The sequence below is a fragment of the Mus musculus genome, chromosome 2 (genome assembly GCF_000001635.26).
Source record: "Mus musculus strain C57BL/6J chromosome 2, GRCm38.p6 C57BL/6J".
In the NCBI taxonomy this organism is placed as follows: Eukaryota; Metazoa; Chordata; class Mammalia; order Rodentia; family Muridae; genus Mus; species Mus musculus.
The window spans coordinates 86308108-86380196 of record NC_000068.7 but is presented as its reverse complement, the minus strand read 5'-3'; the positions used below and the strand labels follow the sequence as shown (position 1 = coordinate 86380196).

Sequence of the window (72089 nt, the reverse complement as noted above, 5' to 3'; positions counted from 1 at the left end):
CAACATTAACAAAAACATAAATAAACAGAAGATGGCCTATTTGGCCATCAATTGGAGGAGATGCCCTTGGTCTTGTGAAGATAATACGCCCCAGTACAGTGGAGTGCCAGGGCCAGGAAGCAGGAGTGGGTAGGTTGGGGAACAGGGTGGGGGGAGGGTATAGGGGACATTTGGAATAGTATTTGAAATGTAACTGAAGAAATTAATATCAAACAAAACCATAAACTGAGTAGAGTACAGGCTATAGTAGTAATTTAATAGGTTTTCATTCCTGGACATTATAATATTTGGAGTGAATGACAGGTAAGATGTCTTAGAGTTTAAATGAACTTCGTAAAATTGACAACATGAGTTTAAAAACCAGGACTCAACAAAAGTGGAAGGAAAGAAATGACTCCTGGAAGTTGTGCTCTGACATTTGTATACACACAGAGACACATAAACACAAACAATAATGCTAGAGAAACAAAATATTTGTAAAAGTAATTGTGTGTGGGAGATCATTGGAGAGATACTTTAGTGATTAAAGTGCATAATGTTCTTGTCTAGGACCTAAGTTCAGTTTCGAGTACCCATGACCGATTGCTTACAACTGCTTAAAATTCCAGCTTATTAGGATCAAATGCCATTCTCTGAGCTCTGCAGAAACCTGTACTTAGATCCATATATCGGTACACAAATACATACATATATATATATACTTTTTTATTACTTTTATTTATATGTATAACAAAAAAGTAAAGATTATATTTTTGGTTGTGTGAGAAGTTGACCAACATATAATGTACTTCACAATTTTGTTAAGTGCTTTTATTTAATAACAGTTTGGTAGATTTTGTTGTTGTTGTTTCATTCAAGGTGTGATCTTTTTTCTTGGTTTTGCTGTTATATATTTTGGAATTTTTGTTTGCTTGTTCTTGATAAATAAGTTAAAGTTTGGTGAATAATGAGGGGAAAAGAGACTGGAAGTATTGGAGGAGCAGAGGAAGATGCTATTTAAATTTAAAATTGTTCACAATATATAAAAGTGTAATATACTAAAAAGTAAAAAGCCAGAAAAAAAACCCAAAGGAAATCTTAAAATATAATTAGAATTAGAAAACAAGATATAAAAACATAATAAAAATAAGTCTACCCAAAAGCAAATTAATTGAGAATGAATTGATGGGAGAGGTTTGTTAAATAGTATTTAAAAATAAATAATTCAGTATTATAATTTTTCTGCCAAACTAAAAATTGTTTATTTCCAAAATTTTAGAAGAATTAAACAAATTTGTGCTGCATGACACACCTATACATACTATAGAGCAAATAGTTTTTATATCTCATATACTTTTGTTTGCTGTTTGAGCAGAATAGTAGGTTTATAGTCATTCTATCCCTGTATTTAAAATTAAATAGCTAGGCCATATAGTATGGTTTTAACAATTGTCCCTTCTTCCCAGTAAGTCTCAGTACTTCCAACTTTTTCAAATTAGAATGTTGTACAGAGATACACCATAAAATAAACAAATAATGAATAAGTTGATGTAACCATTACATCTACTTGCTAGCATAAACATCCAGGTGAATCCATGAGCAGCATTCATGTTTCACCTTTGTGAAAAGATGAGTGGGGACCTGCTAATGAGCTTACCATTTGTCTATCTGTCCCCCAGGAATCAAGCTTTTTCTTTAAAAATTAATTTCTTATGTGTAGGGACTGCAGCAAATAAGTAAATGCATCTCAATGAGCTAGTCTCTAGGGACAGAAATATTTAAAACTGTTCAGTTACCTTCATAGGGACATCATATTGGTTGTAGGTCCTAGTAGATTGTTCTCACTGGTAGTTTATAATGTATTTCATTTATTTATTGGACTAAATTCAGAGTCCAAATGTCTATCAAAACCTTCAATCTTTTGATTACCATTTAAATTCTTTTCCTAGGAACTCAGGCTTCTGATCTAAGAATGCTGGATCTGGGACAGAGATATTAATTACTTATATCCAGTCTATCTACTTTAAAAAAAATTGGCCTGGGCTGCTAATTCAGAGGAAGAGATTGCGAGTAAAGTGAGATTTTCCATAGAGTACACAGAGGTTTTTAATCTGTCATAGAAGTGGTAGAACAGAAGAGATATCTGAAGAGTCTCTGACATGCATAATTCTGTGTTTCCAAAACTCGCTTACAAGATTACTAACAGTAAAAGGTGAGTTGTTCTCTCTCTCTCTCTCTCTCTCTCTCTCTCTCTCTCTCTCTCTCTCTCTCTCTCTCTCTCTCTCTCTCTCTCTTTCTGTTTTTAAATTGTTATCTATTGGGTGGCTGAAATATTTCCTGCTACTTAAGAGTTAATGGTTTTGTTCACAATTCAAAATTAAGAGACACACAAAAAATTCCTGAAGGCAGATCTCTAATGTTCAGGAATGAGCGCTCTGGTAAAGTAGCAGCATTTCATCCAAAAGACCCTGAGTTGGATTCCTGGAATACATACAGTGGAAAGGACGATTTAGTTTTTGAGAACTAGTAAAATTACATATTGAAATCTCAGAAGATAATTAAGAAATGTTTTATAATGTCATTTCTAAATCAAATTCTGAGAGTTTGAGAAGTAAAATGAAGATAGTAAAATTATGGAGATTAAAATTGTTCAAGTGTTGATAGTTTCTTATGGCTCACCAATTACATATTTCTACCTGAAAACTAATTTAAGAAAATTTGCAAAGTTAAAACACTGCATCCAGTGAGAGTTAAGCAAGATTCTGATGAGGACAAAGAAAACACTTGAGTAGTTCTAAAAATGGCTATTTTTAACATTGATTACCAAAATCATAATGTCATTGGCTTTGTTAATTATGTTTTAGTACATCATTGATTTAATAATTAAATATATTAAATATATACAGAAACTCTAGCTCTCAAAAATAATTGCTCAAATTTTAGCCAAAACAATAGTTGTTAATGATGTAATTGATTCTTGTTGTTAATGTAAGATTACATTGATAGAAAGCTCTGTATGTCAAAGCAAATGCTACTTGATATTTTTTCATGTAACAACTGGAGAAGAAATAGTACCATTAATGTAACTCATATCATGTTAAACACCTGAAGCTGACTTTCCAAGAAAACAATCATGTCTATAGAAGCATAGTGCTGTGACACAAAATATGAGGGAAAGAAACTATAACTCATGTATTCCAATTGTAAAATTTTAGACCATCAATTTTCAAGCAATCACACAGATCTACATTAATGTTTGTAGATATTTGATATCACATGACCTACTTTTAAAAATACTCAATCTTAATGACATGTCATATAGTTTATAGGGTGCACTACGAAATTCAGTCCATATAGAATAATTTGTATTACATTGAAGAACACTTACATACTGTATATATTTATTACTTTTATGTATTACATTATTTTCTACTATTTTTCAGTTATTTAGCAATATATTGTTGTTTTTTTTAAGTTTCGATGTACAAAATTATAATGTACTTGCTATATGTATTTAAAGCTTTAAAATCATTATTAAGATAGGATTTATTGAGAAAATTCAACAAACTTTTAAAAGCAGAAAAGCAGCACTATTACTGGGATCAGTTATGTATATACTTTATATATCTATTTTATCATTTCATTTGCAAATTATAAAACCAAGTTAGTTTTTTTTTAAATCACCAAAACTGAGTAAACAAATAATCAAACATCTCAGTCAGAGTAAATAAAATCACATCGCGTTGATGTTTTGCAATGACAATACTGCTTTACCTAGATTTTAGATAATTTAAATATTGAAAAATACTTATAACCATATTCCAAAATTAGCCTATAGAACATCGTGGAACTTATAACAAATTACATATAAAATACATTGTAAATATATTATGAATAAATACATAGACTCTATATAACCTATTATTAGAGAAATTTTGTGTTATATAAAGGTAAAAATACTTTCCATTCAGTATTCTACCATTCTAAACCAAACCAATCAACATTTATCAGCAACTGTAAATAATAGTACCAAGCAGGATGCCACATCCAACTGACAAAGCACCCAGAAGTTCTTTAGAGTGATGGTTGGTAATTATCATATAAAATGGGACATAAAGAGAGACACAGTCTTGAAAATATTGTTAGTGCTAAATTGAAATTATTAAAAACAATTTAAATAGACGTAATTAAATTCTAATGGAAATGCCAGATGAGAATGCAAGAAGAAAGTAATAGAACTGAAATTAACTAGAAGCCAGAACAATATGGCAGGACTAGATGAATTGGCAGAAGAAATGAATTATGATTAAAAAGGATTAAGATTTGTAGCAAGATACTAAGATGGATGAATATCAAATAATAGATTTGTTTTCAAGAAAATGAGTCAGAAATGTAAGAAGAATCAATGAGAAGAGCCTAAAAGATGCAAAGCTAATAACCAGATAATCTAGTCACTTTGGTTCAACTCCTCAGAGGTGTGTGTGTGTTTGTGTGTGTGTGTGTGTGTGTGTGTGTGTGTGTGTGTGTGTATGCACAAATATAATTCAGGTATTTCATAATGTTGTGATTCGTATAATCATATCAATGCTAATTAACAGTTGTCTAAGACACTTGAAGCCACAGTACTCTCTGATGTTTCTCATATTTATGCACAGATAAGGAAAAAGAGTAAGCATGATTGAACATGTTTTAGATTTGTCATTCTAAATAAAATGACTTAGAATGAGACATTTAGCACTCTATTATGTAAGACAGAAATGGTGACCTGATAATATTTTTATTTTCCACATTAAAAGATGAACATATAATGGCAACAGGGAATCTCACTCATGTCACGGAGTTCATACTCATGGGGGTATCTGACCGTCCAGAACTGCAGGTTCCACTTTTCTTTCTCTTCTTGGTCATCTACCTTCTGACAGCAGCAGGGAACCTGGGCATCATCACCCTGACCTCCGTGGACTCACGCCTGCAAACTCCCATGTACTTCTTCCTCAGACACCTGGCGATCATCAACTTTGGCAACTCCACTGTCATTGCTCCTAAAATGCTGGTCAACTTCTTAGTCAGTAAGAAAACCACCTTATACTACGAATGTGCCACGCAGCTTGGAGGATTCCTGGTTTTCATTGTAGCAGAGATCTTTATGCTGGCTGTGATGGCCTATGACCGCTATGTCGCCATCTGCAACCCACTGCTCTACATGGTGGTGGTGTCTCGACGGGTCTGCCTTCTGCTGGTGTTTCTCACTTACCTCTTTAGCTTTGTCACAGCCATTGTTGTGACACCTTGTGTGTTCTCTGTTTCTTATTGCTCTTCCAATGTAATCAACCACTTTTACTGTGATAATGTCCCTCTGTTAGCTCTGTCCTGCTCTGACACTCACCTTCCAGAAACTGTTGTATTTTTTTTCTCAGCGACAAACTTGTTTTTCTCTATGATTATTGTACTTATATCCTATTTCAACATAATACTTGCAATTTTGAGGATCCGTTCATCTGAAGGAAGGAAGAAAGCCTTCTCTACTTGTGCTTCTCACATGATGGCTGTCACTGTGTTCTATGGCACACTTCTCTTCATGTATCTACAACCACGGACTAATCACTCCTTAGACACTGACAAGATGGCTTCTGTGTTCTACACCCTAATAATTCCAATGTTGAACCCTGTCATCTATAGCTTGAGAAACAAGGATGTAAAGTGTGCATTGAAAGAATTCCTAAAAAATCCATGCAAACGATTCAATCTTATATGAATTTTAACCATAATTTTTTTATTTAAAGATTTCCTTTCCTTCTTTTTTTAAAAAAGGCACTGTTCTTCAAAGATATTGTTGGTAAATGTCAGGACCTAAAACTTCAGAAGCAATTGGATTTACTGTTTTGTCGTTGTTGTTGTTGTTGTTTTATCCCATATTTTTTACCCAAAGGAGAAAAATAATAAGTTAATTTACAAGTTAACAATTTTATTTAAAAGACAGAATACAATTTACTGCAAGGGCAGCCAGGGGGCTTAAGTTATGGATTATGGTACAGTTATTGCATCACGAGCACAAAATGCTGAGTCCAAGTCTTACTATGAAAATGTCATAATTGATAAACAAGGGAATGCTTCAACACAGACTGGAGGTTTTCAAGAATCATTTCTTAGGAATATCAATAATCAGACATTCTAGCAACAGACGGGTTCTGAACAATTATTATAGATAGTTAAATCCTTCAGGTTTTTTGCAAAATATCATTCATTCATCTAACTCTTAATATTTGAGTATGCATTTATTTTATTCTTAATGATATACTATGTAACAAAAATTATTATTTTTCAGAAAAAGATAAATATTGAAATAAGTGTTCAGTACACCCAGGTATTGGATATGTGAAAAGCCAAATGAAATCAATCTCATGAAAAAAATTATGTGTATTGCTTTTGGGTTTTTTGTTTGTTTATTTTTATATTGGTTATTTTATTTATTTATGTTTCAAATTTCCCCCTTCCTGGTTTCCCCTTTGCAAAACCCCATATTATTACCCATCCCTCCTTCTTATTTGATGATGCTCCACTACCCACACTTCCATTCCTGCCGCACCAAGCTAGCATCCCTCTAATCTGGGGCACCAAGCCTCCACAGGAACAAGGGCCTCCCATCCCATTAATGCCAGATAAAGCAATCCTACATATGCAGCAGGAGCCATGGGTCCCTCCATGTTTACTCCTTGGTTAGTGGTTTACTCACTGGAAGCTTTGAGAAATTCAGTTATTTGATATTGCTGTTCTTCCTGTGGGCTATCAATCACTTTCTGGTCCTTCAGTCCTCCTAACTCTTCCATTGGGGGCACCATGTTCAGCCTGATGATTGGCTGCAAGCACCTGCATCTGTATTTGTCAGGCACTGGCAGAGACTCTCAGAAGACAGCCATTCCAGGTTCCTGTCAGCAAGCTCGTCTTGCCACCAACAGTATTGTCTATACTTTTTTGTGTGCAGATGAGTGGGATCCTTATATGGGGCAGTCTCTGAATGGCCTTTCCTTCAGTCTCTGCTCTACTCTTTGTCTCTGCACTTCCTTTAGAGGGGGATAATTCTGGTTTAAAATTTTTAAGATGGGTGGGTGGCCCCATCCCTGAACCAGTAGTAATGCCTATCCACTGGATATGGTCTCTACAGGTTTTCTGTCCCCTTTGTTGGGTATTTAGGTTAGTGTCATCTCTCTTGGGTCCTGGGAATATTTTGCTCCCCTGATATCTGGGATTTTCTAATGGCAAACCCTCTCCCTTTACACATACATCCAAAACAGTTTAGATTTTTATCCAAAAACCAATGCAACATTTTTTTTTTTTGCTTAAAACTAATAATGTTGTGTAGATTTATTTTTGAACTATGTCTTAAGATAAATCATAGTTGTATATATTTTGAAATAGTGAATTGGAGTAAAATTTCCCTTAACAAAAAAGCTGTCTGACTATATTCAGAATATCTCATGTATTCACAAAGGTATTGGTGACAAAACTTGTCAGAAAATTGATCGCTAACCCCACACATGTACATGTACATTGTACAGGCATAGAGGGAAGTTAGATTGAAAGTGAAGTGAGGATGTGAGTTCAGGGATGGCTCAGAAGCAAATAAAATGACTTCAGAGGAGGATCGTAATTGAAAAACCAGACCTTATAGATCAGTGTGTTATCACATTCGTTGATCTGAATTTAAGAAAAGTTAAACAGTGCCCATAAAAATGAGGGTTTGTAGATCAGAGAGTTGTTAGCTGTAGTAGGTTAAGCCATTCTAGATATTGTTTTTCTTTATATCCTTTGGTATGTGAACTGTGTATTTCTTTTGGAAACTCAACAGTATTATCTATTTCCTTGAATTTCTTAACTCCCAGGACAGTCTTTTAGCATTAGGTACTATTCACTTATAGATTTCAAATAATGATTGTCAGCTTTACATTTACTGTAATATATCTTGGTACATACACATTTTCACTCCTTTTCTTTTGTGATCATTATTGGTCAAAACAAAATCAACCATAAGAACTTCTTTATCTCAGAATATGTATAATCACACAGGCAGGCTTTATTTTTCATTCAAAGTAACATTGTGATGAACACTTCTTTTAATTGCCAACTCGAGTAAATTAAGAATTTCTGGGGTCATTATTAAAATAATGTTATGGGTGTGCTTGTGAAAACTTTACCATATATGACTAACATGTAGGAAAACAATTGAGGGAACAACCTCTGCCTTTAACATGAGCAGCACTTCCCAATAGGCAGGAATCTTGAGCATAATAAGATTAGAAAAAGAAGAAAAAGCCAGTGGCATGTGCCATTCAATTTCCTGGGTCAAATCAACTGCTGCTATGTGTAGTCATAAGAGCCCAACTTCTTCAGCCTTTCAAAACAGGTTTTTATCCATTGCTTTGCAGTTAATTTTCCAGATTTTATTATATTGTTTCCTTCTAGTATTTTGCTCTGTTTACTCAATATTCTCATATTTAATACCTACTATACTATGTCACATGGAAGCATGGAGGTAAAAATTTTTCAAATACACAGCTTCCATTCATCAGAGACGAGTTCATCTATTGCATTCTACTCTATAAATATGTGTATTGAGTTCTGTACCATACCACCTATATTCTCATCCTCTCTCTCTCTCTCTCTCTCTCTCTCTCTCTCTCTCTCTCTCTCTCTCTTGCTCTCTGTGTGTGTGTGTGTGTGTGTGCGTGCGTTTGTGTGTGTGTGTGTGTGTGTGTGTGTGTGTGTGTGTGTGTGTGTGTGGTGTGTGTATGTGTGTGTGTTCTGAACATCATAGATGTACGTAACAATATAGACATTATTTCTTCAATAATTTTTCTTTACTTTATATTCACATAGATGTCCCCATCCTGTCCTCTCTGTACTACCCTTACAAATCCCTGCCCCATTACCTCCTCAACTTCTCAGAGAAGGAGGAGCCTCCCTTGATAACTCTACACCCTTGGATACCTTCTCCCAGCAGGGCTAACACACACACACAAACATACCACTGAAGCACAACCAGATTAACTAGGTAGGGTAATGAGAGATTTATTGTTGTAAAAACCTTCATCCTACAAATTCTTATCTACAAATTTTTGTCAATCTTAATCAAAAGCTAGGACTATTATTCACAGACAGGTTAAAAAATGTTAAAATTTACATATAAATACTAAAACAATGATAGTGAGTGAACCAAAAATTTACTATTCACCATTCTTGATTTTCCTGATACTACTACATATCTATAGTATTTCAGGCAGAGAATTATACTGATGAAACTGAATGGAACTTTTGCTATTGAGCCACAATCTCCATTCCTTACAATACCTTAACATTGACCCTTTTGCTGTTCATACATGTTTGTTTGTAGATGTTAGAAGAGGGTCCCAGATCTGTGAACATCTTACAGAGTTTTGCTTTCTTTATCCTCACAATCTCTTGAAGGAAATAATAATAGAGGGACAACTTATCTGGCTCATAGTTCTCAGGGTTTATCCCATGGTCAGTTACTTGCTCACTGTTATCTTTTGGATGGAACACAGGACCCCAATTGAGGAGCTAGAGAAAGTATCCAAGGAGCTGAAGGGGTCTGCAACCCTATAGGTGGAACAACAATATGAACTAACCAGTACCCCCAGAGCTTGTGTCTCTAGCTGCATATGTAGCAGAAGATGGCCTATTCGGCCATCATTGGGAAGAGAGGCCCCTTGGTCTTGCAAACTTTATATGCCCCAGTATAGGGGAACACCAGGGCCAAGAAGTGGGAGTGGGTGGATAGTGGAGCAGGGCAGGGGAAAGGTATAGGGGACTTTTGGAATAGCATTTGAAATGTAAATGAATAAAATATCTAATAAAAAACAAACAAACAAACTCAGTGCATATGGGAATCAGCAAAGATCTCAGATGAGGCTCAGTTCACTCTTCTAGCAAATCACTACCTAGTAGACTGTACTGCTAACTTTTGGTCTCCTGGAACTCAAAGTTGACTTGAGATTTACTGTAATAACATAGCATTGCCTTTAATCATGAGGAATTTTGAGATAGGTAGACAGATACACCTTGAGTGGTTAACATGAAAGTGTGTAGAGGTAGGCAAATGACTGAAAGTGAAAGAGACAGACAGAAAATAAAATCAGAGGTGACATGTTTTTAACATGAATTTTATTACCAGGTAGGTCCAAGTAATGAATCAATATAAAAGACATAAAATAAGCTTATAAAAGTTGTCTTCATTTTCCACTGCTGGTAGTATAAATTTCAATCATGTTATAGGAAACTTTTGCAAATCTTTGTTGAATTGAAATATATTTATTGCTTGAATTAGCAATTCTACATATGAACATACTGTGAAAGGAGAATTATTTGGGTAAAGGAAGAAAACCAGGAAAAGGCAAGTAGAGAGTAGTAGAAAAGTGAGTATATACATGTAAAGAATTATCACGATAAAACTGATTATTATGTTTGCTTATCAAAAATAAGTTTGAAAAAACAAGAAAGCAAATTAAACTGTTTTCACCATCTTATTTTATATCGTTTGTAAAATGTAAAGTAACTTTTATTTGCCATATGTAATTGCTCTCTCAAAGGGTTGTTGTTGAATAAGCTCATCATTTTTGATCTTTCTGAACTCTGGCTGGCTGGTTCAACTGACTCAAAACTGCTCTACAGGATGACTGATTCAAACTGGCATCTCTTCACATCTGACTGAATTTCTCTGCTTCTCCTCAAACCAACTCTTTCAGCCTATTCTAATCTTCCAGCTCCTTCTTATTCCCTGATTCCAACTGCCTCTGCTTACCTGCACTGAAATGTATGGACTCATGAGTGACCTCAACTCTACTGCATTACACCTATTGCATTGACTCTTGACTGCCTCACCTCCAAACTCACTGATACTGAATCAATGGCCTTTACTCCTCATGTGCTGTTGTTTAAAAGCATTTTTCCTAGAGACTTGGACATATCTTACCTCTGATTCATTCTGTCAAATATTTTTCTAATTTAACATCTGTCCAGGCTCTTCTGGCTTTCATAGTCTCTGGTGAAAAATCTGGTGTAATTCTGATAGGCTTGCCTTTATATGTTACTTGAGCTTTTTCCCTTACTGCTTTTAGTATTCTGTCTTTATTTAGTGCATTTGTTGTTCTGATTATTATGTGTCGGGAGGAATTTCTTTTCTGGTCCAGTCTATTTGGAGTTCTGTAGGCTTCTTGTATGTTCATGGGCATCTCTTTCTCTAGATTTGGGAAGTTTTCGTCAATAATTTAGTTGAAGATGTTTGCTGGTCCTTTGAGTTGAAAATCTTCATTCTCATCCACTCCTATTATCCGTAGGTTTGGTCTTCTCATTGTGTCCTGGATTTCCTGCATATTTTGAGTTAGGATCTTTTTGCATTTTCCATTTTCTTTGATTGTTGTGCCGATGTTCTCTATGGAATCTTCTGCACCTGAGATTCTCTCTTCCATCTCTTGTATTCTGTTGCTGATGCTCGAATCTATGGTTCCAGATTTCTTTCCTAGGGTTTCTATCTCCAGTGTTGCCTCACTTTGAGTTTTCTTTATTGTGTCTGCTTCCCTTTTTAGGTCTAGTGTAATTTTGTTCATTTCCATCACCTGTTTGGATGTTTTTTCCTCTTTTTCTGTAAGGACTTCTACTTGTTTGATTGTGTTTTCCTGTTTTTCTTTAAGGACTTGTAACTCTTTAGCAGTGTTCTCTTGTATTTCTTTAAGTGAGTTATTAAAGTCCTTCTTGATGTCCTCTACCATCATCATGAGATATGCTTTTAAATCTGGGTCTAGATTTTCGGGTGTGTTGGGGTGCCCCGGACTGGGCGAAGTGGGAGTGCTGTGTTATGATGATGGTGAGTGGTCTTGGCTCCTGTTAGTAAGATTCCTACGTTTACCTTTCGCCATCTGGTAATCTCTGGAGTTAGTTGTTAAAGTTGACTCTGTTTAGAGATTTAAGACAAAAGAGGGTCAGCTATATCCCCCAAGGTCACCAAAGGCCCACCTTGCCTTCACTTTATTTGTCCTAAATTTCTTGCACACCGATATCAAGGGCCAGTCTGCAGCGGATCGCCACTGGCATCCAGTTACTTCTAATTCTTATGCATTGGTAAATGGAAGGACCCCCTGACTAATGAATGGAAGGGTCCAGATCCAGTTCTAATTTGGGGTAGGGGCTCAGTTTGTGTTTTTTCATGAGATGAAGATGGAGCGCGGTGGCTGCCAGAGAGATTAATTCGTCAGATGAACACAGATTCTGACTCTTCTGGTAAGTATCATTCTAAAGACTAAAATTCCTTTTGTGCTTAAAATTCAGCTGAGAGCAACAGCTCTCAAAGCTGTTCTCCAGCTACTCTCTGAACCAGCTCCCGACAGGAGGCTGGAGACTAGCCTCAGCTTTACAATTTGCATTTGAATAAAGTACCTAGACTTCCCCGAAAAAAGTTCTGCTTTCCTACTTTCTCACTGTCTTTCAAGATTTTGTCTTTCAAGCAGGTAAATCAACATTCCCGAGGCGGACCAGTGGATGTGCATCCCTGCCCCCCTAGAGCACACAGGTGGCAGCTGTTACCCCCAGTCTCAGGACATTTCCAGCATGTGGCTTTCAGTCTGAGTTAAAAATTTAGGTTTACCTAGAGGGCTAGAAGAGTAGATTTTTCTATATTAATAAAGATTGGTTTTTATTTTGATAGACAGGCTTAGCCCCTTAGCTGACCTCTGGCTTTTCACCCTTGCTGTTACTGCAAGGTGTCCTTAGCTCAATAGGCTGTGAAAAAAACAGGGATGAGGAGGAACGACTTCCAGCTCCTATTTTAGCCACAAATCGTGGTGTTACTAACGACATAATTCTTGCTTAGGCTTTGCTAATTCTGAGGTTGATAATTCTCCTTTAGGAGCTGCACAGCACTCAGAACTGTGCATACTGGTTTGTGATTGTACAAATTCAGTATGGGCACCGCTTGGTGCAGAGATACTTACTGCAAGGGAAGGTCCGGCTTGACCATTTCTGAGTTTCCTGTGAGATAAACCCGGTTTAAAAGAGGTTGGTATCATATTTTGATTAAAAATAAAAAATATTCTCCGGCTCTACCTCGCCTCCCCAAAAGGTACCAAGAGCCACATGTGTGGGTTTTACCCACGGGAGGAATCGGGTCCATGTCCACCCAAGCCAAGGTTAAAAGCCCACTCATCTACGGATGAGAAAATCATTTGATCACCTCAGTTAAGCGTTGCCTTATTTAACTTAATTAATAGGGGGGAGAGAGATTGGAGACGTACTATTGAAAGGGCAAGCCCTTCACTGCCTCCCACCCAAATAAAAAAGCCAATTGGCCTTGTACTACAAGAGCCGGTCACTCCTTCTCCCTGTTTCCCACCTATCTTCCAAAAATGCGGAGGAATATCAACTTAGTGCTATTTTCACATCGTTCAGTCAAACTTAGCCAGAGTTCCAACGCCCTACTTAAAATTCAACTAGAAAGTTACCTACCAAGTACTAATTAGCATTATAAAGTCAGAGTCTGCAGCTCCAGGCCTTTCAGTTAGTTGTTTACTAGAAAGGACAGTCTTGAGCCAGATACAGTTTACCATAAGAAAAGTTAAAGAATCCCAGTGAAGCAAGTTTTTTCTTTAGCCCTAGATTCCAGGAGGAACTATTGAGCATAGATAATTTTCCCCCCTCAGGCCAGCTTTTTCTTTTTTTTGTTAATAATAGGGAGGAGATGTAGTCTCCCCTCCCCTAGCCTGAAACCTGCTTGCTCGGGGTGGAGCTTCCTGCTCATTCGTTCTGCCACGCCCACTGCTGGAACCTGAGGAGCCACACACGTGCACCTTTCTACTGGACCCGAGATTATTCGGCGGGAATCGGGTCCCCTCCCCCTTCCTTCATAACTAGTGTCGCAACAATAAAATTTGAGCCTTGATCAGAGTAACTGTCTTGGCTACATTCTTTCTTCCGCCCCGTCTAGATTCCTCTCTTACAGCTCGAGCGGCCTTCTCAGTCGAACCGTTCACGTTGCGAGCTGCTGGCGGCCGCAACAGTCTATCAGCAGACCTGGGAGACAGACTCTATCCTCTGAGTTTCAGTGCTCAGAGCACTCTTTGCTGGCAAGCTCTCTTACAGGGAAGGTGCGCAGATATCTTGTGTTTGGACCTCCTCCTGGCCGAAGAAGGCCCAAAACAGGACCTTTCCCAGAAGCTGTGTTGCTTTGGCAGGTCCCAGAAGCTGTCAGCTTCTGTGGTGCACACTCTCACCTGTGCAAACTAAGTTCCTAAGTTAGGAGGAGTCCCGGAACCAAGGTGGTGCCCGCTGCTCCTGAGGCTGAGGCCTTCCAAGCCAAGCGGACACCAGTCCTCCCAGCTATTATTTATATGCATAGACTTTTAAGTATAAGTGATGTACTTATGTATAGGTAGAAGGATAAACAAATATTTAAAAGACCATTTGATATTTGGTCCATTGTGCTGCATGCCCTAAAATCTAATCAGAAACCTTTCTGCTAATTCTATAATAGTAACAACACTATTGCACAAATGTTGATATCTTGCGAGAGTGGTATTGTTTATAACTCATTGTGGTCACAAATTGGTAAACCTGTCGATAAGTTTTCAATCTTAGTAGCCTAGAGAGTCCCTTGAGGTCTGATAAAAGTCAATAGAGAAGACATTTTAGATCAGTATCAGCTTGATTTCTTCTCATTGTGTGATCAAAGTATGTCTTCAGTAATAGAGTTTAACATCAAGTTATGTTGGACAACCAAAAGTCATGAAAATCATCTATATTGTATGATTTGTTCACTATAATTTCCTCTTACTGATGAATAAAGTAGTATTAAATGCTGACGTGCTTCATTTTTTTTTTTTTTTTTTTGTAATATGAACCATGAGTTTTGGGAGAAGTATTAGTTCCAATCAATGAAGGATATCACTAGGTAAATGGAGCTTAAGAAAAAAATTAAAACCAGAACTTTTTCATTTGCCCTTACTTAAGTTCTCAAGACATAAAATAGAATGCAGGTTGGTTGTTTCCTGAATGTCATAGGAATGGCCTATACTCTGGCTCCTGATAAAGTCCTTTACTCATCTAAAACATTATGAATTAATCTTCATCTGTCTGCATTTCTCTAGCAATTCTGCAGACAGCAAACCCAGGAATTCTAGTCTTTTAAACACTCACAAAGATGATTCAAGTTATAATTAAATATTTATAAATACTTTACAGATTAAAATTTCAAAATCTTTCATATCTGTCCTATAAACCTACTTCAAAGGCTTAAGAACCATATAATTAAGTATGGCACAATGGTCTCAATTTTTACTATCAGGGTATGCATGCCCTCAAAAGGACATTTACCCAAACTCTTTGGTACACATATCACATTAAGTTTGGATTGTGGTTATGTTCCCCATTATCCTTCAAATTCATGGTCTCTTTTCTCTCTAATAACTATTGTATGCATATAATAACTACACACACACAAACATTTTATATATATATATACCTTAATATAGTGTTGTTTCTGGTCCATATAAGATTACTTGTATATTTTCAGGGCTGAGAGTTTGGCCCTGGACCACAACTTAATGTGTTCACCCCAGGGAAGACTACCTCTCCTGCTCCAAGCTATATATATACTCAGTAATTTACTTTTTAAACTTTAGATAATCTTAAAGCATACATGGCTATGAGTTTCAGAAGAGATTATAAGCTTGAAGTTTTTAAAAACTTGTACTAGGGATGGAGATTCTTATAAATGGCAAAATCACATTTGCTGTACAAAATTCAAATCTTTTGGGGTTTGTTGGAATTTGAAACTTGGCTAAGTAGGTCATGCTACTCACTCTGAACCTGGAAGTGCTATTGAGCAATGATAGAAACCTGAATGTGTGGGCCCTTGATGAGGTAGATAGGGCCTATCTGTTGGAAGTAAGTCACTGATTTGAGAGTCAATTTGACTTCTCATGTTTTGTTTTGTTTTGTTTTGTTTTGTTTTGTTTTGTTTTGTTTTGTTTTCTATTTCCAATGTAGGCGGGAGCAAGCTGCTTTGTTCCACAACACACCATTGCTGCTATTGTCCTCCTTTTTCCTGGCTCATGACCAAAGTAATAGAACAAAATCACTCTGTACAGAAACCCTAGAGAATAAAAGCCAAAATAGGTGTCCCCCCTATTCCTGACTCTTTCTGGCATTTATGATGGTGTTAAAACAACAAAGAAACAAACACTTGACCACGGTATCTAGACTCACATCCTCAGAACTGGCTCACTCACACTCTCCCAACCAAAGCATGGTCTTCTGCGCTATTTACATGAGGTACAGGACCCACTCTTCTGAGAGCTGCAGACAGTGAGGGGTAGGGCCAGCTCTGCACAGCCTTGGGACATCAACATGGTCCTAGGCAGCATTCAATGTCATGCGAATAGTCTTTAGTAGTGATATATTTGATCCAGGGATATCAACATAGACCTGTGTTGCTGCATGGCTACAACCCACACGAGGCCCTCAGTGGCAGCATGGACTGGTACTTTACCATGTTCTCAGTTGGCCGGGCAAGCTACTTCTCTCCACCTCTACCAGATTAGAGTTCCATCTCTCTTCATAGTAATCAAGCCATTCTGCTTCTCTTTCTCTTCCATCTCTCGACCACATACTTGCATATCATGGTGGCTCCTGCTTCAGGCAAGGCAAATGGCAGGTGGGTCTCTGGGTGCTTTGACTGCATTACTTTTCCAATTGTTTCTTTCTTTTTTTTAACTAATCATTCCATTCATTTACCTCTCATATGATATCCCCCTTGCTGGTTACTCCTCCACAATCCCCCTATCTGATTCACCACCTCCCCCCTTCCTTTTGCCTCTATGATACGAATGTGTCCACTCACATTCCACCTAATAGGAAAACAATAGAAAATGCAATAAATGGGTGTCCATATAGAATCAAGTCTTCCAATCATATGCCTACAGATTCCAGAATATATTTAATATTGAAGTAAAATGAACAAAGATTTTTTTTAATCTCAGAGGGAGATATAAGTAACTTATGACTAACTGAATGCACATTGCCATAAAACAAATGTACATAAAATGGTTTCTATCACAATTTTATTTAATGAAATTAAGCAACATAATAAAACATACATAGGTCATAAGCTAGACTTCAGCAAAAGCTTTAGCTATCAAAAAGGTATAAAAGTGACCTGTATGTTAAAAATTTTAGCACATTTACTTTATATGGATGCTTATATGTCAGGCACTTATATCAATTATAAAGTAGAAGTGTCTATGAGGAGAAATGGATGAACAGTGAGGACTGCTGGTTTCCTGTTGATTACAGATCTATCATCAACCTATCATTTATTGTCCTTTCATAAATGATATTTATAAAAAGTCTGTAATAGTAAACTTTTTAATTTTTAGAAGTAATCATTGTGAATATTGAAATTTGTCTTCTATACAGAAGCATAAGACTTGGTGGGAATTGAGGAATGTTATGTGGTTACACTGAGGAGTGAATGAATAAAACATCAAAATCTAAGATGCAAAAAGTAAGATGCATTAAAATATTTTAATACATTTAGTTAAATTTAATAACATGAAATAAATTAAATTCTGTATAATTTCTCAGTAGGGAAATCAAATGGTCCCTGGGTAATTAACAAATTACTCAGTGACATTGTTGTCAGTTATAAGATGTTTGGGGAATAACCAAAAATTATATTCAAGCTCTCAGATGCAGACATCAAAAGGAAGAGACACTTGGAAGGGTGCTTAGTTCCAGTTTTGTTGTTAATCCTAAAGAAGAGCAAGAACACATTTCTGATTATAGGTGAGTAGACTGAACCAGTCTTTGTGGTATCAAATTATTTCTAATGAAAATTCCTAACCACTTCAGTTTCAACTACAGACACAATAATGATCATCATATTTAACTTATACCTATCATTTTGACTTTCCTTAAAAGCCCTGTCTCTCTTTTCTATTATTTCCACACTAATGGGAAATCTGAGGAAAATTAACATTTAAAAAAATTTCCAGGTAAAGTGTTATTACAGCAAATATGATGTTATTCGGCTGTGTATGTGTGATTCAGGGAGATAATACAACATGAGTCTAAATGTTTTCTGCCCCCGACAAAAGCTTTCTTAAGGGGTTTCCAGTTATTCAATAAAGTTAAGGTAACTTTGTCTTTCCCTAGATTTTATGCAGCCATATTTTCATGTTTTTGTAATAACTATGTTTTACTAGTATTTGTATAAATTTGGCTCCCCACAATAGCTGACACTGAGGCAATATCTTTCTTGACTATGCTTACTTTATAGGTAGTTCCAAAAGGCACAAAAAAGAGAGACAGACAGAGACAGAGACAGAGACAGAGACAGAGATCTTACAATTCTGAACCAAAAATAGTATGCTGCTATTAAGAAGTGAGTTGCAGGTGCAAAAATGTGTCAAGACATCTTTAATGGCAATTAGGAATAGTTGCAGAGAACAGAGAACATTGAGTCTTGACACATTAATTAATATTCCTTATTGCTCACATATTATTCTTTAATACTTCAAACTACACCTTCTCAAATGTTTTGTAAACTCTTCATTGTATCGGGAGAAGTGAAATAATTATATATAGACAGTTACTCATAATCATACCTAGAATAGGAAAAGACTTCAGAGCTCAAATGTAAACATAAGCCTGTATTTAGGCTAATGCACATTTCCTCTGTCAACTTCAAATTAGATTTGCCTTACTCTAATCAGTGATAGCCACATATTAAACAATTGCTTATAAGAAGTATGTAGACATTCCTTTTCATTCAATTTGTTATAAACTCTATGTCATTCTAGATTTGATATTGCCTTGTGTCCTACGTTCTACACAAACAGGCTAAGAATTTTTATCCCAATTTAGATTTCACTAAGAAATTTAGGAGTACCATGCCTGTACTTATGTCAAAAATGTAGTAAATTTTAACATAGATGCCCTGGCAGCCACATCAAGGCAGGAGATCAGAGGTTTTATTACAGGAAACAGCAGCTGATATCAAATATTTAATGCAGTTATGAAATACCACAGTACATGCTTGGACTGCACTTTACCTTTGCTGTTATATCCCAAATATAAGAGATGCCATACTTTATGTCATAGCTGCTATTTTTGCACCCATTACAAATTAAAATGAAAAGGTATTTTTGAGTATTGTGGCGGAAGGCCTGCTTACATTATTGACAGATGCTAGTTATGTGACAGAAGTGGTAAAGTCAGACATGTAAATACACAGAAGTTTGACCAAGCATTTGAGAATCTTAGATAATGAGATGCAATGAATAAATACAACCTTAAAATAACTAAAATTATTACTAAAATGCAGTTTTTAAGAGAATTAATAAGTATATTTGGGAAACTTGTCATTTCTACCCAATAGGAGTATATTTAATAGTATTAAATGATACTTAGGTTATATTTGGTAAAATTCATGTTATGCAGTTTTATCCTAAAATTATGAATAACAGTTGTACAGATAATATATATATATAATATATACACACACACACATATATATGCACACACACACACACACACACACACACATATATATATATATATGAGGGAAAGAAACTTAAGAAATCTATTTTATTTGTAGAGATTGATCCATTCATCTGAGATCAGTACTCAGCACAGGAGTAAATATCTGACAAAATTATCTAATGGAATATAATACTATTTTGTGTGCTGACATCAAAAATGTAAGACTCTTGACCACTAACCACCTTTTCCAGGCCCCATTTCCTTCCACTGAGTTCAGTCATCCAGCCTGAGTATGAGGGTCTGTACCTAGGCTTAGTGCGTCTTGTTATGTGGTATTTGGTTGATGTCACTGGGTGGCCTGCTCTTTTTTGAAGGGTAGTAGATCTGGGGTACTGGAGAGGTTGGTAATTAGGAAATGGGAGAAATTGAGGAAAGGATGACTGCTGTTAGGATGTATTGTATGAAAGAATAAATAAAATATATATTAAAACAAAAAGAAAGATAAATAAGATTAAATAAATGTGTGTGTCAGGGGGTGAAACTCACAGATATCCACTATATACTTTAAATTAACTCATGAGATATTGGAATTTGTACATTACCTCATTTTCCAAACTTAGAAGTTGAGACAATTTATAATAATTCCATGAAATTCACCAATGTGTACTGCAATTTGTACTTACCTATTGAGATAAAATCGTGAATTTTGTTTTCATTTTATACATTGGGTAGAAAAACAGTCTCTCTTTAGTTTTTCAGATTGTTGCATGAAACAAATATATCAGAAATAAGGGGGATTGTTCATTTGACAATTAAAAAATAATATTGTCTGGCTGTTTCAATCATTGCTTCCTCATCTAGAGAGCCAAGCCTGATGCAGTTTTTAAAGCAACTGAAAGTTCTTCTTTCCCTTGATTTCTTCTTTCATTTCCTTGAGCATGTTTTTGGTTTTTACCACTTGTTCATCTTAGTTATTCTACTTGCTAAATTTTATATTCTAATATGGTGTGATTGGTTGGTCCCCTCTACATAATAGGCAATCCATGTGCTTCAGATCGTTCATCCAACCCGTTGTATCTCCTGGGAAACTGTGATTCTATAAGGTAAGAGTGAAACTTGTTATAAATCTTCACTTTCTTCTGATCAGATCAGGTGAATGAGAGAGAGAGAGACAGAGACAGAGAGATAGAGAGAGGAGAGTATAGGGAACTTTCAGGATAGCATTTGAAATGCATATAAAGAAAATATCTAATAAAAAATAGGTTAAAAAAAGAAAAAAAGAGAGAGAGCTGAAAGAGAGAAGACAATGGTCTAGTCCATATTCCAGCCACTTGGGAGTCTGAGGGAAGGGCATCGTGACTTCAAACCCAGCCTTGGAAACTAAGGAAAACTGTCTCAAAATGATAAATAATCAAAAGGCTGTGGTTATTGTTACATTTTTGTATATAAACATCACATTCATTGGCAAATTCTACAAAGATGATATATCAATATCTTGTTAGAAGGAGAATATATTGATCCTTTTGTACTGATTGTAGCAATGTGAAGCAAAATAGAGCTTAATATAGTGAGTGACATGCATGAAACAAAAATACGTCACATTTTCAGATAGTTGAAAACTGAAAGAAGCCATGTCACTGAATAAGGCTACTAATTTGGTGATTACAGAATTGAAAGGGTGTGAACTATTGACTAAAAGGATCCCTCACATATATCCATGCATTAATAATTAGTGAAAAATGAGGCAATGTGTTTGACAAATAATGGTGTGGTTATAGGACAAGGTTTGAATGAAGGAAAGAAGTAGCATAAAATTGGTACCATTAAAATGATTGAAATTTGAAGATAATTTAGAATATTTTGATTTTAATATCACAAATTACAGACATATCACTTATTTTAAAGGTACATCATGAAGCTTTACAAATAATTTAATTTAAATATATGGGCAGTTTTATATCCTTAAGGAGTAGGAGCCAGGAACATAGCACCCTTGCCAACTTAGATAGGAAAATTTATAACCTATTTCCACTTAACTAAAATTTCCATTTAGAGAATATTGAAGTCCAGAATTCTCATCTTTACAACACGTTATCAACCTCAATGTTGTAAGACTTTCTAATACCATTATTCACACATATGATCACATATTCATTATACTCCATCCAATCATGTGGATCAATGAATTATAGTCACAGGTTTTCCAATCTTAAATTCATTAACTGAGCATCATATTAGCCAATATTTAAAATAGTAAACATACTTCTTTATTTTTAAAATTTAAAACATAGATATAATTTATGATACATGTTGCTATCAATAATACATTAATGTTACTTATAAATTGTATTGTAATATTTTTTAGTTCATTTTTCTTTCTTTTTTTCTTTCTTTTTTTTTTTTTTTTTTTTTTTTTTTGGTTTTTCAAGACAGGATTTCTCTGTATAGTCCTGGATGTCCTGGAACTCACTCTGTAGACCAGGCTGGCCACAAACTCAGAAATTCACCTGCCTCTGCCTCCCAAGTGTTGGGATTAAAGGTGTGTGCCACCGTTCCCAGCTAATATTTTTTAGTTCTTATAAAATATATTTTTATTTTTGAGAATTTTATACATGTATAAAATGAAATATGATAAAATATACTCTCTATATTCTCCCTTCAATCCTCCCATGTATCCCCAATTAAACAGCTATCCAAAATTCATGTCTGTGTTTTTATAATACATAAGTCCCCTTACTGCTGTTCAAGTATGAATGGCTATGATGCATGAGAAACCAGGCAGGGCCCACATCCTCAATAAAGAATGATTTCTGTTCCTTGAAAATGGATCAACTCCAAAGAGTTTTTCAGTAACAGAAGAGCCTGGAGAATAGTACCTCCCCGATTTGTGCCAGTATTTCAGCTAGCTTGACCCTGTGCAGGTCTTGTGCAGATAACCAAGGAGTCCTGACTGTAATGATTAAGTCATGCCAGAAGACATTTGTTATATACATATAACAAAGTGTATGTGTGTGTGTGCATGCACATCTGGGTTTTTCTAGCCATAATTAATTTAGGAGTATAATATTCCTCATTTTTTATATTCTATACAATATTCTATACAATATTTTATATATAATATAAATACTTATTATATGTTGAAACATTTGTTTATAACCAACCAGACATATAAAACATATCAGAAAGGAATTTTTTAAGTGCAGATTTTAAAAACTTCAGTTGGTAATTCAGATCTATAAATATTTAGCTGATGAAAAATAAAATAATGTTTTAAAGTAGTCAGAATTAAAACATGAGCATGGTAAATTGCTATGGGCATCATTGCTTTTTAGGCATCTAATATTTGTTTGCTTGTTTTTGTATGCAATTTGTTTAAAATTAATTTTTTCATATGTAGTTACTCCTAGTAACCACAGATCTTTCTTTGGTACCGCATTTGTTGTTCCTCCTACATCACAGTAGACATTCCCTCAGGTTGAAGATATCATCTGCTCATTTAGTCATATACTTCTAATAGTGAATTATGTATATCGTACATGTTCATTTAAGTACAACTTGACAGGTTAATTACTATGGTTGTACATGCACATTTAAAATGTACTAGAATGAATAATGAATGGTAACAAAAGAAACAATTCAACGATCTAAGTTCTGAACTAATGCAAGAGTGAGACCAATTTCCAACTGTTCACTCCAGATGGATTCAAAGCATAACAGGATGAGGATTCAGTTTCATAATATTGAATAGATAAGGAGCCAGGATAATATTTGATAGAAGATGCTGAAAGCAGGAGATATAAAGCAATTCCTATATAGGGAGTTGGTGATGGTTGCATAGATGAGTAACAATGTAAAGCTGAGACACATGTGAATGATTTTTTTTTCATTTTACTTCTCTCTAAAATGATGTTTCACAAGTATATGTATTTTAAAGCAGAAGCACTTAAAAAGATCAGAATTCTTAATCTACATCAATCATCTTTTAAATGATATATTTGCACACACAATTATGAGGAAATTATACATACTTTGCAGATATGTTCAACATATTTCTGAAAGACAATGTAAATGAATACACTATGCAGTGTGCAACATTTTTAACCTTGTATCAGTGTTCAGTACGCAGATGAATCATTTAAAATTACTTTCTTTCAAAGTAAGCAAATGAAGAACATATAAACATAGGATTCTCTTACACAATGTGACTTGAATTTTGAAATTTTAACAGGTAATTTCCTGAACCCAGTGTGCTTTGAAGATTGCTCCAAGTAAACACTTCCTGAACTCTCTAGATGGAAAATCAGAACCTCTCTGTGCTGAATGAGTTCATACTTGTGGGCATCACAGATCGCCCTGAACTACAGGCTCCCTTTTTTGTACTATTCTTTCTCATCTATGTTGCCTCTGTTGTGGGAAATTTGGGCATGATTGTCCTTACCAAGTTGGATGAGAGGTTGCAAACACCTATGTACTTTTTTCTCAGACATCTAGCTTTCATTGATTTTGGGTATTCAACAGCTGTGGGACCAAAAACGTTGGTAAGCTTTGTAACAAATAAAAATACCATCCCCTATAATTGGTGTGCATTCCAGCTATCTTTGTTCATCTTCTTCATCATTAGTGAGTTATTTGTTCTGTCAGCTATGGCTTATGACCGCTATGTGGCCATTTGCAACCCGCTGCTCTATACTGTCATCATGTCACAGAAAGTCTGCTGGGTATTGGTGACAATTCCTTATCTCTTCAGTGCCTTTCTTTCTCTGATCACCACCATCAAAATTTTTATTTCATCCTTCTGTGGCTATAATGTTATTAGCCATTTTTATTGTGACAGTCTTCCCTTACTGACCTTGATCTGTTCAGGCACACGTGACATTGAACTTATCATATTGATCTTCTCGGCATTTAATTTGATTTCATCCCTTTCTGTAGTTCTCGTGTCCTATACCTTTATCCTGGTGGCCATTCTCAGGATGAACTCTGCAGAAGGCAGACATAAGGCTTTCTCTACCTGTGGGTCTCACCTTACAGTGGTAGTTATATTGTATGGGACTCTGTCTTTTATGTATATACAGCCCAAATCTAGCCACTCTTTTGAGAATGATAAAATGGCCTCTGTGTTCTACACCTTGGTAATTCCTGTGCTAAATCCCATTATCTACAGCTTGAGAAATAAAGAGGTAAAAGGTGCCCTTCAAAAGCTATGGAAAAATGTCTGTAAAGTTTGTATTTAAACTTCAGTTCAAAGGGGAGATATCTCAGAAGCACAAAGTTTGCCTAACATATCCACATCTCTTGTTGCACTCTTGGGTCCTACAAGAAATAAGTAAATAAAGCTAAATTTAATACTTAATGTATATTAAATTAATCTGATTATATACTATTCCACATAACATGTACTAGACTTTTTAAATACACTGGACCTAAAAGGCATAGTGATTTTGAAATGTTTTCCTTCTTTTCAAAATGCAGTTTATTAGAACTGGCTTTTATTTTAGTATTAAACTTGGTTTTACAAAAAGTTCCATGCTGGAGTCTAAAGTTTGGTATTGTTCTTACATTGGCATTTGCCTATGATGAAATGGATGAGAAACATTCATGTGTATACCCCACTTTAGACTTTCTTTGGCTAAAGACATCTTAGAATATTTAAACATGTATTTTTCTTTTCTTTCTTATGTCATCTACATCATACTGGCATGCTACCATTAAAAAGGAATATTTTCTGTTTTATGGTCTATATATATGCTTTGCAAAGAATAGTGTACAATTTAACTAAGTAATCGAAAGAAATGAGGTCTGATCCATTCATACAATTATTGAATATCTGCAAAGATTAATTAAAACAGCATAAAATACAGGCCTCTAAATACCAATATTCATTCTCACATATTCACAAAACTTAGGACAAGAAACAAGCATCATTTCTAACAGCAGCTGTCTGGATAAAGTCATGTTATCTATATAGAAATTGAACAGCTCAGGCATGAAGAGAAAGGAAATAATGTCAGAAAAATATTAACAGAAGGGGAGATAATCATGTTAAGAAAACTATGCCAAACTCATAAAGAAGTATTGTCCTCTTGTGTAGAATTTTTTAAAAGATGTAAAAGTAGAACTTGTATTAATAGAAATGGGAAGTTGAAAGTGTGAAAGGAGGGTGGAAGAAAGTGGACCATATAATGTAGTATTTAAACACCCTAAATATGTGTGTGAAAATATAATGAAATATGTTTTGTAAAATTTAATGTGTATTAGTTGAATTAATAAACGTGGTATTAAGTATTCGACTTGATGGCATATTATGTCTCTTAGGATAATTTTCCACTCAGAATTCTAATAAGTATAATATTTGCAATTTAAACAAAGGCATATATGATTTGCTTCAGGAAGTAAAAATAAAAATGCTAGCAGATATTGCTTAAACATGAGTTGAAGAAATAGCCATGCCAACGAGAACACAGAAAATCCACATGGCCTCAGTGACAGGCCAAGGGCTATAGACAGCTAAGAAACAGAGTGGGAGAAATAGTAGTTTGCAGGTAAGAGCATACTTATTGGTTATCCGATACCAAGTGGTCTGACTTTAAAGGGTCTATACAAGTAGTATTGTATAACTGACAAGATTGTCTTTAGAAATATGTGTGTATATACATAAACATACATGCATGTAACAACAACTAATGAAAATCAGGTAATGAATTTAAGAAAGAGAGAAAGAGGAGGAAAATGTGAGAAGTTAGAGGAAGGAAAAAGTAGTGAGAAATGATATAATTATATTACAAGTTCAAAAATAAAAGAAAAAATAAAATGAAAGAATTTAAGTAAGGTTGTTTATAAGCTGTCAAAGAAAGTATAAAGTTTTAAGTCTAAGTGAAATTTTCAAAACAGATGTGGGATAATCATAATGGTAAACATAATTTATCTATGTCCCAGATAGACTTCACTCTTGTTTTGGAAACCAGTGTATTTGCCAAGTCAGTAGATTCACCCACAACTTGGCTTTCCAATGCTTCCTAAAGGCAAGTCAGTTTCAGATGGCTGTCATATGACCCTATCATACTCGCATTCCATGCTTCTCCCACACCCATGATACCTAGCAATCACGAGTAATTTTTATTATATAAGTAAACCTCTTTCCAGTCTCTAAACAATATTTGAGAACACAGCCCTTGCCATATAGCCACGGCAATGCAAGGTATACCTCAATAAAGCCAGCCTGTGAAATTATTGTTTTTCTTATTTGTGTGTTTTTTAATACCATGTAGAGTAGACTGAACTAGTTCATGCCTGCTAGCCTCTGTCACAGTAGACAATATGAAGATGATTGGCAAAGAATTATAAAAATCACTGTTAGAGAAAATATGCGAGAGATAAAACAAAATTAATAAAAATATACTTTATTAAAATCTCAAAAAACTCTACAAGTTCCCTCTCCCCACTGTTGAACATTTCATCTAGGGTCCCTCCCTTTTTGGCCTGAGAGTCTCTCACCTCCCAGGTCTATGGTACTTTCTAGAAAGTCCCCCTACCTCCCAACCCTGAGGTTGCATATTTCTATTCTTTCTGCTGTCCCTCAGGGCTTCTTTCTTGTCACCCCATGCCCCACAATACCTGATCATATTTCCCTTTTACCCTCACCCTTGCCTCTTCTATGCAGGTACCTCCCAGCTTCTGCCTCTCTCCTGTGATAGCTTTCTTCTCCTTCCTAAGTGGGATTGAGTCTACCTCCAGTACAAAGACGGCATCATGTAGAGGGATGGGGTTGTCATCCCACAGCCAAAACCGTTGACCCAGACTTATTTCTGTCTAAAAGAACTGCAGTGACAAAAATGGAGAAAAGTTTGAGGGAAAGCAGACTGGCTCCATTTGGCCTTGCTCTATCCAAGGGAAATATTTCAGGGTTCCCATTACAGCCAGGCATGGAGTTGGCCAGAAAAGGGTGACAAAGGAACACGACACAAGAGAGTGTGGTATCTGAATGTATTTTCTCCAAGCAAACACCAGGCTTTTAGTACAGAAGAGAAACAAGAAGGCTAGGCTATTTTCTCCAAGCAAACACCAGGCTTTTAGTACAGAAGAGAAACAAGAAGGCTAGGCGAATACATCTGTCAAGTACAATGGTTCTTAACACAAAACAAAGAAAATGTATACATAAAAAGATGGCGGGAGCCAGGCCTTATTTACAACTGAGAATCCTTTAGTAAATACCTGATTATGCTATTCCTCTGGGTCTAGTGAAAACACCTGCACAAGGGGAATTCTACTAACCCTATGATACTACAACCCATCTATTTCCTAGGCCATTGTGTATTCCTGTGTTTGGGTGTGACTCAGCTATTGTCCTAAGTAATTACTATGTAGACTAGCCATGAGCTTTTCTAGCTCTGTTTCGAGTACATTGTAATGCTTAATTAGTTTCACTGTCTCCACTAGAAGTGGAGTCCCCCTCGCACCTCGAATAACTGAATCCTGCAGGATAGGATAGGATGATATTTTCTAATTCCATCCATTTGCCTAAGAATTTCTTGAATTTGTTGTTTTTAATAGCTGAGTAGTACTTCATTGTGTAAATGGACCAGATTTTCTGAATTCATTATTCTGTTGAAGGATATCTGGGTTCTTTCCAGCTTCTGCGTATTATAAATAAGGCTGCTATGACACAATAGAGCATATGTCCTTGTTATATGTTGGAGCATCTTTTGGCTATATGCCCAGGAGTGGAATAGCTGGGTCCTCAGGCAGTGCCAGACTGATTTCCAGAGGGGTTGTACAAGCTTGCAATCTCACCAACAATGGAGGAGTGTTCTTCTTTCTCCACATCCACACCAGCATCTGCTGTCACCTAAGTTATTGATTTTAGCCATTCTGACTGCTGTGAGGTAGAATCTCAGGGTTGCTTTTGATTTGCATCCCCCTGATGATTAAGGATATTAACAATTCTTTAGGTGCTTCTCACCCTTTCGGTATTCCTCAGTTGAGAGTTTTTTGTTTAGCTCTGTACCCCATTTTTAGTAGGGTTATTTGGTTCTCTGGAGTCTAACTTCTTGATTTTTTTTGTATATATTTGGTATTATCCCTCTATCTGATGAAGGGTTCAAAATGACCTTTTCCCCATCTGTTGGTTGACATTTTGTCCTATTAACAGTGTCCTTTGCTTTAAAGAAGCTTTGAAATTTTATGAGGTCCCATTAGTCAATTGTTGATCTTAGAACATAAGCTATTTGTATTCAGCTCACGAACCTTTCCGCTGTGCCCATGTGTTCCAGGCTTTTCCCTTCCTTCTCCTCTATTATTTTCAATGTATCTGGTTTTATGTGGCGGTCCTTGATCCACTTGAACTTGAGCTTTGTACAAGGAAATAAGAAAGAAGAGTGCAAATGGAATGCTCATTTTTATTGTAAATTATTTGTAAAACTGAGACATGGAATTAACTAGATACCATCAATTACACACACACAGGCACAGACACACACAGACACACACACACACACACACACACACACACACACACACAGAGAGAGAGAGAGAGAGAGAGAGAGAGAGAGAGAGAGAGAGAGAGAGATCCTGAGAACTACACTCAGTCCAAGAAGCATGACATCCTATATTTGTTGAAAAATGCATGAACCTAGAATTTATTGTTTAGTTATGTTAATATTTATGTAGATAGCTATTTTATTTGGTAATTACTCATGTAACTTATATATCAAATCGTTGGTCTATAAAATATATTTTAAAAGTAAATTAATTGATGAAGGCAAAGATGTTGGAAATAAGAATAACATTTCTGATGTTCTTTTTATGAGTCACAGGGCAATTCATGGCAGAAAATATGCTAGAAGACTTTTCTAAAAACTGAAAATATTTCCTTTTAGTTGCTGCTATATAATCTTGGTTCTCATTACATGGATATGTTAATCTTATTAAAATTTAAATTATTTTTTCAGGATTTGTAAACCTGTATTATACTTAGAGAATTAATTCAAAATATCGCAAAATATAGAAAAATAGAAAAGTTTTTGAAATAACCTGGTTTATAATATCCTGTATTAAGGTTTTGCCATTGCAGCTGTAGTCATAACCCTATAAAACACAACTTCTTTAGGCTATCATTAATATGTCTTAAGGTACAATGACTTGGTTCTACGTATCTGAGATACAATAGAGTTAATAAAGAGCAGTGGTAGGAGATATCGCCCATAATACTCCAACATAGAAACATAAGTATCAATCATATAATTATCAAATGTCTCATGGGCTCTTTATGAAACTTTCCAATGCCCAGGCTGAATTAGTAAATTGTTTTTCTTTGACTCCGGAAGAGCCCCGAGGGGGTCGGAGGGAAACTCATAAGTCATTCTTATGGTGTTGAGAGCTCACAAGAAAAATGCATCAAAGATTCCTCATTAGAAGTGAGTACCCCATATTTGTTTTCTGAACCTCCTCCTAGGAGTCTAAGTCATAGCCTGTTACAAGTTTCTGATTTCTAGACTTTATTATGTTACAATAATCTGCTTTGAAAAACAAAGTCAAGAACAACAGTTTTGAGTTAATTCTGCCCATGGTAGAAAGGTATATCTTCCTTCTTCATTTATATGTAGGTCACAGTACCATTTGTTGTACGGACTCATTTTTCTCCACTGAATACCTTCTACAGAATTTGAGCATGTATGTATACAAATAGTGCTTGAGCTTATCATAGTCCAGAATGTATGTGTTTATCCTTTGTGAAACATTATGCTTGTAATGTAACCCATCTTAAACTTTTGTCATTGCTACTGTAGGCATAAACTTATAAAAACGATTTTATTAGAATATCATTAATATGTCTTACAGGTACAATGATGTGGTTCTAAATTTCTGAGATACAGGAAAGAAGAGTAAAGAAAGAGCAGTGTGGCTAAAATTAATATCTAAATTTAAGAGCTAAAATCAGAATATATGATTCTTCTAACCCTTATTTTTTCTCTTTGCTACCTTGGAAATTCTTAGGATTCCATCTAAATTTTATTACTGACTTTTAAAAATCACTTTCAAAACTGTCACAAGAATTTGATAAACTAGTTGGTTTTCTGGATAATTTTGATATAAGCAGCTATAAAATTATTCTCCAATAAATAAATGATATTTTAATTCATTACAACATTTTCTTTATTTCATCAATATTTTGTATTTTTCAGAATATAAATCTTTCTTAGATATATATATGCATGTGTATATATGTGTATGTGTATGTATATGTGTATATATATATGGAATTGATTTCTGTACAATGTTTTCATGCCCTGAATATTTACTGAATTTGTTTTAGTGTTTTAATTTATTTTCAAGTTTGATTAGGTTCTGCTAATGCTTAACTGTGAGATATTTTCCATATAAACATATGTTTGAACACTTTGTTCCTAAGTCATGATACTATCTTGTTAGGTTGTAGAACCTGGTAGACTGTTCATACCTGGCAGACACAGACTTTCTGTGGTAAATATTCAGAGTTACAAGCCAGCCCTGACACTAGACAATTCACACTGCTTCCTTATTTACCATCATATGGGATGGGTAAGAAGACCCAGTTCCTTGTTGCACAGACATAAATCAGTGCATTTTCCATCCTTAGCCTATAATGATATAATATGTCCCTCAAAGTATTAGTCAGTATAAATCCTTCCAGCATTAATTTCTTCTCAAACCTTTGAACACAGCAACAAGAAAAGTAGCTAATATGGGCTGCTTGATTTTTTCTTAAGAAAATCAACAAAATCATGATATCGCTGAATACAACTATTTTATGCCTTTGTTTATAATTTAGAAATTTCCATTTGTTTGTTCTATAATTTAGCTGGCATTAGTTCTAGAATAATGCAAAATCACATCTTCCCTCAGGTCCCTCTTTGCTTTCTTTTAAGTCATAAGCTCTATTTCCTTTAATTGATGCTACATGTATGTATATAAATATACATACATATATTCCCAAATAAAACCAACACAGTTGGTTTTAAAGTTTAATCTTTTATAATTACTGCTGCATTTTATATTTCAATATTTTATTGATTTTTAACTCAGAATCATAATCATAACTTTGATTCATATTCATGAGAAATACTTTTAGTTCTCTTGCCATACAGTAGATTTAATTGTAACAGTTTGATAACAAGGCAATTTTGGCTATGTAAATAAACAGCAAGTATATTTGATGCTTTATACATTCTGGTATCTCATGAGTAGGAGTGGTGTTTCTTAGACTTTTAGTAGAATTCATTTCAGTGACACTGCTGATGCTTCTTATCCATATTGGAAATAACATTTAAAATATGACATATCTTTAAGACCAAATGCTTCATTAAAAATATTCCAGATAGTATTCGTTGATTTGTGCTTTATTTTGTAAAGATTTTACTAGTTGTGATTTATAAACAAATCACTTGATTATAGAACCAAGTGTAAATTTTCAAAGTATGATGCCTCTTTTCTAATGAATGAAAATATGGCATGGATTTTTACTATAAAATGCATATCATGGTTTAAGAAAATTTTCTCCCATTGACAGAAAAGTGTTCAGTTAGTTTCATGCTGAATTTTTTTCTTACTTATATTTTGGCATTATCTTATATAACAATCAAATGACCCATGTCAGAATTTTTAGCAAAAGCTTCATAATTTCTATCTATATTAACTTATAAAACAATTTTGTCATTGCTTTAGGCTTTAAGATATAAAATTTAAAAAATAGAATCATAGTAATCTTATGTATATGTGTTAACATATAAAATGATATAATGCATATTCATACTATATAGTAAAATAGGTATTGTATATAAACACGAAAATGCAATGTTCTTACTGTTGGAACTTAATATGATTAATAATTATCTTTGTATTTTTTACCAGAATAAATTTCCTGAGTAGTCTAGATGGATACGTACAATCTTACAGTACTGAAGTATTTCATTCTAACCGGAATCACAGATCTCCCTGAACTGCAGGCCCCTTTATTTGGACTCTTCCTCATTATATACATGATCTCTGTTGTAGGTAATTTGGGCTTGATCATCCTCACAAAAATAGACTCTAGACTTCAGACACCTATGTACTTCTTCCTCAGACAGCTCTCTCTCACTGACCTTGGTTATTCAACTGCTGTGGGGCCTAAGATGTTAATAAATTTTGTTGCTGATCAACCTACAATTTCCTATATTTGGTGCTCAGTCCAGCTGACCTTCTTCAGCATATTTATCACCACTGAAGTTTTCATTCTGTCAGCCATGGCCTATGACCGCTATGTAGCCATCTGCCATCCACTACTGTACACAATCATCATGTCACAAAGATTATGTCATGTTCTGGTGGCAATACCTTACCTCTATAGTGTTTTTATATCTTTATGGACCATTATCAAGATTTTCACTTCATCATTTTGTGGCCATAATATCATCAGGCATTTCTACTGTGACAGTCTGCCGTTGATATTGATGTTATGCTCAGACACACATGAAATTAAGCTGATAATTTTAATCTTTGCAACTTTTAATTTGATTTCTTCTCTTCTGGTAGTCTCCATATCTTATATCTTGATCCTTGTGTCCATTCTCAGGATGAACTCTTCAGAGGGCAGGCACAAGGCCTTCTCAACGTGTGGCTCTCATCTGACAGTGATAGTTATATTCTATGGTACTCTATTTTTCATGTATGCACAACCAAAATCCATTCACTCCTTTGAGACTGGTCAAGTCGCATCTTTGTTCTATACACTGGTTATCCCCATGCTGAATCCTATGATCTACAGTTTGAGGAACCAAGAGGTGAAGCAGGCCTTGAATAGAAAATGGAAAATGTGTGTGAATATTCTATTTTGTTGGGAGCCGCGCCCACATTCGCCGTTACAAGATGGCGCTGACAGCTGTGTTCTAAGTGGTAAACAAATAATCTGCGCATGTGCCAAGGGTATCTTATGACTACTTGTGCTCTGCCTTCCCCGTGACGTCAACTCGGCCGATGGGCTGCAGCCAATCAGGGAGTGACACGTCCGAGGCGAAGGAGAATGCTCCTTAAGAGGGACGGGGTTTCGTTTTCTCTCTCTCTTGCTTCTTGCTCTCTTGCTTCCTGCACCCTGGCTCCTGAAGATGTAAGAAATAAAGCTTTGCCGCAGAAGATTCTGGTCTGTGGTGTTCTTCCTGGCCGGTCGTGAGAACGCGTCTAATAACAATTGGTGCCGAATTCCGGGACGAGAAAAAACTCGGGACTGGCGCAAGGAAGATCCCTCATTCCAGAACCAGAACTGCGGGTCGCGGTAATAAAGGTTCCCGTAAAGCAGACTGTTAAGAAGGATTCAACTGTATGAATTCAGAACTTTTCAGCTGGGGAACGAGAGTACCAGTGAGTACAGCTTTACGAGGTAAGTCCGATCTTGAACTTTCTAACGAAATTCAAGACAGTCTATCAGAAGTAAAGTGGAATATGTTTGGCCTTGAATTTTTTCTGGTGTTAGGAGCCCTTTTGTTCCTTTTCACATGTTATCAAGTGGTTAAGATAGGGAAAATTCTAGAGGAAATTCAGGACAAGCTATCAGAAGTAAAGCGGGGAGAGAGAGTAGGAGCAAAGAGAAAATATGGTACACAAAATAAGTATACAGGCCTTTCCAAGGGTCTTGAACCCGAGGAAAAGTTAAGGTTAGGTAGGAATACCTGGAGAGAGATTAGAAGAAAAAGAGGAAAAAGGGAAAAGAAGAAAGATCAATTAGCGGAGGTCTCTAGGAAAAGGAGCCTGTGCTCATCGCTGGATGGGCTCGGGGAGCCAGCTCTTAGTAGCTCTGAAGCAGGTGAAGAATCCTCCTCTGAGGAAACAGACTGGGAGGAAGAAGCAGCCCATTACCAGCCAGCTAATTGGTCAAGAAAAAAGCCAAAAGCGGCTGGCGAAGGCCAGTTTGCTGATTGGCCTCAGGGCAGTCGGCTTCAAGGTCCGCCCTATGCGGAGTCCCCGCCCTGCGTAGTGCGTCAGCAATGCGCAGAGAGGCAGTGCGCAGAGAGGCAGTGCGCAGACTCATTCATTCCCAGAGAGGAACAAAGGAAAATACAACAGGCATTTCCGGTCTTTGAAGGAGCCGAGGGTGGGCGTGTCCACGCTCCGGTAGAATACTTACAAATTAAAGAAATTGCCGAGTCGGTTCGTAAATACGGAACCAATGCTAATTTTACCTTGGTGCAGTTAGACAGGCTCGCTGGCATGGCACTAACTCCTGCCGACTGGCAAACGGTTGTAAAAGCCGCTCTCCCTAGTATGGGCAAATATATGGAATGGAGAGCGCTTTGGCACGAAGCTGCACAAGCGCAGGCCCGAGCAAACGCAGCTGCTTTGACTCCAGAGCAGAGAGATTGGACTTTTGACTTGTTAACGGGTCAGGGAGCTTATTCTGCTGATCAGACAAACTACCATTGGGGAGCTTATGCCCAGATTTCTTCCACGGCTATTAGGGCCTGGAAGGCGCTCTCTCGAGCAGGTGAAACCACTGGTCAGTTAACAAAGATAATCCAGGGACCTCAGGAATCCTTCTCAGATTTTGTGGCCAGAATGACAGAGGCAGCAGAGCGTATTTTTGGAGAGTCAGAGCAAGCTGCGCCTCTGATAGAACAGCTAATCTATGAGCAAGCCACAAAGGAGTGCCGAGCGGCCATAGCCCCAAGAAAGAACAAAGGCTTACAAGACTGGCTCAGGGTCTGTCGAGAGCTTGGGGGACCTCTCACCAATGCAGGCTTAGCGGCCGCCATCCTCCAATCTCAGAACCGCTCCATGAGCAGAAATGATCAGAGGACATGTTTTAATTGCGGAAAGCCTGGGCATTTTAAGAAAGATTGCAGAGCTCCAGATAAACAGGGAGGGACTCTCACTCTTTGCTCTAAGTGTGGCAAGGGTTATCATAGAGCTGACCAGTGTCGCTCTGTGAGGGATATAAAGGGCAGAGTCCTTCCCCCACCTGATAGTCAATCAACTGATGTGCCAAAAAACGGGTCATCGGGCCCTCGGTCCCAGGGCCCTCAAAGATATGGGAACCGGTTTGTCAGGACCCAGGAAGCAGTCAGAGAGGCGACCCAGGAAGACCCACAAGGGTGGACCTGCGTGCCGCCTCCGACTTCCTACTAATGCCTCAAATGAGTATTCAGCCGGTGCCGGTGGAGCCTATACCATCCTTGTCCCCGGGAACCATGGGCCTTATTCTCGGCCGAGGTTCACTCACCTTGCAGGGCTTAGTAGTCCACCCTGGAGTTATGGATTGTCAACATTCCCCTGAAATACAGGTCCTGTGCTCAAGCCCTAAGGGCGTTTTTTCTATTAGTAAAGGAGATAGGATAGCTCAGCTGCTGCTCCTCCCTGATAATACCAGGGAGAAATCTGCAGGACCTGAGATAAAGAAAATGGGCTCCTCAGGAAATGATTCTGCCTATTTGGTTGTATCTTTAAATGATAGACCTAAGCTCCGCCTTAAGATTAACGGAAAAGAGTTTGAAGGCATCCTTGATACCGGAGCAGATAAAAGTATAATCTCTACACATTGGTGGCCCAAAGCATGGCCCACCACAGAGTCATCTCATTCATTACAGGGCCTAGGATATCAATCATGTCCCACTATAAGCTCCATTGCCTTGACGTGGGAATCCTCTGAAGGACAGCAAGGGAAATTCATACCTTATGTGCTCCCACTCCCGGTTAACCTCTGGGGAAGGGATATTATGCAGCATTTGGGCCTTATTTTGTCCAATGAAAACGCCCCATCGGGAGGGTATTCAGCTAAAGCAAAAAATATCATGGCAAAGATGGGTTATAAAGAAGGAAAAGGGTTAGGACATCAAGAACAGGGAAGGATAGAGCCCATCTCACCTAATGGAAACCAAGACAGACAGGGTCTGGGTTTTCCTTAGCGGCCATTGGGGCAGTACGACCCATACCATGGAAAACAGGGGACCCAGTGTGGGTTCCTCAATGGCACCTATCCTCTGAAAAACTAGAAGCTGTGATTCAACTGGTAGAGGAACAATTAAAATTAGGCCATATTGAACCCTCTACCTCACCTTGGAATACTCCAATTTTTGTAATTAAGAAAAAGTCAGGAAAGTGGAGACTGCTCCATGACCTCAGAGCCATTAATGAGCAAATGAACTTATTTGGCCCAGTACAGAGGGGTCTCCCTGTACTTTCCGCCTTACCACGTGGCTGGAATTTAATTATTATAGATATTAAAGATTGTTTCTTTTCTATACCTTTGTGTCCAAGGGATAGGCCCAGATTTGCCTTTACCATCCCCTCTATTAATCACATGGAACCTGATAAGAGGTATCAATGGAAGGTCTTACCACAGGGAATGTCCAATAGTCCTACTATGTGTCAACTTTATGTACAAGAAGCTCTTTTGCCAGTGAGGGAACAATTCCCCTCTTTAATTTTGCTCCTTTACATGGATGACATCCTCCTGTGCCATAAAGACCTTACCATGCTACAAAAGGCATATCCTTTTCTACTTAAAACTTTAAGTCAGTGGGGTTTACAGATAGCCACAGAAAAGGTCCAAATTTCTGATACAGGACAATTCTTGGGCTCTGTGGTGTCCCCAGATAAGATTGTGCCCCAAAAGGTAGAGATAAGAAGAGATCACCTCCATACCTTAAATGATTTTCAAAAGCTGTTGGGAGATATTAATTGGCTCAGACCTTTTTTAAAGATTCCTTCTGCTGAGTTAAGGCCTTTGTTTAGTATTTTAGAAGGAGATCCTCATATCTCCTCCCCTAGGACTCTTACTCTAGCTGCTAACCAGGCCTTACAAAAAGTGGAAAAGGCCTTACAGAATGCACAATTACAACGTATTGAGGATTCGCAGCCTTTCAGTTTGTGTGTCTTTAAGACAGCACAATTGCCAACTGCAGTTTTGTGGCAGAATGGGCCATTGTTGTGGATCCATCCAAACGTATCCCCAGCTAAAATAATAGATTGGTATCCTGATGCAATTGCACAGCTTGCCCTTAAAGGCCTAAAAGCAGCAATCACCCACTTTGGGCAAAGTCCATATCTTTTAATTGTACCTTATACTGCTGCACAGGTTCAAACCTTGGCAGCCGCATCTAATGATTGGGCAGTTTTAGTTACCTCCTTTTCAGGAAAAATAGATAACCATTATCCAAAACATCCAATCTTACAGTTTGCCCAAAATCAATCTGTTGTGTTTCCACAAATAACAGTAAAAAACCCACTTAAAAATGGGATTGTGGTATATACTGATGGATCAAAAACTGGCATAGGTGCCTATGTGGCTAATGGTAAAGTGGTATCCAAACAATATAATGAAAATTCACCTCAAGTGGTAGAATGTTTAGTGGTCTTAGAAGTTTTAAAAACCTTTTTAGAACCCCTTAATATTGTGTCAGATTCCTGTTATGTGGTAAATGCAGTAAATCTTTTAGAAGTGGCTGGAGTGATTAAGCCTTCCAGTAGAGTTGCCAATATTTTTAAGCAGATACAATTAGTTTTGTTATCTAGAAGATCTCCTGTTTATATTACTCATGTTAGAGCCCATTCAGGCCTACCTGGCCCCATGGCTCTGGGAAATGATTTGGCAGATAAGGCCACTAAAGTGGTGGCTGCTGCCCTATCATCCCCGGTAGAGGCTGCAAGAAATTTTCATAACAATTTTCATGTGACGGCTGAAACATTACGCAGTCGTTTCTCCTTGACAAGAAAAGAAGCCCGTGACATTGTTACTCAATGTCAAAGCTGCTGTGAGTTCTTGCCAGTTCCTCATGTGGGAATTAACCCACGCGGTATTCGACCTCTACAGGTCTGGCAAATGGATGTTACACATGTTTCTTCCTTTGGAAAACTTCAATATCTCCATGTGTCCATTGACACATGTTCTGGCATCATGTTTGCTTCTCCGTTAACCGGAGAAAAAGCCTCACATGTGATTCAACATTGTCTTGAGGCATGGAGTGCTTGGGGGAAACCCAGACTCCTTAAGACTGATAATGGACCAGCTTATACGTCTCAAAAATTTCAGCAGTTCTGCCGTCAGATGGACGTAACCCACCTGACTGGACTTCCATACAACCCTCAAGGACAGGGTATTGTTGAGCGTGCGCATCGCACCCTCAAAACCTATCTTATAAAACAGAAGAGGGGAACTTTTGAGGAGACTGTACCCCGAGCACCAAGAGTGTCGGTGTCTTTGGCACTCTTTACACTCAATTTTTTAAATATTGATGTTCATGGCCATACTGCGGCTGAACGTCATTGTTCAGAGCCAGATAGGCCCAATGAGATGGTTAAATGGAAAAATGTCCTTGATAATAAATGGTATGGCCCGGATCCTATCTTGATAAGATCCAGGGGAGCTATCTGTGTTTTCCCACAGAATGAAGACAACCCATTTTGGGTACCAGAAAGACTCACCCGAAAAATCCAGACTGACCAAGAGAATACTAATGTCCCTCGTCTTGGTGATGTCCAGGGCGTCAATAATAAAGAGAGAGCAGCGTTGGGGGATAATGTCGACATTTCCACTCCCAATGACGGTGATGTATAATGCTCAAGTATTCTCCTGCTTTTTTACCACTAACTAGGAACTGGGTTTAGCCTTAATTCAGACAGCCTTGGCTCTGTCTGGACAGGTCCAGACGACTGACACCATTAACACTTTGTCAGCCTCAGTGACTACAGTCATAGATGAACAGGCCTCAGCTAATGTCAAGATACAGAGAGGTCTCATGCTGGTTAATCAACTCATAGATCTTGTCCAGATACAACTAGATGTATTATGACAAATAACTCAGCAGGGATGTGAACAAAAGTTTCCGGGATTGTGTGTTATTTCCATTCAGTATGTTAAATTTACTAGGGCAGCTAATTTGTCAAAAAGTCTTTTTCAGTATATGTTACAGAATTGGATGGCTGAATTTGAACAGATCCTTCGGGAATTGAGACTTCAGGTCAACTCCACGCACTTGGACCTGTCGCTGACCAAAGGATTACCCAATTGGATCTCCTCAGCATTTTCTTTCTTTAAAAAATGGGTGGGATTAATATTATTTGGAGATACACTTTGCTGTGGATTAGTGTTGCTTCTTTGATTGGTCTGTAAGCTTAAGGCCTAAACTAGGAGAGACAAGGTGGTTATTGCCCAGGCGCTTGCAGGACTAGAACATGGAGCTTCCCCTGATACATCTATGCTTAGGCAATAGGTCGCTGGCCACTCAGCTCTTATATCCCATGAGGCTAGACTCATTGCACGGGATAGAGTGAGTGTGCTTCAGCAGCCCGAGAGAGTTGCAAGGCTAAGCACTGCAATGGAAAGGCTCTGCGGCATATATGAGCCTATTCTAGGGAGACATGTCATCTTTCAAGAAGGTTCAGTGTCCTAGTTCCCTTCCCCCAGGCAAAACGACACGGGAGCAGGTCAGGGTTGCTCTGGGTAAAAGCCTGTAAGCCTAAGAGCTAATCCTGTACATGGCTCCTTTACCTACACACTGGGGATTTGACCTCTATCTCCACTCTCATTAATATGGGTGGCCTATTTGCTCTTATTAAAAGGATAGGGGGAGATGTTGGGAGCCGCGCCCACATTCGCCGTTACAAGATGGCGCTGACAGCTGTGTTCTAAGTGGTAAACAAATAATCTGCGCATGTGCCAAGGGTATCTTATGACTACTTGTGCTCTGCCTTCCCCGTGACGTCAACTCGGCCGATGGGCTGCAGCCAATCAGGGAGTGACACGTCCGAGGCGAAGGAGAATGCTCCTTAAGAGGGACGGGGTTTCGTTTTCTCTCTCTCTTGCTTCTTGCTCTCTTGCTTCCTGCACCCTGGCTCCTGAAGATGTAAGAAATAAAGCTTTGCCGCAGAAGATTCTGGTCTGTGGTGTTCTTCCTGGCCGGTCGTGAGAACGCGTCTAATAACACTATTTAAATTGTAAAATTGTAAGATAGAATAAGAAGAAAATATACAATATCTTATATGTAGTATAACTAATATTACTTTAGCTATGTAATGTTATTGTCTTTTGGAATAGTTATATGCTAAGTACAGATATAAAGAAAATTTTTGGTCAATTTTGAATTCAAGTTAATCTTTTTCATATGATATATTGCCTCTTTATATATTCGTATGTTTTAATGTAAAGTTTTATTTGGATTCCATTTCTACATGTCATGCCATATAGCCTATTTCTTGTTTGCTTCCAATAAACTAATTTAAGCTAAACATTTGATTTCTTCATTGTGCTTTCATCTCTAATGACTAATGCCTAATATTGTAAAATATATGACAAGTATAAGTGCAAAATCACATGATATATAAAATTCTGATAGAAATCTTAGATGGTGAAAATATGCCTGAGACAAGACCAGCAAGGATAAGTATTTCTATCCTTGATATTTAAAAAAGACAAAAAAGACAAAAAAATAGTTCCTTACTTAAATGTGGAATCTAAAAACTCTCACCAAGTGGATCCTTCCTCACAGCATTTTTTATACTCTATGGAAGTTTAATATAATTTCACTGTATCCACAATCTAGTTATTTTGTATGCAATGTAAAAGTAGCTTCTCTCTTTTTACTCTGCCATCTCATGTTGAATACCTTGATCTCTAACTTGAGAAATAAAGATGTAAAATATCTACTACAAAGGACATAGAAAATTGTTGAATACCTTTTCTTAATGTTAATGTGATTCTAGTAAGTCATTATATGGATGTCACTCTTTGTTTATAAGCCTGAAGAGGAGGAGCAAACCCAGATGAATCTACATATTTGTAGTTTTCTTGCCATTTATTCACAGAATCAATGTGCTACAAATATAATCAGGACCAGATAAGCAAAATTACTTCCTTAAGAAAGAGATGAATTATAAATATAGTTATTAATGAAATATTTTTTGTGAATTTAAATAGGTTCTGGGTACATTTGATCAAAACTGCAAATAACAGAATCACTGTGCAGTATCATGTGAGGGAGTAGATATTATGGGAAATTAAAATACTTTTCATAATTTTTAAGTTATTCTAAATAAAGTCATGTCCATGTATGTTTATATAACTGTATTTTGTATACTTCTCCTCTTTTAAACTTTATAGTTCTCTATGTTATTTAAACTCAAGATTATGAGTGGTAAAGGGAACGTGGACATCTAAATATTGTAAATATCTACATGCCTAACAGGATAACTAAGATTCTCATGTATTTCCTTTAGACAGAAGCAATTAAGGGTCAAAATTTTTGAGATGGGTAGTAGGCCTCATCCCTCAATGGAGGGCCAGGTCTAACCTCTGGATATGGTCATTTATAGGGTCTTTCTTCCCTTTGTTGGGTATTTCAGCTAATGTCATCACTGCTGAGTCCTGGTAGCCTCTTGCTTTCCTGGCATCTGGAACTTTCTGGTGGTTACCCTCACCATTCCCTACACTTCTCTGTTCAATATCCTAACCCTTTGTACATTTCCTTGTCTTCTCAATACCTGATCTTGTCCCCCACTTCTTCCCTCCCTCTCCTCTCTTCCTCCCAAATCCCTTCTACCTGCTACCTTACATGATTATATTGTTGCCCCTTCTAAGTAGGACTGAAGCATACAGGGTCAAAGAGTGGAGCAGAGACTGAAGAAAAGGCCATCCAGAGACTGCCACATCTGGAGATCCATCCCATAAGCAGCCACAAAACCCAGACACTATAGCTGATGCCAAGAAGTGCTTGCTGATAGAAGCCTGACATAGCTGTCTCTGAGAGGCTTTCCCAGACTTGACCAATACAGATGTGGAAGCTTGCAACCACCAATCAGATTGAGAATGGGAACCCCAATGGAGGAGTCAGGAGAAGGACTGAAGGAGCTGAATAACAAGATCAACCAACTGGACCACTCCCCCCCGCCCCCCATTCCCTGAGCTCTTAGGCACTAAGCCACCAACCAAAGCATACACCATAGCTCCAGCTGCATATGTAGCAGAGGATGACCTAATCTGGCATCAATAGGAGGGGACGCTCAGTCTTGTGAAGGCTTGATAACCCAGCATATGGGAATGCTAGGGTGGTAAGGCAGGAGTGGGTGGGTGCATAGGGAGAGCACTCTCATAGAAGGAGGGGGAAGGGGGAAGGGATAGGGGGTTTGTAGAGAGGAAACTGGGAAGTTAGATAACACTGAAATGTAAATAAATAAAATAACCAATAAAAGAAAAGAAAAAGAAAAAGAAAAAGAAAAAAAAAGATAGAAAGCAATCCTGCTCTTTTGCAAGACCCTGACTAAAAACTTCCACCTTGGCTGCTTCAGAGAGGACCCAGCCTGGACTAATTTCCCAGCAACGATTTTATTAAGTACAAACAGACTTTTTATACCTTTAGCAGAAATAGAATATGATGCTAATTTCCAGAATCAATACAGTTTTAGCTGCCAGGAAACAATGATGTTTGCAAGTTTTGAAGGGTACAGAAGTTTAGTATCTAAGATGAACTGTCCAGTCAGCTTTCTTGCTTCCCTGAATACTAAGGAATCGTACAGAGAAATACTAAGTGTTTCAAACACTCATTGTCTGAGGGCATGCATCGATCTTTCAGGAACTGGAAGGTACATTGTGCAACCTAAGCCATGGACTCTCACCAGAAAAATCTATGACATGGGCCTCTTGAGGCAGCTAGGCCAAACCTAGTTCACTGTATATGTGTTTTGGTTTTGGCTTTTTTTTCTTTCTTTCTTTTTAAATAAGAAACTTTCTTTCGCCTTTAATCCCAGCATTCAGGAGGCAGAGGCTGGCAGATTTCTGAGCTCGAGGCCAGCCTGGTCTACAAAGTGAGTTCCAGGACAGCCAGGGCTATAAAGAGCAACCCTGTCTTGAAAAACCAAAAAAAACAAAAAAACAAAACAAAACAAAAAAAAAAAGAAAGAAAGAAAGAAAAAAACTTTCATTACCTCCATGGAATTACAGTGATCAAATGAGGAGAAACAGAATGAAATATCTCAATGTTCATGATAGTTTCATTGTATAGTCTTGTGTGGAGGATATCAGTGGAGGAACAGCACTTAAGGCACTTTTCATTGTGTTTAAATTAATTCAAGGATGGCTATTTTGGAAGAGGTACAATTATTAGCTTATACTGCTTTTATTTGGAATAAAAAAAATGAGTAAAGTAGATCTATATAATTACTAGTTAGCAATGGTTTGACTTGTAATTGTTCATTTTATGGTTAAAATTGACAGGCCTAAAGATTGACCAAAGAGTCAATAATTATTATTTCTTTGTTTGTGTTCTGATTTATTAAAAGATATTAATCCTTGAAAGGGCATACTGAAGGAGGCTTTTAGGAATAAATAGGCATGGAGATACCTCTTGTGTCCTCAACTAAATACATAGAGCTACATGCAACTAAGAAAATCTGATAATGAGAGATATAGTCCACACATGAAAGACATCCCACACAAAAGACTTCCTAAACTGGTTACCCAGTAACCAGTGGCCAGCCCTTAAATCACATGCATACAGGGAACACAATGTGGTAGCAGGTTGTATTTACACACACACACACACAGACATACATAAATGCACACATTTACATACTTAGGGATAAATTTTTCTGTGTATGCTATTTGTGTATTTGTGGGTGTGTACTTGTAAAAAAAGAGTTTTAAAATTCTATGAATATGAAAGAGAACAAAAGAGGAGCTCACAGAAAAATGGATGGAGGAAAGAGAAAGGAGAAATTATGTAATTATATTTTAATTTTAAAAAGAAAATCCATTCATACACATAAAGTCATTTTATAATATATTTATAATAAAATGATGTATACAAATTTCTCTATATGAATGATTACATATGGAATATATATTATTCAATATATGTTATATAATATACATTTTATATATTATGTATATTAAATATGTACTACACACACACGTGCACACACACATTTTGGCCAGACCCACTGGTACTTCACAAGTATTCTCAGAAATTTCTTAGTTTCCATATGACAAACACAGAGAGACATTGACATAGAGACAGACTCAGAGAGATAGAAAGACACAGTGGGAGAGTTAGTTTGAATACTACTCTTTAAAGCTTCCTAAATGATTCACCTGTAATTAATGTTCCTAACAGGCAATTACTGAGCAAAATCTAAACACTATCATACTCTCAAATACTGTAGGGACAAAAAAACTAATTGCATGTCATTTCCTAATAAATATCAAGTCTCCAAAGATTAAAATAGATAGATTCATGAATTGATTTAAGCAGTGTAAGGAGGGCTTGCCAGAACCAGACAGAAACATCGTAGATGTCATTGTAGGTAGCGAATGAAATATTTCTATAAGGTCTTATGCTATATACGTACACAATCCTTCAATAATGTGTGCTGAGCTATCACTCTGTGATGTCTGCATACAAATAGCTCTCTGCATTTATAGTTTGAAATTATAGTGTGGGTTAAGGAGCTATATGCTCATAATAATCTCGAAGTCAGAATGATATTATTTTCAGTTGGTTAGTAAATTTAAATGCAAATTTTTAGGCTCTCTTGAAATTCCAAATATTTAGACAATTGATTAATTTCTTTTAGAAAACACTTCAAACTTCAATTATTGTTTAAATAGATGTTCAGATGTACTTCTTTCACTATATATTTAAAAGTAAAATGAAAGTTATTTTTGATTTTCCATCAAAAAAGCATGATTAGTAAAATAAATATATTAAAGTGCTCAGATATATATATCAGTGATGCAGCATACACAATACACTTTCATTTTCATGCTATCTGACACACTCCAAGAATAACTTTAAAAACAATATTAAGTAAACAGGGTATTATGAGTAAATTATTTTTCTTTTCATGGAATTCTAAGGAAAAGAATTATTTTTTATCATATATAGATAACATTTATTTTTATTGAAATTGTTATTGAAAACACACAGTATAATCTATTTTTAATGATTTTATAAAAAGACAAAAAAACTAAATATATTCTTTATCATATCTCCTGTAGTTATCAGGCAATTCAATTGGATCTAAGTTTCTATATTTCTCAAAGGAGGAAGACATGCGTGGATACTGGTAAGCAATAAGTAGGTCCTATGATCATAAGTAACATTTAATCAATTTAGTTTCAAGTTATAATTAATGAGATGTAAGTTTAATGCAATGAGATGTGTGGTTTTACTTTCCTCACAGTAAACTTAGAGCCTTTTCCTACCATTTTATTTACCAATTATTATTTCGGTGTATTGCTTGTTTTGTCTCTTAAGGCAATTTTGTTGCTCAAAATATCTATAAAGTAGGAGACTAGTTGGTAGGTAGTTTATTCCTTCATCATCTCAGAAATCCCTCAAGGACAGGTTAGTTATACATCCATAAGTATAATGTTCTTTAGTAAACAGCATTTTTGCCAAAATAAACTTTTGTTAGAATTATAAACTAAGATAAAGCACTGATAATATTGATGAATAAACATATATATATATTATATATATATATACACACACACAGAATTACTATAAATGTTATAGTGAAAAATATTAAAGAACAAAATACAGCTGATATAAATTTATACACTAAGTCTCTTAATATCCATTCAGATGTTTAATCTGAATTTATGATATATTTTCATATTTTAGAATTTAATTAATTACTTTATTAATTTATTATGTATAATAAATGATTGGCTGAATGTATGGGTTGTACTATGTCAGTGGCTGGTGCCCTCAGAAACAAAAAGGGGACATAAGAAATACTGCGTCATGAGTTAAATAAGCATCATATGGATACTGTGAGTGAAACCTGAATCCTCTGAAGAGGAGCAATTAATCTTAATGGCTGAACCAATGCCACTGTTCTGTTTCTTATTCAGACACTATCCAATATTTATCAATTTTATCTAGGTTATAAGACTTCCTGGAATAAAGTCTTCATGGTGTTCTACTTTTAATGATAAGTGTTCTGCTTTTAATGAGTATTTCTATTAATGATAGTCACTATAATTTGAGGTTTGCAATTTTACATTAAGTTAAATATTTCATCATATTGTTGAAAATAATTCATAAAACCCAAGTATAACATTAAAAATGGCCTCATAGAAATAACTCAGAATATTTTAAACAGTACAAGAATAATATATATGAAAATAAAATTTTCATATTATAAATGAATTGTATAATTATATATGAAAATAAATTTTATAATATTGATTCTACATTGATATGTAATTTTCCATTTCTAACTTTGTTTGCACATTGTAAATTCTCCCAGGTGGTAATGCAGAAAAGCTACTGAGTAGGCTGATGTATCAATCCAGAACAGAATTTGCTCTAAGCCTAGATGGAGAAACGCAACCTCACAGTAGTGACTGAATTCATACTGATGGGCATCACTGACAGGCCTGAGCTTCAGGCTCCATTGTTCGGCTTGTTTCTCATCATCTATCTGATCTCACTGTTGGGCAACATGGGCATGATCATCCTTACCATGGTGGACTCCCGATTGCAAACACCCATGTACTTCTTTCTCAGACATCTGGCTATCACTGATCTTGGTTATTCTACAGCTGTGGGACCCAAAATGCTGGAAAATTTTGTTGTCAATCAGAATACAATCAGTAATCATCTTTGTGCAATACAGCTAACTTTCTTTCTTGTGTTCATCATTTGTGAACTCTTTATTCTCTCTGCAATGTCCTATGACCGCTATGTGGCCATCTGTAAGCCTCTACTCTATACTGTCATCATGTCCCATAGGGTATGCTGGGTCCTAGTGGCAGTTCCTTATTTCTATAGTGTCATTATTTCTCTTCTAATAACTATAAAAATTTTTGCTTTACCTTTTTGTGATTACAGGATCGTTAGTCATTTCTGCGATAGTCTCCCTTTAATATCATTGCTCTGTTCTAATACACATGATATTGAAATTATAATATTGATTTCAGCGGGGTTTAATTTGGTTTCATCTCTCGTGGTACTCCTCTTTTCTTATCTACTCATTCTTATAGCCATTTTTAGAATGAATTCAGCTGAAGGCAGGCAGAAAGCTTTGTCTACTTGTGGATCCCACTTGACAGTGGTCATTGTCTTCTATGGGACTTTGATATTTATGTATGTGCAGCCCAAATCAAGTCACTCATTTGACACTGATAAGGTGGCTTCCATCTTTTATACTCTGATTATCCCCATGTTGAATCCCTTGATCTATAGTCTAAGGAACAAAGATGTAAAATATGCCCTAGAAAGGTTGTGGAAAATGTTAGGCAATATTTTTTCTTAATGTAGTACACCAAATGAACCTTGTAAATTGTATTATGGGAATTTTCTATTCTATGTGTGTATTTAATTTAATAGAAATTAAAATAATATCTGACGTGTATTTATCTATTGTCTTAAAATTTGCACCCACCATTAATTGTTCTAAATAAATCAGTGAAAATTTACAAAAAGATGTATTTTCAGTCAAGTTTGTTAACTTTTGAAAGAAACTTCATGTTTGATAAAGGAATGACCAAGTATAAGGAATAGTTTAATTTTCTCTAGTTGTCAGATAAATAAAAACAAAAATGAAAATGAGTCTGGGTTATTTTTCCTTTACATACGTTTTCATATGGTGTGTGTGTGTGTGTGTGTGTGTGTGTGTGTGTGTGTGTGTGTGGCCAGGGGAAAGGGCACATACAAACTGTGGGGTGCAAAGGCTGGAGTGCTTCTGAGGGTGGGCTGAAGTGGGGGTGTTGCTTCCCCCGAATCCTCTTAGCACTCTTCAAGTGCGTTACGGTGTGTGACATACTCTCAGATACAGAGATGACTAAATATGGGGAGTCAGATGTTTGTGGCTCATCTTTGACATTAGGTTCCTTGGAGACTTGTAACATTCATTTGTGGTAGGAGTCAGAGTGTTGTCTTTGTCTCCTTTGTCTTCACCTTGTCTATTATGGAAATAATAAAATTGTGTTTGTTGCTTTGAAAAAAAAGAAAATGAGATGCTGTCTCTACACATGTCATTTTTTATTTTATTTTATTTTTTTATCTTATGTTATCATTGAAATGGGCCCTGGATGACCTGTAACTCTCTACATAGACTATAATGGTCTTCAAATCACTGAGGTCCAAGTGTCTCTGTCTCACCAATACTAAAATTAATGTTATTTACCACCATACCTGGGTCTTATTACCATATTTTAAAGTAGTGAAGTATCATTGCTTCTCCTCTAAGATTCATAATCTCACTAGCCACAAGCAATGAACTATGATTACAGTACCAGACATAATTTGTCTAATTCAGTGGGCCCTAAGTCCAATGAGAGAGTTGTTACTGCCAAGATATAAATGTCAAGATCTTACCTTAAGTGGGAGTGCATGTCTACACGATTTAGTCTTAAAGGAAATGGGGAAATAGTTCAATTTAATGGATGGACTCTGAATGGGAAAAGATTGATTGGGGTGATCAGGTGTAGAGGAAGACTAAAAGCAATGCAAGAGAGCTAAAATTAACAGGCATTTGAGGGTGATATAGAAACCTGGTGAGATAGAAACTTCTTAAAGTATATGAAGGCAATTCAATGAAGTTTCTAAATATGGGAGAAACAGAGTCTCGACAGGCTAACACTAGCCAACAAATGAATTTTCCAGTACTAGCACTAGGTTACATTCAGTTGTGTTGTTAGCCAAAGGAGCCATAGAAATTCACAAACAACCCATCATGTCAACAAAACAGTAACCTCCTCTTAAACTAACACCAAAGTATTGTTGCTGAAGGCAACATTCTCAAAACACATTGGATACAAAAGAGATTAAGCTGGTGCCTCCATAGAACATTCACTCCTATGTTTTGGTGTCTTTAGCACAGAAAGATACTCCACAGGCTACCAAAAGAGAAGCATATATACCAACTGAGCCACAAGCCCTTTGCTGACCTACCTGCAAAACACTAGGGCAATGGTAGCATCAACTTGTGGAAGAAGTTCATTAACAACTGATTTGAATTAAGGCTCACTGCACAAGTTCAAGTCCATGTTGAATGCTGCTTGAGGAACCAAGAACCCAAGATTAGATAATTCCAGAGACATAGGATTAAACCAAATACTACTGATATTTTTTAAGTAGTTATAAGGTGACTCCTAATGAGATTTTGCTATGCTTATAGAACAGTGCTTTATTCAGTTGTCATCAGAGAAGCTTCCTCCTGCAGAATATGGGAATTAATTCAGAGACAAACACCCACATGTTTTGCAGAGACAGAGAGAGAGGGGACAAGAGAGACAGAGAGAGATAGACAGAGAGAGAGAAAGAGAGAGAGTTGAATGCTTAGCTCTAAATGGAATATAGACACAAAATTTCTCTTGAAACCTGCAGAAGAGGAATCAATGAGTACAATAGCCAGAGAGAATGGAGAACACAAGAAGAACAAAGCCCTCTAAAGCAACAGGCAAAGCTCATAGGTATGCAGAAACTGAAGCAGCATGCATAGGACTTGTAAGGTTCTGTAACAGGTCCTGTATGAATATGTTATGGCTTTCTCTTTTTTTGCCATCACACCATTTTATTTTTTGCTACAGTTAAGCATTTTATTGTCCCCTCCCTGTTCTTTAGACAAGTTGTTCACTTTCTTTTTTATTAAATATTTTCTTTCTGTACATTTCAAATGTTATCCCCTTTACTGGTTTCAATTCAGTGTTTTTAATGGGACTTGTGAATGTGGGAACAAGTTAGTCTCTGATGCTTCTGCCTGACTTTTCTCAGGCTGTTTTCCTTCTGTTGATTTGCCTTCTCCAGTTTCAGTGTGCTGATTTTTATCTTCTTATATTTTTTCATTGTTATGTTTTGTTGTTTACTTTTAAAAGCCTGTTATTTTTAATGAGAGACAGAAAGTGAATGGATCTGAAAGAAAAGAGTACTGAGGAGTTATGGGATGAGTAAAAGGAGAGGAAATAATAATATCGATATATTGCATTAGAAAATCATCTAATATCAATGAAAGAGGGAAAATAAAAGTACAATAAAGATTTACAATAGTGTCATATAGCAAAACTTTAAAAAGATTATTTTCAAAGTAAACATAATATTAACAGACTGAGTAGGTCTTTTTGTCTCTACTAATACTAAATACAATTGCTATATGTTAAGAGCCTATCATTACTTGAACCTGTGAATATATTTGTAAATTAAAAGATGAAATAAGTTTGTAATAAACAGATATGACACAGAATATAGAAAATTTTCTTTGGTAATAAAAAGAAAATTTTCATTTTTCCCTTCCTGCCTGAGCCACTCTAAAGATTCCACAGTTTGAAGGCCTCAAAGGAGATCTGCTGCAGCCAGGACCACAAGTTTCCCAGGATACCTACAACTACCCAGGGACATAGGAAGCAGTCTCCAGACAGACCAAGCAGGTCTCTTAACAGCAGAGATAACCAGCTGGGAAGAGGCAAGAGCAAGACCGTAAACAACAGAAGTTAATATAGTTTGATACAATCAGAAACCAGTTCTCTCACCACAGCAAGCCCTAGATACTCCCAAAACACCTGAAAACCAGGATGATAACCTAAAATCCTATCTCAAGAAGATAATAGAGTCCTTTAAGAAAGACATAACTCACTGAAAGAAATACATGAGAACACAGATAAGTAGATAGAAGCACTTCAAGAGGAAACAAATAAGTCCCTTAAAGAAATACAGGAAAACACAATCTAACAGGTAAAGGATTTGAACAAAGTGGACCAAGACGTAAGAAAGCAAGCGCAAGTGGAGATAACCCTAGAAATAGAAAACCTAGGAAAGAGGTCAACAGCACCCTTTACAATAGTCACAAGTAATATAAAATATCTTGGTGTAACTCTAACCAATGTGTGAAATGTTTGAAAGATCTGTATGTCTCTCAAGAGAGAATTCAAAGAAGACCTCAGAAAATCTCCCATGCTCATGGATTGGTAGAATTAACATAGCAAAAGCAGCCATCCTACAAAAAGCAATGTACAGATTCAATGCACCACCCATCCAAATTCCAACACAATTCTTCATATACATAGAAAGAGCAATTCTTGTGGAAGAGAAAGCAAGCAGGCTGTGGGCCGCATCCCCATTCATTGCAGTTACCTGCTGGGTTGGGTCCAGTGTTTCTGGAGTCATAGAGGTGTTGATCCCAGTCATCAATAAGCTGCAGGACATCTTCAACTCCGTGGGTGCCAACATTATCCAGCTGCCTCAGATCGTCATAGTGGGAACGGAGAGCAGTGGGAAGATCTCAGAGCTAGAAAGCCTAGTGAGGAGAGACCTTCTTCCAGAGGGACTGGTGTGGTCACCCGGAGACCTCTCATTCTGCAGCTGGTCCACGTTTCACCAGAAGATAAAAGAAAACCAACAGGTGAAGAAAATGAAGTTGAAGCAGAAGAATGGGGTAAATTTCTTCACACCAAAACAAGCTTTACACAGATTTTGATGAAATTCAACAAGAAATTGAAAATGAAACTGAAAGAATTTCAGGAAATAATAAGGGAGTAAGCCCTGAGCCAATCCATCTCAAGGTTTTCTTGCCCAATATTGTCAATCTGACACTTGTGGATTTACCGGGAATGACCAAAGTACCTGTAGGTGATCAGCCCAAGGACATTGAGCTTCAAATCACAGAACATATTCTTTGGTTCATAAGTAATCCCAATTCCATTATCCTTCTGTCACTGCTGCAAATACAGATATGGCAACATCAGAAGCACTCAAGATTTCCAGAGAGGTAGATGGGCGCAGAACTCTAACTATAATCACTGAACTTGATCTCATGGATGTGGGTACTGATAGCATGGATGTATTGATGGGAAGGGTTATTCCAGTCAAGCTTGGAATAATTGGAGTAATTACCAGAAGATATTAACAATAAGAAGAGTGTAACTGATTCAATCTATGATGAGTATGCTTTTCTTCAAAAGAAGTACTCATCTCTGGCCAATAGAAATGGAACAAAGTATCTTGCTCGGACCCTGAATAGGTTACTTATAAATCATATCAAAGATTGTTTACCAGAGCTGAAAACAAGAATAAATGTCTTAGCTGCTCAGTGTCAGTCTTTTCTAAATAGCTATAAAAAACCCGTGGATGATAAAAAAGTGCTACTTTACTCCAGCTTATTATGAAATTTGCCACCGAGTATTGTAACACTATTGAAGGAACTGCAAAGTACATTGAAACTTCTGAGCTATGTGGTGGTGCTAGTATTTATTATATTTTCCATGAGACTTTTGGGAGAACCTTAGAATCTGTTGATCCACTAGGTGGCCTTAACACTATTGACATCTTGACTGCCATGAGAAATGCTACTGGTCCCCATCCTGCTTTATTTGAGCCTAAAGTTTCATCTGAGTTGCGAGTCAAATGTCATAGTAAGCATCTAGAGGAGTGCAGCCTACGGTGTGTGGAACTGGTCCATGAGGAGACGGAGAACATCATTCAGCATTTTAGCAATTACAGCACACAGGAATTGTTACTGTTCCCTAAACTTCATGATGCCATAGTTGACATAGTGACTTGTCTTCTTCCTAAAAAGAATGAATTTATGAAGTTCCTCGGCAAATGGATGGACCTGGAGGGCATCATCCCGAGTGAGGTAACACAATCACAAAGGAACTCACACAATATGTACTCACTGATAAGTGGATATTAGCCCAGAAGCTTAGAATACCCAAGATATAAGATACAATGTGTAAAACACATGAAACTCAAGAAGAAGGAAGACCATAGTGTGGATACTTTGCCCCTTCTTAGAACTGGGAACAAAACACCCATGGAAGAAGTTACAGAGACAAAGTTTAGAGCTGAAACGAAAGGATGGACCATCTAGAGTGCCATATCCAGGGATCCATCCCATATTCAGCTTCCAAACGCTAACACCATTGCATACACTAGCAAGATTTTGCTGAAAGGACCCGGATGTAGCTGTCTCTTGTGAGACTATGCCGGAACCTAACAAACACAGAAGTGGATGCTCACAGTCAGCTTTGGATGGATCACAGGGCCCCCCAATGGAGGAGCTAGAGAAAGTAACCAAGGAGCTAAAGGGATCTGCAACCCTATAGGTGGAACAACAATATGAACTAACCAGTACCCCCCAGGAGCTCATGCCTCTAGCTGCGTATGTATCAGAAGATGGCCTAGTCGGCCGGCCATCAGTGGAAAGAGAGGCCCATTGGTAGTGCAAATTTTATATGCCTCAGTACAGGGGAACACCAGGGCCAAGAAGTGGGAGTGGGTGGATAGGGGAGTGGGGGGTAGGGTATGCTGGACTTTTGGGATAGCATTGGAAATGTAAATGAAATAAATACCTAATTTTAAAAAAGTGAAAAAAAAGTTGCCCTTGGTAAAATGTTGCCCGTGACAAATGAAATGGTACATAACTTAGTGTCAATTGAGCTAGCGTATATCAACACAAAACACCCCAACTTTGCTGGTGTCTGTGGGCTGATGAACAGGAGGAACAAAGAAGAAACAGGCTAGCGAGAGAACCACCTTCAGCTGTATCACGAGACAAGTTAATTCAGGACGACAGAAGAGAAACTAGAAATGTCGCATCTGCAGGTGGTGAGATTGGAGACAGTGGTCAGGCACCAACAACAGGCAACTGGAGAGGAATGCTGAAAACTTCAAAAGCTGAAGAATTACTTGCTGAAGAAAAGTCAAAACCAATTCCAATTGAGCCAGCAAGTCCACCAAAAGGCCATGCTGTCAATTTGCTAGATGTGCCAGTTCCAGTTGCATGAAAACTGTCTGCCCAAGAACAGTAAGATTGAGAGGTTATTGAAAGACTTATCAAATCATATTTTCTAATTGTCAGAAAGAATATTCAAGACAGTGTCCCAAAGGCAGTAATGCATTTTTTGGTTAATCATGTGAAAGATACTCTTCAGAGTGAATTAGTAGGACAGCTGTGTAAATCATCCTTATTAGATAATCTTCTGACTGAATCCAAGGACATGGCACAGTGAAGAAAACAAGCAGTGGATATGCTGAAGGTATTACAAGGAGCCAGTCAAATTATTGCTGAAATCTGAGAGACTCCTCTTTGGTGAACAGAACTGTTTGATATCCACACTTTGCTGACTTGAACCTGCTAGCTACTGCCTACCTGAGCAGAAGTTTATGAACGTTTGTGTATTGCAGTGTATGGATTTGCTTGTGTGAGGACTGGCTATAAGCTGAAAAGTATATTATTCATTACAAAACAGATCACATCTTTAATTCACATTTTTCAAGTTTCCTATGACATATACCAAGTCTGTCCATTTCAGTCAAACTTACAAGAGAAATTGATATTCTAGTTGTACAAAGCAGTTTGCCTGTACATATGACCCACAAAACTCTTTTAGCCTCAAAGCAGCAGCCATAGTCCTCAGAAAGGGAGCTCCAGTACATTTCATTATATAGACTGACCTGGCTTTAAAAGATAGAGCCTGGCAAGTTCCTCACATAATCAATGTATCCGTTCATCCTTCATTTTTATAGTCTTAAAAAACAAACAAAACTATTTTGCAGTTTCAAGAAATATATAAGATATTAAAGACTCATCAAGATGAGGAACAGACTATATAATTAATGGCTCTTGATAGAAATTAAAATAGACTTTGATTCAAAAAAAAAAAAAGCCTGAAAATTTAATGACTTCCTACAATAAAAACAACTATTGGGAATTTTCTTAGTAACAATGGCTAGTCCTGTTAGTCTCTAAATAATCCAATGGTAACCTAAATTTCTCTTATACAAATTTAGCAATTGCAATCCAGATACACCCCTAAAGTGGGGCACTTATATTGGGCTCCAAGACTCACAGTTAAATAGAACCTAAAATTCCACAATGTATCCACTGGTTATAGCTGCTTTAGTTCCACACCTACAGAATACATTATATTAATGGTATGTAAACACTAGTGGACCTGTATTAAAGAAAAACACCTGGACATACACATATATCTAAAAGCTTATGGACTGTATTCAGGGATTGAGGGTGATGTTTACAACCTATTTTGTGAAAAATGCCTGTAAAATTCATCTTGTAAACTAAGCATTAAAATTTTTTCTGACCTAGCTGGGCAGTGGTGGTGCATGCAGCACTTGGGAGGCAGAGGCAGGTGGATCTCTGTGAGTTCAAGGCCAGCGTTGTTCCAAGACAACTAGAACTACACAGAGAAACCCTGTCTTGAAAAACCCAAAGAATTGAATCCTAAGTAGAAATCTTTGATGTATGTAGTTGTCTTTGACCAAATGATACATTCATTTTATAAATACTAAAATTATTTTCAGGTTATGGTCAGACGTCTTACGAAATAATATTAGCAAGGAAAACAAGAACATGTTTTCTTTAGATTATGATGCCCACTGAGCAATCTTAAAAACTATCCTGTCCTGCGGGATTCAGCTATTCATGGGTGCGAGGGGGACCGCAAACCTGGAAGGAAATGGGAAGAAGGGAAGGAGAAGCAGAGACCAAGAAGGGTGCCTATCAAGGTCTCCGTTTATTACGCTGAGGTGCCTTGTGCGGGGGAATAGGGAGGGGTCGAGGGAGAATTTTACAAAGAAGTGGACATCTGCTGACATGGGGATCAAAGTCAGGCTCCAGGCAGCAGGCACTCTGCATCTTATTTCTGGAACATAGATCCTCCTTAACAGCCTTGGGATATCAGGCCGGGCTCAGGTGTAACTCATGTCCTTGGATGTCGTGGGAATTCAGAAAGAGATCAGGAAGAGGGGACTATAATTCAGCTTTTACAGCCTCAGGTTCCAGGAAGGGAACAGGGAGGAGGACGTGATGACCAGCTCCTAGCATGAGGCCATTTGGCCTGTCAGGGTGGGAGATTGTGAGAAGCTCACTTTCTCACGGTATGGTCTCTGACAAAAAACATAAAAGCAGTCTGATACAGTACCAGCTTGACAGTGAGTACACACTGCCTAAATGTGTTAGTACACTTTAAAAAATATCCTGTTATCCAACAATTAGGTATCGATGACTTATTTTTTAAGAGAGATGACCACCCACCACTGTAACCTCTTTGAACTTATAAGGAGAAAGAAATGCACCTTTATCCAACATTTCAAATAAATTTTAAATGGAAGATGCTAGCTTTAAAAACATTTTATGATAATGTACTTGTTAGCACTACACACTTTGAACAAAGGAAAACAAGCAAGAAATGTAGGGAAAGTGGAAGCTTCCTTTGTGTGCTTTTACACTGATGTGTTCTGAAATATGGAGATAATTTCTGGCATATTTATAAGACGACTGTATGCTCTATGTAAACAAAAATGCTGGTGTGAAGAAAAAGAAAGAAAGAAAGAAAGAAAGAAAGAAAGAAAGAAAGAAAGAAAGAAAGAAAGAAAGAAAGAAAGAAAGGAAGGAAGAAAGAAAGAAAGAAAGAAAAAAAGAAAGAAAGAAAGAACAATTCTCAATTTCATATGGAAAAGTAAAAATCCCAGGATAATGAAAACAATTCTTCATGATAAAAGAACTCCTGGGGAAGCAGAAAGGTGGTGGTGCATGCCTTTAATCCCAATACTAGGGAGGTAGAGGCAGGTGAATCTCTATGAGTTCAAGGTTAGCCTGGTCTATAGAGTAAGTTTCAGGTCAGCCAGGACTACAGAGAGAAACCTGTCTCAAAAAACAAACAAACAAACAAAAAATCCTCCTGGGGGAATCACCATCTCTGACCTCAAGCTATACTACAGAGCAATAGTGATAAAAACTGTGTGGTATTGGTGAAGAGACAGGTTGACCAATGGAATAGAACTGAAGACCCAGAAATAAACCCACACACATATGGATACTTGATCTTTGACAAAGAAATCACAAATATACAATGGAAAAAAAGAAGGCAACTTTAATAAATGGTACTGGTTGAAATGCAAGTCTGTATGTAGAAAAATGAAAATAGATTTGTCACCTTGCACAAAATCAAGTCCAAGTGGATAAAGGACCTCCACATAAAACCAATAAAAAGGAAAGTGGGAAAGAGGCTCAAACTCATTGGCATGCTGGGAAATTTTACAAACAGAACACCAAAGGCTCAGGATCTTATATGAAGAATTGACAAATGGGACCTCATGAAGCTGAAAGGCAAAGACATAGTCACTATAACAAACCAGAAACCTACAAATTGGGAAAAAAAATCATCATAACCCCATATCTAATGGAGGGCTAGTATCTAAAATATATAAAGAACTCAAGAACCTAACCTCAAAAAACAAAAACAAAAACAAAAACAAAAACAAAACAACAACAAAAAAAAACCTACATAACCCAAACATAAACTGGGGTATAGAACTAAACAGAATTCACAACAGAGGAATCTTGAATAGCAAAGAAGCATGTAAAGAAATATTCAGTTTCTCTCTCCCCTTTGTTGGGTATTTTTAGCTAATAATATCCCTGTTGAGTTCTGGGAACCTCTTGCTTTCCTGGCATCTGGGACTTTTTAGTAGCTACCCCTAGTTCCTCATCCCACACTGTTATGCATCTCCATTCAGTTTTCTGACCCTCTGGAATTCTCAACCCCTCTCCTCCCATGCCTGATCCTGCCTCCCTCTTTTCCTTCCCCTTCTTTCTCCCTCCTAGGTCCCTCCCTCCCTCCCTCCCTCCCTCCCTCCCTCCCTCCCTCCCTTCCTCCATCTCCCTTGATTATTTTGTTCCCACTTCTAAGTAGGTCTGAAGCATCCATATTTTGGTCTTCCTTCTTCTTGAGCTTCAAATGGTCTATTAGTTATATTGTGAGTATTCCAAGATTTTTACCTAATATCCACTTATCAGTGAGTACATACCATGTGTGTTATTTTGTGACTGGGTTGCCTCAATCAGGATGATATTCTCTAGTTCCATCCATTTGCCTACGAATTTCATCAAGTCATTGTTTTTAATAGCTGAGAAGTGCTTCATTATGAAAACGTACCACATTTTCTATATCCATTCCTCTAATGAGTAACATTTGGATTGTTTCCAGCATCTGGCTATTATAAATAAGGCAACTATGAAGATAATTAGAGCATGTGTTCTTGTTATATGTTGGAACAACCTTTGGTTATATGTCCTCAGGCATAACTATTTCCAATTTTCTCAGTAATATGCAGAGTGATTACCAGAGTGGTAATTAACAGCTTCTGCTCCACCAACAATGGAAGAACCTTCTTCTTTCTCCACATTCTATCCAAAATGTAGTGTCACCTCAGTTTTTGGCCTTTGCCATTTTGATTCCTGAAAAGTAGAATCTCAGGGTCATTTTGATTTGCATTTCCCTGATGAATAAGGACACTGAACATCACTTTTTTAATTGGTGATTTTATTTATTTACATTTCAAATGTTATCCCCCTTCCTTGTTTCCCCTTTGCAAACCCCCTATTCCATCCACCCTCCCCCTGCTTCTGACAGTGCTCCTCTACCCACCCACCAACCCACTCTTGCCTCACTGCTCTAGCATTCCCCTATGCTGAGGTATCAAACGTCCACAGGACTAAGGGCCTCCCCTCCCATTGATGGCAGACAAGGAAGTCCTCTGCTACATATCCAGCTGGAGCCATGGGTCCCTCCATGTGTACTCTTTGATTGGTGATTTAGTCCCTAGAAGCTCTGGAGGTTCTGGTTGTACAATATTGTTGTTCTTCCTTTGGGGTTACAAACCCCTTCAGCTCCTTCAGTCTTTCCCCTAGATCTTCCACTGAGATCTCTGTGATCAGTTCTATGGTTGGCAGTGAGCCCCTGCCTCTGTGTTTGTCAGGCTCTAGCAGATACTCTCAGGTGCCAGCTATATCAGGGTCCTGTCAGCAAGCACTTCTTAGCATCAACAATAGTGTCTGGGTTTGGGGTATGCATATGGAATGGATTTTTAGATGGGGCAGTCTCTGGATCGCCTTTCCTTCAGTCCCTGCTCCACTCTTTGTTCTTGCATTCCTTTACACAGGAGCAATTCTGGGTTCATATGCTTGAAATGGGTGCATGGTCGCATCCCTAAAATAGGGGACACACAAAGCCCCAATGAAGAAAGAGAACTTCAGACCAATTTTTTATGAGTATTGATGGAAAAATACTTAATAAAATTCTTGCAAACAGATTCCAAGAACACATCAAAACAATCATTCACCATGATCAAATAGGGATGCAAGGATGGTTCAATATATGGAAATCCAACAGTGAAATCTACTACATAAATAAACTCAAAGGAAAAAAAACACTCACATGATCATCTCATTAGATGCTGAATAAACATTTGACAAAAATACAACACCCCTTCATGTTAAAAAGTCGAAGAACAATCAGGAATTCAAGGCCCACACCTAGACATAATAAAAACAATCTACAGCAAACCAATAGACAAAATCAAACTAAAGGGAAAGAAACATGAAGCAATCCCACTAAAATTAGGGATTAGACAAGGCAGGATGGTCTCTCCTTATCTGTTTAATATAGTACTCCAAGTTGTAGTCAGAGCAATTAGACAACAAAAGGAGGTCAAAGGGAAACAAATTGGAAAGAAAGAACTCAAGATATCTATTTGCAGAGTGTATACTTTATTGACCTTAAAAACTCCACCAGAGAAATCCTACAGATGATTAACAGCTTCAATAAAGTAGCTGCATATAAAATTAACTCCAACCTATCAGTAGATTTCCTCTATTCAAAGGATTAAATGGGCTGAGAAAGAAATTAGGGAAATGACACCCTTCACAATAGTCAAAAATAACATAAAATATCTTGGTGTGATTCTCACTAAACAAGTGAATGATCTGTATGGCAAGAACCTCAAGTCTTTGAAGAAAGAAATTAAAAAGATCTCAGGAGATGGAAAGATCAGCAGGATTATCATAGTAAAATTGGCTATCTTGCAATCAACAAATTCAAAGCAATGCCCATCAAAACTCCAACTCAGTTATTCACAGAGATAGAAAAATCAATTTTAAAATTCATCTGAAATAATTAAAAACCCAGCATAGCAAAAAAGATTCTCAACAATAAGAGGACTTCTGCAGGAAATCAACATCCATGACCTCAAGCTTCACTACAGAGCAATTGTGATAAAAACCACACAGTATTGGTACATAGACAGAGAAGTAGATCAATGGAATAGAATTAAAGACAAAGAATTAAACCCACACACCTATGGTCTCTTGATCTTTGACAAAGAAGCCAAAACCATCCAGTGGAAAAAAAGACAGCATATTCAACAAATGGTGCAGGTTCAACTGGTGGTCAGCATGTAGAAGATTGCAAACCAATTCATTCTTATCTCCTTGTACAAAGCTCAAGTCCAAGTGGATCAAGGACCTCCACATAAAACCAAATACATTGAATCTAATAGAAGAGAAAGTGGGAAAGAGCCTTGAACACATTGGCACAAAGGAACGTTTCCTGAACAGAACACCAATGGTTTATGCTCTAAGATCAACAATTGACAAATGAGACCTCATAAAATTGAAAACCTTCTCTAAGGCAAAGGACAGTGCCATCAGGACAAAGCATCAATCTACAGATTGGGAAAAGATCTTTACCAACCTTCGATCTGATAGAGGGCTAATAGCCAATATTTACAAAGAAATCAAGAAGTTAGACTCCAGAGAACCAAATTACCTTATTAAAAACTGGGGTAGAGAGCTAAACAAAGACATCTCAACTGAGGAATCTTTCATGGACTAGAAGCTCCTACCTAAAGAAAAGTTCAACATCCTTAGTTTTCAGGGAATTGTAAATCAAAATGACCGTGAGATTTTACCTAACACCAATCAGAATGGCTAAGATCAAAAACTCGGGTGACAGCAGAAGGACATAGCTGTGTTCAGGCATTGGAATGGATAACTCGGAAACAGGCTTGATGAGTACAACTAATGACTCCCAGATGCTCTCCCGAGTAACAAAAACTCAGGAAAATGGCAATAATGAATGTACAATTCTGTCAGAATTTTGAAAAAGACATGTACAGTAGTAAAACACAAGTCAAACTAGTTCCCATTGTAACACTAATAACTGATGCTCCTTCAATGAATTAAAAAGTTATTAAAGTTATTTAGGTCTCTGTAGAAATCTCAGGCTGTTAGTCTTCTTTTGACAGTTAACTTTATATTTTCCCTTGGGGAATACACATAATATCCCAGACAATTATAAAACACAACAAAGTCTTAAGTCTCTAAGATGATCTAAATGTAATCATTTGAACAAATTGTATGATAATTCCCCTGGGAACATCAGAAAGAGCAAAGAAAGCCATAAATTCTTGCTACCTTAAAGAAAAAGTAGAAGTGATTTAGAATATTAGAATTTAATCCTTTCTCAAAGGTAAGTGATTTCATGGAATTTATACAGATAGACCCCAGAGTACAAGTAATTCATATCACACCTGGCCTCTAATTGTTGGCACTCTTATTCCTTGAGATGCAGAACAAAAATAATGTATTTACTTGTGCTCCTTGAAATTGTAAAATTGTCTTAAGACATTAAATTTTATCATTTGAACAGATATTCTGAATCCATTGCATTTATGAGAGTTTTAAGTGAAGAGGAATGAGAGATATATCAATAATTCATTACTGATATCAAGCATTAAAAATAATAACAATATAATTATTTTCAGAAGCAAAACAAGGTGGTATATTGTATTTGCTTCACAAAAAATAAAAGTATAAGTTTTGGGGTCAATCCTATATAATGTTAGATAATAAAATGCTACATTTTTTATTTAAAAATATAAATTTACAACACAAATTATACAAACAATATATATAATATTTATATAATATACATTATATATGATACAAATTTCCTTCTGAAAAGGATACATTTATGAAAGAATCTTTTTTTTTCCATTTTTTTATTAGGTATTTAGCTCATTTACATTTCCAATGCTATACCAAAAGTCCCCCATATCCACCCACCCCCACTCCCCTGCCCACCCACTCCCCCTTTTTGGCCCTGGTGTTCCCCTGTACTGGGGCATATAAAGTTTGCAAGTCCAATGGGCCTCTCTTTCCAGTGATGGCCGACTAGGCCATCTTTTGATATATATGCAGCTAGAGTCAAGAGCTCCGGGGTACTGATTCTCACCTGAGGAATACCGAATGGCAGAGAAACACCTGAAAAAATGTTCAACATCCTTAATCATCAGGGAAATGCAAATCAAAACAACCCTGAGATTCCACCTCACACCAGTCAGAATGGCTAAGATCAAAAATTCAGCTGACAGCAGATGCTGGCGTGGATGTGGAGAAAGAGGAACACTCCTCCATTGTTGGTGGGAGTGCAGGCTTGTACAACCACTCTGGAAATCAGTCTGGCGGTTCCTCAGAAAATTGGACATAGTACTACCGGAGGATCCAGCAATACCTCTCCTGGGCATATATCCAGAAGATGCCCCAACTGGTAAGAAGGACACATGCTCCACTATGTTCATAGCAGCCTTATTTATAATAGCCAGAAGCTGGAAAGAACCTAGATGCCCCTCAACAGAGGAATGGATACAGAAAATGTGGTACATCTACACAATGGAGTACTACTCAGCTATTAAAAAGAATGAATTTATGAAATTCCTAGCCAAATGGATGGACCTGGAGGGCATCATCCTGAATGAGGTAACACATTCACAAAGAAACTCACACAATATGTACTCACTGATAAGTGGATATTAGCCCCAAACCTAGGATACCCAAGATATAAGATATAATTTGCTAAACACATGAAACTCAAGAAGAATGAAGACTGAAGTGTGGACACTATGCCCCTCCTTAGATTTGGGAACAAAACACCCATGGAAGGAGTTACAGAGACAAAGTTTGGAGCTGAGATGAAAGGATGGACCATGTAGAGACTGCCATATCCAGGGATCCAACCCATAATCAGCATCCAAACGCTGACACCATTGCATACACTAGCAAGATTTTATCGAAAGGACCCAGATGTAGCTGTCTCTTGTGAGACTATGCCGGGGCCTAGCAAACACAGAAGTGGATGCTCACAGTCAGCTAATAGATGGATCATAGGGCTCCCAATGGAGGAGCTAGAGAAAGTACCCAAGGAGCTAAAGGGATCTGCAACCCTATAGGTGGAACAACATTATGAAAGAATCTTTTAATATGAACATTTCCATAAATTTTCTTATACACTAATCATCTTTATTGCAATGCTGCAGCTATCACAGGTATGATGTTAACATCAGTGCTGTACATGCTAACAAGCCTACCCTGCACTTTCTTCATTGAACATTAAACTCTGGTTAGTCCTACAACTGGAAATCATGCTGACAATAGTGAAGATTCCCAGTGACCAGGGACTGAAGGACTAAAGGGAAGGAATCAGGTAGAATTAGCTAGTGCATCTTCATTATCTTGAATCAATGAAAAACTACTTTGCTGCTCAGATTATGCAAATTTATTAAAGGAAGAGGAAATACCACTGAAATATAGTCAATAATGATGTTGAGATTTGTAAATACTTCTTCAGTTAAATTAATAAATAGTAATATCTGATGTAAAATGGCTAAGTAAATACATCTTACATGCTCTATCACTTCTTCTATATGATATTATAGAATAATTATGCACAAGTATACAAAGAAAAGTGCTAAATATTAATACTTTTGCTGGAATATATCTAACCATTTATCTGGTAATTTAAAATAGGTGAGCATTCTACTGAAAGGAAAATTGAATACTTGTACCTCAACTGCAATACAAGTAATCAAAACTTAAATATCAGTGGTGCACACAGAGAGAATATATTTAGCTTCATACAATATCAAGCCAATTCCATTTATTATGCTAAGTGCTTTAAGAAGCTTGTTTTCTACCAGATTAAAAATTACTGTAGAGTGACATGTGTTCACTACTCAATTCACAGTTATTAAATTCAGGATAATAGTACAGTCCCTCTCATCAATGCATTTCATAATAGTACAAGTAAAATAGAGTGGAAATGACATAGAATATTAAAATGAGCACACTTGACTATGGGAAAGACACATTTATTTGGAAATATTTATAAGGATATACAAGTATGCATTTTTATTTTAGTGTGTATTTCATAACTTGGAATGATTTCATTTAAGGAATTATAATAGTCAAAATGATTTAACTTCATTCTATCTCTGTCTCAATTTTCAAGAATACAAAAATTGCATACAATATTCCAACAAGATGAAGTTGCAGTCTAAAAACAAAGCTCTATGTATAAAGTAACATTTCAATATTAATATCCATGTTTTACACGTGTGTAATTACAATATAATGATATATATTTATTATATATCTTCTGAAAGAGATCATTTCCAAAGAAGAATACTCAATACATTCATTTAAAAAAAATGTGCAAATATTGTTTGTGACCATTTAATTTTAAAATATCTGTTCATTTTACAAATATAACTTGAACAACGTTTAATTCTTTTGGAGGATATAATTGGATGAAATGGGGCAACAGAATACAACATCACTGCCTGGGTTCATCTTGATGGGAATCACACAGCGCACTGAGCTTCAGCTTCCTTTGTTTGGGGCCTTCTTCATCATCTATGCAGTCACAGTCATGGGCAACCTGGGTATGATCATTTTGACTAAGCTGGACTCTCACCTAGAAACCCCTATGTACTTTTTCATCAGACATCTGGCTTTTATTGATCTTGGAAATTCCACTGTCATCTGTCCCAAGATGCTGGTGGATTTTGTTATGAATGACAAAACCATTTCTTTCTGTGAATGTGCTACCCAGTTGTCTTTCTTCCTTATGTTTATTATCACTGAATTTTTTATCTTGTCTGCAATGGCCTATGACCGCTATGTGGCCATCTGCAACCCTCTGCTCTACAGTGTGATCATGTCTCAGAGACTTTGTCATGTGCTTGTGGGCATCCCGTACCTCTACAGCACCGTCCAGGCTCTACTGGTCACCAGTAGGATTTTCACATCAACTTTCTGTGGCTCTAACATCATCAGTCATTTCTACTGTGATGGTATTTTCTTGTTACCTATTTTGTGTTCAAATGCTGAAGAAATACAATTGGTGATCATTTCATTTTCAGCATTGAATTTGATCTCTTCTTTTCTGGTAGTCCTTGGATCATATGTTCTGATTCTGATAGCCATATGTCGAATGCATTCTGCAGAAGGCAGGAGAAAAGCTTTCTCTACATGTGGGTCTCATTTGACAGTGGTTGTGGTTTTCTATGGTACTCTATTTTTTATGTATTTGCAACCTAAATCTACTGACTCCTTAGAGAATGATAAAATAGCCTCAGTGTTTTATACTTTAGTGATCCCCATGCTTAACCCCTTGATATACAGTTTAAGGAACAAAGAGGTTAAAAATGCCTTCTACAGGGTACTAAAGGGTCAATTTAAAATTAACACTTAATATTCAGTATTATATATATTATATATAGAGAAAGAAAATTAGAGAAATAGAGATAGATATTGATATTGATATATCTATATGTAGACATAGATTTAGAGAGATGATATAGACAAAGACATATTCATAAATATAGACCATTCAGTTCTTACAAAGTTATGTGTATAATAGTTCATAAAATCTTGCTTTTGTAAAAGTTTAATATTTAATACAATTCTACTGTCTATAACAATCGATCTATAATTTAGGTTTCCAGAATTTTCGTTATATCTAGCACTGTACCTGGCAGTGCATATATTTCAACTTTCCCATTCCATTTCTAGTAATCTGTTTATTATTCTTTTGAATCTCCTCAAACACATGTGAAAATATAGTACAATTTGCTCTGTGTCTTATTTTCATTAATATAATTTATTAATATAAATGAAATTAATATAATTAATAATCTGTGTTATCACAAACTGCAGTGTCTACTTCTATTTGAAATTTAAATGATCATTCATTAAGTGTGCATGTAGATGTGTGATGCTAAAATAAATATGGGAATGGTCTATGTTTACTAGATTATGACTTTTGAGACAGTGATTTTATGTTCATGGCTCTATACTCAGAGGAATAATAGATTATTGTTTCCTTTTTCAAATATGAAATTATTAATATTCTCTCTTCTGTATGCCTACAATGGTTCCATGAATATCTACATCTTTTTTGAGCCTAGAAGAGTTTTCATTATTTTTTATTTTTTATTTGCATTCCAGATATTTTTCTCCTTCACAGTCCCCCCTCTCACAGTTTTTCATCTTATTCTCCCTCCCCCTTACCTCCAAGAGGGTTCTCCCCTCCAACTGGGCCACCCCCTTCCCTCTCACCTCCTAGCTATCTGGTATACTTTCTAGAAGTTCCCCCTACCTTCCTCCCCTGAGGCTGCATATTTCCATTTGTTCTCCTGGCCCTCTTGGCTTTTCTCCTGTCCCCCACCCCAACATGATTCTGTTTCCTTTTTCCCCTCCTCCACTCCTCTTCCACCCAGATCGCTTCCCCCCACTGCCTTCTGTGATTATTTTCTTCCCTCTTATACATAGGATTGAATTATTATTGCTTCGGCCTTTCTGTTTGTTACACTTCTTATGGCCTGTGGGTTGTATCATATGTTTTCTCTACTTTTTGGCTACTATCCACTTATCAGTGAGTACATACCATGCATGTCATTTTATTTTGTGTTTGACAATACTTCTTTTCTTCTAATTTAAATGGGAATATATTCATTTTCCCCATGTTTATTATGTTCTATGACTGTTTAATATATTCTTAAATCTGTTATGTTAATGGTTTATTGATAATTTCTTTTTATAGATTATTTGAGAGTTTCTTTATTTTATTTTTAGAGATCATAATTTAATTTCAACATTTCCCCTTTTTGTTTTTCCCTCTGAGCCCTCCCATATACCTCTTTACGCTCTCCTTCAAATTCATTGCCACTTTTTCCTTCGTTGATTGCTATTACATACATATATGTATATATCATATATCCCCTAATATAACCTTTTTGATCTGTATAATGCTACCTATATGTATACTTTAACATATGCATATGTCTTAACATCAAATGTAGTCCCACCCCCTCCCCTACAACTCCTCTCATACTTTCCCATTTTGCTCTCTGAAATTCATGCATTCTTTTTAAACCCACTAAATCCACTTGGTACTGCTTGCATATATTAATATAGGGTCTTCAGCATTGTATATTCAACAAAAATACTGGATGCCATTTATACTTTCTTTGCAGAATATTTGTTGGTGTTAGGGTGGTTCTGGTCTCTTAAAATATATTTGTAAATATTCCCTTTGCTTATGTTTCTTGAAACAACTTGGATGGGAATGGCCCTTGACTCTCTTGCCTGCTTGTGGATCCTTTTCCACTAATTTTACTGCCTTGTCTGGCCTCAGAGAGAGTGGATGTGAGTAGTCCTGCAGGAATTTCATATGCCTACATGGATTGGTACTAAAATGAGGCCTTTCTCTTCTCAGAGGAGAAATAGGTGCAGGATGTAGGAAGGAGCTGTATGACAGGGGATATTGAGGAAGGGGGCCTCTGATCAAGATGCAAAGTGAATAAATAAATTAATTAAAAATATCAAAAATGATAGTGTCTTTATCAATGTGTTGGAGACAAGATAGATATCTTAAGAATAAATATCTATATACTTAAGAAAAAATATCTAAGCTAATGATATGTGTGTGTGCATGTGTGTGTGTGTGTGTGTGTGTGTGTGTTTGTGTGTTTTCAAGCTGATATAAAAAAGCCTAGAAACAACTTACTCAGGTCAAAACACAAAAGCATTCATAAAACCATAATCAGACTATAAAAAATAAAATGTACTTATCTCTGGAAGCTTCAATGGAAAATTATGTATAAAATAAAGAATAAGTCAATAAAGCTATGTCATGTTTCTCAAGATATCATTAGTAGGAATGAAGATTATGGAATAATATACTTAAAGCAGTTAAAATAAACAACAATCATCTTGAATACTTTACCTAGAAAATCTGTTATTCATAAATCAAAGAAAGTACATTAAAATATGGCAAAACTATTAAGTTATTTGACAAAAATAATGTCATGGTTAATTCAAATGGTTAAATGTCTTGAAGTGCTTACAAACCAGGCCAGGGGATATCTGACCCTGGGAATTTGTGTAATGGTGGAAGGAGATAACTATCCAGAGGTACACCTCCAACACATAATATACACACACAGAGAGACACAAAACAACCAAATAAATAATGTAAACTAAGTGTATAACAGACATTTGACATACATGGACATATGTGTTAAAAAAATAAAACACACACACACAAAAACAAGAACAAAATAGGATCAGTTGCAAAGCATATGAAAGAATACCTAAAATAAACTCCGAAGACAACAAACGGTAAGAAAGCTACTAAAAACTGATTTCTTGGAAAATATACGGCCTGTTTACTTCAATGGAGTGACTCCTGGTAAGTCAACAAACTCCAATTGATGTCTACATCCGCTAGAGCATATAGGCAACAATATTCTTTCTCACTCAATCCCTTCACTCTGCCCCCAAAACCAATCTTTAGATCTTGACTCTCATGAAATATGTGTGTCCTCCCAAATTTTATAATTCTAAAATTAACATCTAAGGGAATACTAATTTTCATTCTTTCTTCATATGCAGTTGTTTTGGTTACCTGTCAGTTAGAATGAGTGCACAATCCACTTTATAGCCAGTTACAAATTGATAATATGTGTCTCTATTTGTTGATCTTTTCAAACCAAATGAATGATTCATTAACTTCTGTTTTTAAAGAAGTCAGCTATTGTGTTTCTTGCCTTGTTGCTCAGGATCAATATGAACAGAGAAAAGCACATGTATAATTTCACAATTTTCAGACACTTGTGTGAGAGTTTAATTGAATCCACTGTTTTGTCTATACTCAGTCATTTTCATGGAAATACTGTAATATATTTCTCATGGTTTCTAATCATATTTTTTTTTACATTTTGAGAAGCAATGAAGTGACTTTATTTTCCCTTAAAAAAAAAAAAGGAACTCTAGGGGCTTAGTGAGAAAATGAAATGAGTGGTTATGGAAGGGGATAGACCTAGCAAGAATATTAGAAGGATTTGAACATTACTAAAATATTTTCTAATATATATATATACATATATATAATTTTTCAATATATATATATAATTTTTCAAACAATTGATTTAAAATGAAAACAAGGGAAACAGCATCTAGTCTCAAATAATGTAAAATATCTTAGCATAAGTCTAATGAAGCAAGTAAAAGACTTGTAGGATAAAACCTTTAAGTCTTTGAAGAAAGAAATTGAAAAAGATATGAGAAAATGGAAAGATCTCCAATGCTCATGAATCACTAGACTTAACATAGTAAAAATGGTCATACAACCAAAAAGCAATCTACAGATTCAACACAATCCCCATGAAATTCCAAAACAGTACTTTACAAACCTTGATAGCACATTTCTCAACTTCATATGGAAAACAAACAAAACAAAAAACAAAAACCTAGGGATAGCTATAATAATCCTGAATATTAAAAGAACTTCTGGTTGTTACACCATTCCCAATTTCAAATCGTGCTGTAGAGCCATAGCAATAAAAATATTAGTGGTATAAACACAGAGACATGAGGGAGCTCCATCCCACAAGGAACACACATCTGACACTTCCTGGAGGGCCAGCCAGGAAGCAAAGGCTAGATAGCCTAGAAACCTAGAATAGAACCAAACATGACAGCCAAATAAATATAAATAAAATGCTCAATGAAATGACTCCTAAATAATATTCTGCTACACGTGCCGAATTGAGTTTAGCAAAATCCTCATCAGAGAGGCTTCAGCCAGCAATTAATAGGAGCAGATGCAGAGATTCACAGCCAGCACTAGGGTGTTCTTGTGGAACTCCTAACTGTGAACAAGGGATGTCTTTGATAGTTTTGATTACTTTTTAGGACACTTTCCAAATGGGTTCCTAATGGGTTGCCTCATCCTGCCTTAATACGAGGGGATGTTCTGAGTCTTATTGCAACATGATATGTCATGACTGGTTGATAATCCTGGGAAATCTACTGTTTTGCAAAGGCAAACTGAGGAGAAGTGAATCTGAGAGAGATGGGAGGTAGCAGGCTGTAGAACTCAAAAGGAGGAGAAACTACAGTCAGAATGTAATATCTGAGCATGGATAATTTTAAAAACTCTAAAACTTAAAAATACAGATACATCAACTAATGGAATCAGATTGAAAATCCAAACAAAAATATACAGAACACGGACAACTTATTTGTTTTATTATATATTTTCTTCATTTACATTTCAAATGCTATCCCGAAGGGGACTTTTGGGATTTTTTTTTAAATAAAAAGAGCTAGAGACCTTCCTGGTGAGAGCACAGGGGTCTGCCCGGCCTGAGAGGTTTCTGCCTCAGGCCCCTGCGGGAGCCTCCTTGGCTCTGGGACTCCGAGGAGGGCAGGCTGCACGGGTGAGGGTGTGGAATACAGAGGCCAGCCTTTTCTGGGACAGGCGAGAGCCAGAAAGCTTCTGAGGCAGTGCCATCTTCGGCTCCAGACAACCAGCCACCTTCCTGGCCAAAGCAACACAGCTTCTGGGAAAGATCCTGTTTTGGGCCTTCATCTTCAGCCAGGAGGAGGTCCAAACACCAGATAACTGTGCACCTTCCCTGAAAGAGGAGAGCTTGCCTGCAGAGACTGCTCTGACCACTGAAACTCAGAGGAGAGAGCTAGTCTCCCACGTCTGCTGATAGAGGGTAACAAAATCAACAGAGGAATAATCTCTAAACAAAGACAACTATAACAACTAACTCCAGAGATTGCCAGATGGCAAAAGGTAAACGTAAGATTCCTACTAACAGAAACCAGGACCACTCACCATCATCAGAACCCAGAACGCCCACTTCACCCAGTCCAGGGCATCCTAACACACCTGAAAAGGTAGACATGGATTTAAAAGCATATCTCATGAAGATGGTAGAGGACATAAAGAAGGAATTTAATAACTCACTTAAAGAAATACAGGACAACACTGCTAAAGAGTTACAAGTCCTTAAAGAAAAACAGGAAAACACAACCAAACAGGTAGAAGTCCTTATAGAAAAACAGGAAGACACATCCAAACAGATGATTGAAATGAACAAAACCATACTAGACCTAAAAAGGGAAGTAGACACAATGAAGAAAACCCAAAGTGAGGCAACGCTGGAGATAGAAACCCTAGGAAAGAAATCTGGAACCATAGATGCCAGCATCAGCAACAGAATACAAGAGATGAAAGAGAGAATCTCAGGTGCAGAAGATTCCATAGAGAACATCGGCACAACAATCAAAGAAAATGGAAAATGCAAAAAGATCCTAACTCAAAACATCCAGGAAATCCAGGACACAATGAGAAGACCAAACCTACGGATAATAGGAGTGGATGAGAATGAAGATTTTCAACTCAAAGGACCAGCAAACATCTTCAACAAAATTATTGAAGAAAACTTCCCAAATCTAAAGAAAGAGATGCCCATGAACATACAAGAAGCCTACAGAATTCCAAATAGACTGGACCAGAAAAGAAATTCCTCCCGACACATAATAATCAGAACATCAAATGCACTAAATAAAGATAGAATACTAAAAGCAGTAAGGGAAAAAGGTCAAGTAACATATAAAGGCAAGCCTAT

General features: G+C 36.7%; 5 protein-coding genes and 1 pseudogene across 5 annotated transcripts; all 6 read left to right on the top strand.

The window, feature by feature from the left end:
- The first annotated feature begins 4786 nt into the window (after nt 1-4786).
- Nucleotides 4787-5734, top strand: Olfr1057 (olfactory receptor 1057). The gene has a single exon (NM_207563.2). It carries the CDS (start codon nt 4787-4789, stop codon nt 5732-5734), a length of 948 nt encoding a protein of 315 aa, NP_997446.1.
- Nucleotides 5735-23759: 18025 nt separating this feature from the next.
- Nucleotides 23760-24838, top strand: Olfr1056 (olfactory receptor 1056). Its single transcript, NM_147018.2, has one exon. The coding sequence runs from the start codon at nt 23817-23819 to the stop codon at nt 24756-24758; it is 942 nt and encodes a 313-aa protein (NP_667229.2). The 5' UTR covers nt 23760-23816; the 3' UTR covers nt 24759-24838.
- Nucleotides 24839-32432: 7594 nt separating this feature from the next.
- Olfr1055 (olfactory receptor 1055) lies at nt 32433-33473 on the top strand. Its single transcript, NM_001310551.1, has one exon. The coding sequence runs from the start codon at nt 32433-32435 to the stop codon at nt 33471-33473; it is 1041 nt and encodes a 346-aa protein (NP_001297480.1).
- Nucleotides 33474-46842: 13369 nt separating this feature from the next.
- On the top strand, nt 46843-47781 carry Olfr1054 (olfactory receptor 1054). Its single transcript, NM_147019.1, has one exon. It carries the CDS (start codon nt 46843-46845, stop codon nt 47779-47781), a length of 939 nt encoding a protein of 312 aa, NP_667230.1.
- Gm13719 (predicted gene 13719) lies at nt 51547-54751 on the top strand (annotated as a pseudogene).
- On the top strand, nt 64912-65854 carry Olfr1053 (olfactory receptor 1053). The gene has a single exon (NM_001177857.1). The coding sequence runs from the start codon at nt 64913-64915 to the stop codon at nt 65852-65854; it is 942 nt and encodes a 313-aa protein (NP_001171328.1). The 5' UTR covers nt 64912.
- The last annotated feature ends 6235 nt before the right edge of the window (nt 65855-72089 follow it).

Bases quoted from the DNA above. Each gene is read 5' to 3' on its own strand.
- Olfr1057 (NM_207563.2), top strand. From the start codon at position 4,787: ATGGCAACAGGGAATCTCACTCATGTCACGGAGTTCATACTCATGGGG.
- Olfr1056 (NM_147018.2), top strand. From the start codon at position 23,817: ATGGAAAATCAGAACCTCTCTGTGCTGAATGAGTTCATACTTGTGGGC.
- Olfr1053 (NM_001177857.1), top strand. From the start codon at position 64,913: ATGGGGCAACAGAATACAACATCACTGCCTGGGTTCATCTTGATGGGA.
- Olfr1054 (NM_147019.1), top strand. From the start codon at position 46,843: ATGGAGAAACGCAACCTCACAGTAGTGACTGAATTCATACTGATGGGC.
- Olfr1055 (NM_001310551.1), top strand. From the start codon at position 32,433: ATGGATACGTACAATCTTACAGTACTGAAGTATTTCATTCTAACCGGA.